Source organism: Symphalangus syndactylus, chromosome 6, assembly GCF_028878055.3.
Source record: "Symphalangus syndactylus isolate Jambi chromosome 6, NHGRI_mSymSyn1-v2.1_pri, whole genome shotgun sequence".
Taxonomy (NCBI): domain Eukaryota; kingdom Metazoa; phylum Chordata; class Mammalia; order Primates; family Hylobatidae; genus Symphalangus; species Symphalangus syndactylus.
Window position 1 is genome coordinate 154,169,233 of NC_072428.2, and position 72,089 is coordinate 154,241,321.

Genomic DNA, 72,089 nt, shown 5'->3' on the forward strand with positions numbered 1-72,089 from the left:
AGTTTTGATTGAGCCGTTCTGAAACAGTCTTTCTGTAGAAAATGCAAGTGGAGATTCGGAGCGCTAAGAGGGTAATAGTGGAAAAAGGAATGTCTCCAAATATAAACTACACAGAATCATTCTGTGAAACTTCTTTCTGATCTGTGCATTCAGCTAACAGAGTTAAAACATACTTTTGATTGAGCAGATCTGAACACTCTTTCTGTAGAAAATGCAACTGGACATTTGGAGCGCTAAGAGAGTAGTAGTGGAAAAAGGAATATATTCAAATATAAACTACAGAGAAGCATTCTGTGAAACTTCTTTCTGATCTGAGCATTCAGCTAAAAGAGTTAAACCATACTTTTGATTGAGCAGTTTTGAAACACTCTGTCTGCAGAAAATGCAACTGGACATTCGTAGCGCTAAGTGGGTAATAGTGGAAAAAAGAATATGTTCAAATATAAACTACACAGAAGCATTGTATGAAACTACTTTCTGTTCTGTGCATTCAACTAACAGAGTTGAACCTTACTTTTGATTGAGCCTTTCTGAAACACTCTTTCTGTAGAAACTGCAATTGGACATTCTGAGCGCTAAGAGGCCTCTATTGGGAAAAATAATATCTTCAAATAAAAACTACACAGAAGCATTGTGTGAAACTTATTTCTGATATGTTCATTAAGCTAACAGAGTTAAACCATACTTTTGATTGCGCAGTTCTGAACACTCTTTCTGTAGAAAATGCAAGTGGACATTCGGAGCGCTAAGAGGGTAATAGTGGAAAAAGGAATATATGCAAATATAAACTACACAGTAGCATTCTGTGAAAATTCTTTCTGTTCTGTGCATTCAACTAACAGAGTTGAACCTTACTTTTGATTGAGCCGTTCTGAAACACTCTTTCTGTAGAAACTGCAATTGGACATGCTAAGGGCTAAGAGGCCTACATTGGGAAAAAGAATATCTTCAAATAAAAACTACACAGATGCATTCTGTGAAACTTATTTCTGATCTGTAAATTCAGTTAACAGAGATAAAACATATTTTTGAGTGAGCAGTTATGAAACACTCTTTTTGTAGAAAATGCAAGTGGAGATTTGGAGCGCTAAGAGGGTAATAGTGGAAAAAGGAATGTCTTCAAATATAAACTACACAGAATCATTCGGTGAAACTTCTTTCTGATCTGTGCATTCAGCTAACAGAGTTAAACCATACTTTTGATTGAGCAGATCTGAACACTCTTTCTGTAGAAAATGCAACTGGACATTTGGAGCGCTAAGAGCTTAGTAGTGGAAAAAGGAATATATTCAAATTTAAACTACACAGAAGCATTCTGTGAAACTTCTTTCTGATCTGAGCATTCAGCTAACAGAGTTAAACCATACTTTTGATTGAGCAGTTTTGAAACACTCTGTCTGTAGAAAATGCAACTGGATATTCGTAGCGCTAAGTGGGTAATAGTGGAAAAAAGAATATGTTCAAATATAAACTACACAGAAGCATTGTATGAAACTTCTTTCTGTTCTGTGCATTCAACTAACAGAGTTGAACCTTACTTTTGATTGAGCCGTTCTGAAACACTCTTTCTGTAGAAACTGCAATTGGACATTCTGAGCGCTGAGAGGCCTATATTGGGAAAAGGAATGTCTACAAATAAAAACTACACAGAAGAATTGTGTGAAACTTCTTTCTGTTCTGTGTGTTCAACTAAAAGAGTTGAACATTAGTTTTGATTGAGCCGTTCTGAAACACTCTTTCTGTAGAAAATGCTAGTGGAGATTCGGAGCGCTAAGAGGGTAATAGTGGAAAAAGGAATGTCTCCAAATATAAACTACACAGAATCATTCTGAGAAACTTCTTTCTGATCTGTGCATTCAGCTAACAGAGTTAAACCATACTTTTGATTGAGCAGATCTGAACACTCTTTCTGTAGAAAATGCAACTGGACATTTGGAGCGCTAAGAGAGTAGTAGTGGAAAAAGGAATATATTCAAATATAAACTACACAGAAGCATTCTGTGAAACTTCTTTCTGATCTGAGCATTCAGCTAACAGAGTTAAACCATACTTTTGATTGAGCAGTTTTGAAACACTCTGTCTGTAGAAAATGCAACTGGACATTCGTAGCGCTAAGTGGGTAATAGTGGAAAAAAGAATATGTTCAAATATAAACTACACAGAAGCATTGTATGAAACTTCTTTCTGTTCTGTGCATTCAACTAACAGAGTTGAACCTTACTTTTGATTGAGCCTTTCTGAAACACTCTTTCTGTAGAAACTGCAATTGGACATTCTGAGCGCTAAGAGGCCTCTATAGGGAAAAATAATATCTTCAAATAAAAACTACACAGAAGCATTGTGTGAAACTTATTTCTGATATGTTCATTAAGCTAACAGGTTTAAACCATACTTTTGATTGCGCAGTTCTGAACACTCTTTCTGTAGGAAATGCAAGTGGACATTCGGAGCGCTAAGAGGGTAATAGTGGAAAAAGTAATATATTCAAATATAAACTACACAGTAGCATTCATTGAAAATTCTTTCTGTTCTGTGCATTCAACTAACAGAGTTGAACCTTACTTTTGATTGAGCCGTTCTGAAACACTCTTTCTGTAGAAACTGCAATTGGACATTCTGAGCGCTGAGAGGCCTATATTGGGAAAAGGAATGTCTACAAATAAAAACTACACAGAAGAATTGTGTGAAACTTCTTTCTGTTCTGTGTGTTCAACTAAAAGAGTTGAACCTTAGTTTTGATTGAGCCGTTCTGAAACACTCTTTCTGTAGAAAATGCTAGTGGAGATTCGGAGCGCTCAGAGGGTAATAGTGGAAAAAGGTATGTCTCCAAATATAAACTACACAGAATCATTCTGAGAAACTTCTTTCTGATCTGTGCATTCAGCTAACAGAGTTAAACCATACTTTTGATTGAGCAGATCTGAACACTCTTTCTGTAGAAAATGCAACTGGACATTTGGAGCGCTAAGAGAGTAGTAGTGGAAAAAGGAATATATTCAAATATAAACTACACAGAAGCATTCTGTGAAACTTCTTTCTGATCTGAGCATTCAGCTAACAGAGTTAAACCATACTTTTGATTGAGCAGTTTTGAAACACTCTGTCTGTAGAAAATGCAACTGGACATTCGTAGCGCTAAGTGGGTAATAGTGGAAAAAAGAATATGTTCAAATATAAACTACACAGAAGCATTGTATGAAACTTCTTTCTGTTCTGTGCATTCAACTAACAGAGTTGAACCTTACTTTTGATTGAGCCTTTCTGAAACACTCTTTCTGTAGAAAATGCAATTGGACATTCTGAGCGCTAAGAGGCCTCTATAGGGAAAAATAATATCTTCAAATAAAAACTACACAGAAGCATTTTGTGAAACTTATTTCTGATATGTTCATTAAGCTAACAGGGTTAAACCATAATTTTGATTGCGCAGTTCTGAACACTCTTTCTGTAGAAAATGCAAGTGGACATTCGGAGCGCTAAGAGGGTAATAGTGGAAAAAGTAATATATTCAAATATAAACTACACAGTAGCATTCAGTGAAAATTCTTTCTGTTCTGTGCATTCAACTAACAGAGTTGAACCTTACTTTTGATTGAGCCGTTCTGAAACACTCTTTCTGTAGAAACTGCAATTGGACATGCTAAGGGCTAAGAGGCCTACATTGGGAAAAAGAATATCTTCAAATAAAAACTACACAGATGCATTCTGTGAAACTTATTTCTGATCTGTAAATTCAGTTAACAGAGATAAAACATATTTTTGATTGAGCAGTTATGAAACACTCTTTCTGTAGGAAACTCAAGTGGAGATTCGGAACGCTAAGAGGGTAATAGTGGAAAAAGGAATGTCTCCAAATATAAACTACACAGAATCATTCTGAGAAACTTCTTTCTGATCTGTGCATTCAGCTAACAGAGTTAAACCATACTTTTGATTGAGCAGATCTGAACACTCTTTCTGTAGAAAATGCAACTGGACATTTGGAGCGCTAAGAGAGTAGTAGTGGAAAAAGGAATATATTCAAATATAAACTACACAGAAGCATTCTGTGAAACTTCTTTCTGATCTGAGCATTCAGCTAACAGAGTTAAACCATACTTTTGATTGAGCAGTTTTGAAACACTCTGTCTGTAGAAAATGCAACTGGACATTCGTAGCGCTAAGTGGGTAATAGTGGAAAAAAGAATATGTTCAAATATAAACTACACAGAAGCATTGTATGAAACTTCTTTCTGTTCTGTGCATTCAACTAACAGAGTTGAACCTTACTTTTGATTGAGCCTTTCTGAAACACTCTTTCTGTAGAAAATGCAATTGGACATTCTGAGCGCTAAGAGGCCTCTATAGGGAAAAATAATATCTTCAAATAAAAACTACACAGAAGCATTTTGTGAAACTTATTTCTGATATGTTCATTAAGCTAACAGGGTTAAACCATACTTTTGATTGCGCAGTTCTGAACACTCTTTCTGTAGAAAATGCAAGTGGACATTCGGAGCGCTAAGAGGGTAACAGTGGAAAAAGTAATATATTCAAATATAAACTACACAGTAGCATTCAGTGAAAATTCTTTCTGTTCTGTGCATTCAACTAACAGAGTTGAACCTTACTTTTGATTGAGCCGTTCTGAAACACTCTTTCTGTAGAAACTGCAATTGGACATGCTAAGGGCTAAGAGGCCTACATTGGGAAAAAGAATATCTTCAAATAAAAACTACACAGATGCATTCTGTGAAACTTATTTCTGATCTGTAAATTCAGTTAACAGAGATAAAACATATTTTTGATTGAGCAGTTATGAAACACTCTTTCTGTAGGAAACTCAAGTGGAGATTCGGAACGCTAAGAGGGTAATAGTGGAAAAAGGAATGTCTTCAAATATAAACTACACAGAATCATTCGGTGAAACTTTTTTCTGATCTGTGCATTCAGCTAACAGAGTTAAACCATACTTTTGATTGAGCAGATCTGAGCACCCTTTCTGTAGAAAATGCAACTGGACATTTGGAGCGCTAAGAGCGTAGTAGTGGAAAAAGGAATATATTCAAATATAAACTACACAGAAGCATTCTGTGAAACTTCTTTCTGATCTGAGCATTCAGATAACAGAGTTAAACCATACTTTTGATTGAGCAGTTTTGAAACACTCTGTCTGTAGAAAATGCAACTGGACATTCGTAGAGCTAAGTGGGTAATAGTGGAAAAAAGAATATGTTCAAATATAAACTACACAGAAGCATTGTATGAAACTTCTTTCTGTTCTGTGCATTCAACTAACAGAGTTGAACCTTACTTTTGATTGAGCCTTTCTGAAACACTCTTTCTGTAGAAACTGCAATTGGACATTCTGAGCGCTAAGAGGCCTATATTGGGAAAAGGAATGTCTACATATAAAAACTACACAGAAGAATTGTGTGAAACTTCTTTCTGTTCTGTTTGTTCAACTAAAAGAGTTGAACCTTAGTTTTGATTGAGCCGTTCTGAAACACTCTTTCTGTAGAAAATGCAAGTGGAGATTCGGAGCGCTAAGAGGGTAATAGTGGAAAAAGGAATGTCTCCAAATATAAACTACACAGAATCATTCTGAGAATCTTCTTTCTGATCTGTGCATTCAGCTAACAGAGTTAAACCATACTTTTGATTGAGCAGATCTGAACACTCTTTCTGTAGAAAATGCAACTGGACATTTGGAGCGCTAAGAGAGTAGTAGTGGAAAAAGGAATATATTCAAATATAAACTACACAGAAGCATTCTGTGAAACTTCTTTCTGATCTGAGCATTCAGCTAACAGAGTTAAACCATACTTTTGATTGAGCAGTTTTGAAACACTCTGTCTGTAGAAAATGCAACTGGACATTCGTAGCGCTAAGTGGGTAATAGTGGAAAAAAGAATATGTTCAAATATAAACTACAGAGAAGCATTGTATGAAACTTCTTTCTGTTCTGTGCATTCAACTAACAGAGTTGAACCTTACTTTGATTGAGCCTTACTGAAACACTCTTTCTGTAGAAACTGCAATTGGACATTCTGAGCGCTAAGAGGCCTCTATTGGGAAAAATAATATCTTCAAATAAAAACTACACAGAAGCATTGTGTGAAACTTATTTCTGATATGTTCATTAAGCTAACAGAGTTAAACCATACTTTTGATTGCGCAGTTCTGAACACTCTTTCTGTAGAAAATGCAAGTGGACATTCGGAGCGCTAAGAGGGTAATAGTGGAAAAAGGAATATATTCAAATATAAACTACACAGTAGCATTCAGTGAAAATTCTTTCTGTTCTGTGCATTCAACTAACAGAGTTGAACCTTACTTTTGATTGAGCCGTTCTGAAACACTCTTCCTGTAGAAACTGCAATTGGACATGCTAAGCGCTAAGAGGCCTACATTGGGAAAAAGAATATCTTCAAATAAAAACTACACAGATGCATTCTGTGAAACTTATTTCTGATCTGTAAATTCAGTTAACAGAGATAAAACATATTTTTGATTGAGCAGTTATGAAACACTCTTTCTGTAGAAAACGCAAGTGGAGATTCGGAACGCTAAGAGGGTAATAGTGGAAAAAGGAATGTCTTCAAATATAAACTACACAGAATCATTCGGTGAAACTTCTGTCTGATCTGTGCATTCAGCTAACAGAGTTAAACCATACTTTTGATTGAGCAGATCTGAACACTCTTTCTGTGGAAAATGCAACTGGACATTTGGAGCGCTAAGAGCGTAGTAGTGGAAAAAGGAATATATTCAAATATAAACTACACAGAAGCATTCTGTGAAACTTCTTTCTGATCTGAGCATTCAGCTAACAGAGTTAAACCATACTTTTGATTGAGCAGTTTTGAAACACTCTGTCTGTAGAAAATGCAACTGGACATTCGTAGCGCTAAGTGGGTAATAGTGGAAAAAAGAATATGTTCAAATATAAACTACACAGAAGCATTGTATGAAACTTCTTTCTGTTCTGTGCATTCAACTAACAGAGTTGAACCTTACTTTTGATTGAGCCTTTCTGAAACACTCTTTCTGTAGAAACTGCAATTGGACATTCTGAGCGCTAAGAGGCCTATATTAGGAAAAATAATATCTTCAAATAAAAACTACACAGAAGCATTGTGTGAAACTTATTTCTGATATGTTCATTAAGCTAACAGAGTTAAACCATACTTTTGATTGCGCAGTTCTGAACACTCTTTCTGTAGAAAATGCAAGTGGACATTCGGAGCGCTAAGAGGGTAATAGTGGAAAAAGGAATATATGCAAATATAAACTACACAGTAGCATTCTGTGAAAATTCTTTCTGTTCTGTGCATTCAACTAACAGAGTTGAACCTTACTTTTGATTGAGCCGTTCTGAAACACTCTTTCTGTAGAAACTGCAATTGGACATGCTAAGGGCTAAGAGGCCTACATTGGGAAAAAGAATATCTTCAAATAAAAACTACACAGATGCATTCTGTGAAACTTATTTCTGATCTGTAAATTCAGTTAACAGAGATAAAACATATTTTTGATTGAGCAGTTATGAAACACTCTTTTTGTAGAAAATGCAAGTGGAGATTCGGAGCGCTAAGAGGGTAATAGTGGAAAAAGGAATGTCTTCAAATATAAACTACACAGAATCATTCGGTGAAACTTCTTTCTGATCTGTGCATTCAGCTAACAGAGTTAAACCATACTTTTGATTGAGCAGATCTGAACACTCTTTCTGTAGAAAATGCAACTGGACATTTGGAGCGCTAAGAGCGTAGTAGTGGAAAAAGGAATATATTCAAATATAAACTACACAGAAGCATTCTGTGAAACTTCTTTCTGATCTGAGCATTCAGCTAACAGAGTTAAACCATACTTTTGATTGAGCAGTTTTGAAACACTCTGTCTGTAGAAAATGCAACTGGACATTCGTAGCGCTAAGTGGGTAATAGTGGAAAAAAGAATATGTTCAAATATAAACTACACAGAAGCATTGTATGAAACTTTTTTCTGTTCTGTGCATTCAACTAACAGAGTTGAACCTTACTTTTGATTGAGCCGTTCTGAAACACTCTTTCTGTAGAAACTGCAATTGGACATTCTGAGCGCTGAGAGGCCTATATTGGGAAAAGGAATGTCTACAAATAAAAACTACACAGAAGAATTGTGTGAAACTTCTTTCTGTTCTGTGTGTTCAACTAAAAGGGTTGAACCTTAGTTTTGATTGAGCCGTTCTGAAACACTCTTTCTGTTGAAAATGCAAGTGGAGATTCGGAGCGCTAAGAGGGTAATAGTGGAAAAAGGAATGTCTCCAAATATAAACTACACAGAATCATTCTGAGAAACTTCTTTCTGATCTGTGTATTCAGCTAACAGAGTTAAACCATACTTTTGATTGAGCAGATCTGAACACTCTTTCTGTAGAAAATGCAACTGGACATTTGGAGCGCTAAGAGAGTAGTAGTGGAAAAAGGAATATATTCAAATATAAACTACACAGAAGCATTCTGTGAAACTTCTTTCTGATCTGAGCATTCAGATAACAGAGTTAAACCATACTTTTGATTGAGCAGTTTTGAAACACTCTGTCTGTAGAAAATGCAACTGGACATTCGTAGCGCTAAGTGGGTAATAGTGGAAAAAAGAATATGTTCAAATATAAACTACACAGAAGCATTGTATGAAACTTCTTTCTGTTCTGTGCATTCAACTAACAGGGTTGAACCTTACTTTTGATTGAGCCTTTCTGAAACACTCTTTCTGTAGAAACTGCAATTGGACATTCTGAGCGCTAAGAGGCCTCTATTGGGAAAAATAATATCTTCAAATAAAAACTACACAGAAGCATTGTGTGAAACATATTTCTGATATGTTCATTAAGCTAACAGAGTTAAACCATACTTTTGATTGCGCAGTTCTGAACACTCTTTCTGTAGAAAATGCAAGTGGACATTCGGAGCGCTAAGAGGGTAATAGTGGAAAAAGGAATATATTCAAATATAAACTACACAGTAGCATTCAGTGAAAATTCTTTCTGTTCTGTGCATTCAACTAACAGAGTTGGACCTTACTTTTGATTGAGCCGTTCTGAAACACTCTTTCTGTAGAAACTGCAATTGGACATGCTAAGCGCTAAGAGGCCTACATTGGGAAAAAGAATATCTTCAAATAAAAACTACACAGATGCATTCTGTGAAACTTATTTCTGATCTGTAAATTCAGTTAACAGAGATAAAACATATTTTTGATTGAGCAGTTATGAAACACTCTTTCTGTAGAAAACGCAAGTGGAGATTCGGAACGCTAAGAGGGTAATAGTGGAAAAAGGAATGTCTTCAAATATAAACTACACAGAATCATTCGGTGAAACTTCTGTCTGATCTGTGCATTCAGCTAACAGAGTTAAACCATACTTTTGATTGAGCAGATCTGAACACTCTTTCTGTAGAAAATGCAACGGGACATTTGGAGCGCTAAGAGAGTAGTCGTGGAAAAAGGAATATATTCAAATATAAACTACACAGAAGCATTCTGTGAAACTTCTTTCTGATCTGAGCATTCAGCTAACAGATTTAAACCATACTTTTGATTGAGCAGTTTTGAAACACTCTGTCTGTAGAAAATGCAACTGGACATTCGTAGCGCTAAGTGGGTAATAGTGGAAAAAAGAATATGTTCAAATATAAACTACACAGAAGCATTGTATGAAACTTCTTTCTGTTCTGTGCATTCAACTAACAGAGTTGAACCTTACTTTTGATTGAGCCTTTCTGAAACACTCTTTCTGTAGAAACTGCAATTGGACATTCTGAGCGCTAAGAGGCCTATATTAGGAAAAATAATATCTTCAAATAAAAACTACACAGAAGCATTGTGTGAAACTTATTTCTGATATGTTCATTAAGCTAACAGAGTTAAACCATACTTTTGATTGCGCAGTTCTGAACACTCTTTCTGTAGAAAATGCAAGTGGACATTCGGAGCGCTAAGAGGGTAATAGTGGAAAAAGGAATATATGCAAATATAAACTACACAGTAGCATTCTGTGAAAATTCTTTCTGTTCTGTGCATTCAACTAACAGAGTTGAACCTTACTTTTGATTGAGCCGTTCTGAAACACTCTTCCTGTAGAAACTGCAATTGGACATGCTAAGCGCTAAGAGGCCTACATTGGGAAAAAGAATATCTTCAAATAAAAACTACACAGATGCATTCTGTGAAACTTATTTCTGATCTGTAAATTCAGTTAACAGAGATAAAACATATTTTTGATTGAGCAGTTATGAAACACTCTTTCTGTAGAAAACGCAAGTGGAGATTCGGAACGCTAAGAGGGTAATAGTGGAAAAAGGAATGTCTTCAAATATAAACTACACAGAATCATTCGGTGAAACTTCTGTCTGATCTGTGCATTCAGCTAACAGAGTTAAACCATACTTTTGATTGAGCAGATCTGAACACTCTTTCTGTGGAAAATGCAACTGGACATTTGGAGCGCTAAGAGCGTAGTAGTGGAAAAAGGAATATATTCAAATATAAACTACACAGAAGCATTCTGTGAAACTTCTTTCTGATCTGAGCATTCAGCTAACAGAGTTAAACCATACTTTTGATTGAGCAGTTTTGAAACACTCTGTCTGTAGAAAATGCAACTGGACATTCGTAGCGCTAAGTGGGTAATAGTGGAAAAAAGAATATGTTCAAATATAAACTACACAGAAGCATTGTATGAAACTTCTTTCTGTTCTGTGCATTCAACTAACAGAGTTGAACCTTACTTTTGATTGAGCCTTTCTGAAACACTCTTTCTGTAGAAACTGCAATTGGACATTCTGAGCGCTAAGAGGCCTATATTAGGAAAAATAATATCTTCAAATAAAAACTACACAGAAGCATTGTGTGAAACTTATTTCTGATATGTTCATTAAGCTAACAGAGTTAAACCATACTTTTGATTGCGCAGTTCTGAACACTCTTTCTGTAGAAAATGCAAGTGGACATTCGGAGCGCTAAGAGGGTAATAGTGGAAAAAGGAATATATGCAAATATAAACTACACAGTAGCATTCTGTGAAAATTCTTTCTGTTCTGTGCATTCAACTAACAGAGTTGAACCTTACTTTTGATTGAGCCGTTCTGAAACACTCTTTCTGTAGAAACTGCAATTGGACATGCTAAGGGCTAAGAGGCCTACATTGGGAAAAAGAATATCTTCAAATAAAAACTACACAGATGCATTCTGTGAAACTTATTTCTGATCTGTAAATTCAGTTAACAGAGATAAAACATATTTTTGATTGAGCAGTTATGAAACACTCTTTTTGTAGAAAATGCAAGTGGAGATTCGGAGCGCTAAGAGGGTAATAGTGGAAAAAGGAATGTCTTCAAATATAAACTACACAGAATCATTCGTTGAAACTTCTTTCTGATCTGTGCATTCAGCTAACAGAGTTAAACCATACTTTTGATTGAGCAGATCTGAACACTCTTTCTGTAGAAAATGCAACTGGACATTTGGAGCGCTAAGAGCGTAGTAGTGGAAAAAGGAATATATTCAAATATAAACTACACAGAAGCATTCTGTGAAACTTCTTTCTGATCTGAGCATTCAGCTAACAGAGTTAAACCATACTTTTGATTGAGCAGTTTTGAAACACTCTGTCTGTAGAAAATGCAACTGGACATTCGTAGCGCTAAGTGGGTAATAGTGGAAAAAAGAATATGTTCAAATATAAACTACACAGAAGCATTGTATGAAACTTTTTTCTGTTCTGTGCATTCAACTAACAGAGTTGAACCTTACTTTTGATTGAGCCGTTCTGAAACACTCTTTCTGTAGAAACTGCAATTGGACATTCTGAGCGCTGAGAGGCCTATATTGGGAAAAGGAATGTCTACAAATAAAAACTACACAGAAGAATTGTGTGAAACTTCTTTCTGTTCTGTGTGTTCAACTAAAAGGGTTGAACCTTAGTTTTGATTGAGCCGTTCTGAAACACTCTTTCTGTTGAAAATGCAAGTGGAGATTCGGAGCGCTAAGAGGGTAATAGTGGAAAAAGGAATGTCTCCAAATATAAACTACACAGAATCATTCTGAGAAACTTCTTTCTGATCTGTGTATTCAGCTAACAGAGTTAAACCATACTTTTGATTGAGCAGATCTGAACACTCTTTCTGTAGAAAATGCAACTGGACATTTGGAGCGCTAAGAGAGTAGTAGTGGAAAAAGGAATATATTCAAATATAAACTACACAGAAGCATTCTGTGAAACTTCTTTCTGATCTGAGCATTCAGATAACAGAGTTAAACCATACTTTTGATTGAGCAGTTTTGAAACACTCTGTCTGTAGAAAATGCAACTGGACATTCGTAGCGCTAAGTGGGTAATAGTGGAAAAAAGAATATGTTCAAATATAAACTACACAGAAGCATTGTATGAAACTTCTTTCTGTTCTGTGCATTCAACTAACAGAGTTGAACCTTACTTTTGATTGAGCCTTTCTGAAACACTCTTTCTGTAGAAACTGCAATTGGACATTCTGAGCGCTAAGAGGCCTCTATTGGGAAAAATAATATCTTCAAATAAAAACTACACAGAAGCATTGTGTGAAACATATTTCTGATATGTTCATTAAGCTAACAGAGTTAAACCATACTTTTGATTGCGCAGTTCTGAACACTCTTTCTGTAGAAAATGCAAGTGGACATTCGGAGCGCTAAGAGGGTAATAGTGGAAAAAGGAATATATTCAAATATAAACTACACAGTAGCATTCAGTGAAAATTCTTTCTGTTCTGTGCATTCAACTAACAGAGTTGGACCTTACTTTTGATTGAGCCGTTCTGAAACACTCTTTCTGTAGAAACTGCAATTGGACATGCTAAGCGCTAAGAGGCCTACATTGGGAAAAAGAATATCTTCAAATAAAAACTACACAGATGCATTCTGTGAAACTTATTTCTGATCTGTAAATTCAGTTAACAGAGATAAAACATATTTTTGATTGAGCAGTTATGAAACACTCTTTCTGTAGAAAACGCAAGTGGAGATTCGGAACGCTAAGAGGGTAATAGTGGAAAAAGGAATGTCTTCAAATATAAACTACACAGAATCATTCGGTGAAACTTCTGTCTGATCTGTGCATTCAGCTAACAGAGTTAAACCATACTTTTGATTGAGCAGATCTGAACACTCTTTCTGTAGAAAATGCAACTGGACATTTGGAGCGCTAAGAGAGTAGTCGTGGAAAAAGGAATATATTCAAATATAAACTACACAGAAGCATTCTGTGAAACTTCTTTCTGATCTGAGCATTCAGCTAACAGATTTAAACCATACTTTTGATTGAGCAGTTTTGAAACACTCTGTCTGTAGAAAATGCAACTGGACATTCGTAGCGCTAAGTGGGTAATAGTGGAAAAAAGAATATGTTCAAATATAAACTACACAGAAGCATTGTATGAAACTTCTTTCTGTTCTGTGCATTCAACTAACAGAGTTGAACCTTACTTTTGATTGAGCCTTTCTGAAACACTCTTTCTGTAGAAACTGCAATTGGACATTCTGAGCGCTAAGAGGCCTATATTAGGAAAAATAATATCTTCAAATAAAAACTACACAGAAGCATTGTGTGAAACTTATTTCTGATATGTTCATTAAGCTAACAGAGTTAAACCATACTTTTGATTGCGCAGTTCTGAACACTCTTTCTGTAGAAAATGCAAGTGGACATTCGGAGCGCTAAGAGGGTAATAGTGGAAAAAGGAATATATGCAAATATAAACTACACAGTAGCATTCTGTGAAAATTCTTTCTGTTCTGTGCATTCAACTAACAGAGTTGAACCTTACTTTTGATTGAGCCGTTCTGAAACACTCTTCCTGTAGAAACTGCAATTGGACATGCTAAGCGCTAAGAGGCCTACATTGGGAAAAAGAATATCTTCAAATAAAAACTACACAGATGCATTCTGTGAAACTTATTTCTGATCTGTAAATTCAGTTAACAGAGATAAAACATATTTTTGATTGAGCAGTTATGAAACACTCTTTCTGTAGAAAACGCAAGTGGAGATTCGGAACGCTAAGAGGGTAATAGTGGAAAAAGGAATGTCTTCAAATATAAACTACACAGAATCATTCGGTGAAACTTCTGTCTGATCTGTGCATTCAGCTAACAGAGTTAAACCATACTTTTGATTGAGCAGATCTGAACACTCTTTCTGTGGAAAATGCAACTGGACATTTGGAGCGCTAAGAGCGTAGTAGTGGAAAAAGGAATATATTCAAATATAAACTACACAGAAGCATTCTGTGAAACTTCTTTCTGATCTGAGCATTCAGCTAACAGAGTTAAACCATACTTTTGATTGAGCAGTTTTGAAACACTCTGTCTGTAGAAAATGCAACTGGACATTCGTAGCGCTAAGTGGGTAATAGTGGAAAAAAGAATATGTTCAAATATAAACTACACAGAAGCATTGTATGAAACTTCTTTCTGTTCTGTGCATTCAACTAACAGAGTTGAACCTTACTTTTGATTGAGCCTTTCTGAAACACTCTTTCTGTAGAAACTGCAATTGGACATTCTGAGCGCTAAGAGGCCTATATTAGGAAAAATAATATCTTCAAATAAAAACTACACAGAAGCATTGTGTGAAACTTATTTCTGATATGTTCATTAAGCTAACAGAGTTAAACCATACTTTTGATTGCGCAGTTCTGAACACTCTTTCTGTAGAAAATGCAAGTGGACATTCGGAGCGCTAAGAGGGTAATAGTGGAAAAAGGAATATATGCAAATATAAACTACACAGTAGCATTCTGTGAAAATTCTTTCTGTTCTGTGCATTCAACTAACAGAGTTGAACCTTACTTTTGATTGAGCCGTTCTGAAACACTCTTTCTGTAGAAACTGCAATTGGACATGCTAAGGGCTAAGAGGCCTACATTGGGAAAAAGAATATCTTCAAATAAAAACTACACAGATGCATTCTGTGAAACTTATTTCTGATCTGTAAATTCAGTTAACAGAGATAAAACATATTTTTGATTGAGCAGTTATGAAACACTCTTTTTGTAGAAAATGCAAGTGGAGATTCGGAGCGCTAAGAGGGTAATAGTGGAAAAAGGAATGTCTTCAAATATAAACTACACAGAATCATTCGTTGAAACTTCTTTCTGATCTGTGCATTCAGCTAACAGAGTTAAACCATACTTTTGATTGAGCAGATCTGAACACTCTTTCTGTAGAAAATGCAACTGGACATTTGGAGCGCTAAGAGCGTAGTAGTGGAAAAAGGAATATATTCAAATATAAACTACACAGAAGCATTCTGTGAAACTTCTTTCTGATCTGAGCATTCAGCTAACAGAGTTAAACCATACTTTTGATTGAGCAGTTTTGAAACACTCTGTCTGTAGAAAATGCAACTGGACATTCGTAGCGCTAAGTGGGTAATAGTGGAAAAAAGAATATGTTCAAATATAAACTACACAGAAGCATTGTATGAAACTTTTTTCTGTTCTGTGCATTCAACTAACAGAGTTGAACCTTACTTTTGATTGAGCCGTTCTGAAACACTCTTTCTGTAGAAACTGCAATTGGACATTCTGAGCGCTGAGAGGCCTATATTGGGAAAAGGAATGTCTACAAATAAAAACTACACAGAAGAATTGTGTGAAACTTCTTTCTGTTCTGTGTGTTCAACTAAAAGGGTTGAACCTTAGTTTTGATTGAGCCGTTCTGAAACACTCTTTCTGTTGAAAATGCAAGTGGAGATTCGGAGCGCTAAGAGGGTAATAGTGGAAAAAGGAATGTCTCCAAATATAAACTACACAGAATCATTCTGAGAAACTTCTTTCTGATCTGTGTATTCAGCTAACAGAGTTAAACCATACTTTTGATTGAGCAGATCTGAACACTCTTTCTGTAGAAAATGCAACTGGACATTTGGAGCGCTAAGAGAGTAGTAGTGGAAAAAGGAATATATTCAAATATAAACTACACAGAAGCATTCTGTGAAACTTCTTTCTGATCTGAGCATTCAGATAACAGAGTTAAACCATACTTTTGATTGAGCAGTTTTGAAACACTCTGTCTGTAGAAAATGCAACTGGACATTCGTAGCGCTAAGTGGGTAATAGTGGAAAAAAGAATATGTTCAAATATAAACTACACAGAAGCATTGTATGAAACTTCTTTCTGTTCTGTGCATTCAACTAACAGAGTTGAACCTTACTTTTGATTGAGCCTTTCTGAAACACTCTTTCTGTAGAAACTGCAATTGGACATTCTGAGCGCTAAGAGGCCTCTATTGGGAAAAATAATATCTTCAAATAAAAACTACACAGAAGCATTGTGTGAAACATATTTCTGATATGTTCATTAAGCTAACAGAGTTAAACCATACTTTTGATTGCGCAGTTCTGAACACTCTTTCTGTAGAAAATGCAAGTGGACATTCGGAGCGCTAAGAGGGTAATAGTGGAAAAAGGAATATATTCAAATATAAACTACACAGTAGCATTCAGTGAAAATTCTTTCTGTTCTGTGCATTCAACTAACAGAGTTGGACCTTACTTTTGATTGAGCCGTTCTGAAACACTCTTTCTGTAGAAACTGCAATTGGACATGCTAAGCGCTAAGAGGCCTACATTGGGAAAAAGAATATCTTCAAATAAAAACTACACAGATGCATTCTGTGAAACTTATTTCTGATCTGTAAATTCAGTTAACAGAGATAAAACATATTTTTGATTGAGCAGTTATGAAACACTCTTTCTGTAGAAAACGCAAGTGGAGATTCGGAACGCTAAGAGGGTAATAGTGGAAAAAGGAATGTCTTCAAATATAAACTACACAGAATCATTCGGTGAAACTTCTGTCTGATCTGTGCATTCAGCTAACAGAGTTAAACCATACTTTTGATTGAGCAGATCTGAACACTCTTTCTGTAGAAAATGCAACTGGACATTTGGAGCGCTAAGAGAGTAGTCGTGGAAAAAGGAATATATTCAAATATAAACTACACAGAAGCATTCTGTGAAACTTCTTTCTGATCTGAGCATTCAGCTAACAGATTTAAACCATACTTTTGATGGAGCAGTTTTGAAACACTCTGTCTGTAGAAAATGCAACTGGACATTCGTAGCGCTAAGTGGGTAATAGTGGAAAAAAGAATATGTTCAAATATAAACTACACAGAAGCATTGTATGAAACTTCTTTCTGTTCTGTGCATTCAACTAACAGAGTTGAACCTTACTTTTGATTGAGCCTTTCTGAAACACTCTTTCTGTAGAAACTGCAATTGGACATTCTGAGCGCTAAGAGGCCTATATTAGGAAAAATAATATCTTCAAATAAAAACTACACAGAAGCATTGTGTGAAACTTATTTCTGATATGTTCATTAAGCTAACAGAGTTAAACCATACTTTTGATTGCGCAGTTCTGAACACTCTTTCTGTAGAAAATGCAAGTGGACATTCGGAGCGCTAAGAGGGTAATAGTGGAAAAAGGAATATATGCAAATATAAACTACACAGTAGCATTCTGTGAAAATTCTTTCTGTTCTGTGCATTCAACTAACAGAGTTGAACCTTACTTTTGATTGAGCCATTCTGAAACACTCTTTCTGTAGAAACTGCAATTGGACATGCTAAGGGCTAAGAGGCCTACATTGGGAAAAAGAATATCTTCAAATAAAAACTACACAGATGCATTCTGTGAAACTTATTTCTGATCTGTAAATTCAGTTAACAGAGATAAAACATATTTTTGATTGAGCAGTTATGAAACACTCTTTTTGTAGAAAATGCAAGTGGAGATTCGGAGCGCTAAGAGGGTAATAGTGGAAAAAGGAATGTCTTCAAATATAAACTACACAGAATCATTCGGTGAAACTTCTTTCTGATCTGTGCATTCAGCTAACAGAGTTAAACCATACTTTTGATTGAGCAGATCTGAACACTCTTTCTGTAGAAAATGCAACTGGACATTTGGAGCGCTAAGAGCGTAGTAGTGGAAAAAGGAATATATTCAAATATAAACTACACAGAAGCATTCTGTGAAACTTCTTTCTGATCTGAGCATTCAGCTAACAGAGTTAAACCATACTTTTGATTGAGCAGTTTTGAAACACTCTGTCTGTAGAAAATGCAAGTGGACATTCGTAGCGCTAAGTGGGTAATAGTGGAAAAAAGAATATGTTCAAATATAAACTACACAGAAGCATTGTATGAAACTTTTTTCTGTTCTGTGCATTCAAATAACAGAGTTGAACCTTACTTTTGATTGAGCCGTTCTGAAACACTCTTTCTGTAGAAACTGCAATTGGACATTCTGAGCGCTGAGAGGCCTATATTGGGAAAAGGAATGTCTACAAATAAAAACTACACAGAAGAATTGTGTGAAACTTCTTTCTGTTCTGTGTGTTCAACTAAAAGGTTTGAACCTTAGTTTTGATTGAGCTGTTCTGAAACACTCTTTCTGTTGAAAATGCAAGTGGAGATTCGGAGCGCTAAGAGGGTAATAGTGGAAAAAGGAATGTCTCCAAATATAAACTACACAGAATCATTCTGAGAAACTTCTTTCTGATCTGTGTATTCAGCTAACAGAGTTAAACCATACATTTGATTGAGCAGATCTGAACACTCTTTCTGTAGAAAATGCAACTGGACATTTGGAGCGCTAAGAGAGTAGTAGTGGAAAAAGGAATATATTCAAATATAAACTACACAGAAGCATTCTGTGAAACTTCTTTCTGATCTGAGCATTCAGATAACAGAGTTAAACCATACTTTTGATTGAGCAGTTTTGAAACACTCTGTCTGTAGAAAATGCAACTGGACATTCGTAGCGCTAAGTGGGTAATAGTGGAAAAAAGAATATGTTCAAATATAAACTACACAGAAGCATTGTATGAAACTTCTTTCTGTTCTGTGCATTCAACTAACAGAGTTGAACCTTACTTTTGATTGAGCCTTTCTGAAACACTCTTTCTGTAGAAACTGCAATTGGACATTCTGAGCGCTAAGAGGCCTCTATTGGGAAAAATAATATCTTCAAATAAAAACTACACAGAAGCATTGTGTGAAACATATTTCTGATATGTTCATTAAGCTAACAGAGTTAAACCATACTTTTGATTGCGCAGTTCTGAACACTCTTTCTGTAGAAAATGCAAGTGGACATTCGGAGCGCTAAGAGGGTAATAGTGGAAAAAGGAATATATTCAAATATAAACTACACAGTAGCATTCAGTGAAAATTCTTTCTGTTCTGTGCATTCAACTAACAGAGTTGGACCTTACTTTTGATTGAGCCGTTCTGAAACACTCTTTCTGTAGAAACTGCAATTGGACATGCTAAGCGCTAAGAGGCCTACATTGGGAAAAAGAATATCTTCAAATAAAAACTACACAGATGCATTCTGTGAAACTTATTTCTGATCTGTAAATTCAGTTAACAGAGATAAAACATATTTTTGATTGAGCAGTTATGAAACACTCTTTCTGTAGAAAACGCAAGTGGAGATTCGGAACGCTAAGAGGGTAATAGTGGAAAAAGGAATGTCTTCAAATATAAACTACACAGAATCATTCGGTGAAACTTCTGTCTGATCTGTGCATTCAGCTAACAGAGTTAAACCATACTTTTGATTGAGCAGATCTGAACACTCTTTCTGTAGAAAATGCAACTGGACATTTGGAGCGCTAAGAGCGTAGTAGTGGAAAAAGGAATATATTCAAATATAAACTACACAGAAGCATTCTGTGAAACTTCTTTCTGATCTGAGCATTCAGCTAACAGATTTAAACCATACTTTTGATTGAGCAGTTTTGAAACACTCTGTCTGTAGAAAATGCAACTGGACATTCGTAGCGCTAAGTGGGTAATAGTGGAAAAAAGAATATGTTCAAATATAAACTACACAGAAGCATTGTATGAAACTTCTTTCTGTTCTGTGCATTCAACTAACAGAGTTGAACCTTACTTTTGATTGAGCCTTTCTGAAACACTCTTTCTGTAGAAACTGCAATTGGACATTCTGAGCGCTAAGAGGCCTATATTAGGAAAAATAATATCTTCAAATAAAAACTACACAGAAGCATTGTGTGAAACTTATTTCTGATATGTTCATTAAGCTAACAGAGTTAAACCATACTTTTGATTGCGCAGTTCTGAACACTCTTTCTGTAGAAAATGCAAGTGGACATTCGGAGCGCTAAGAGGGTAATAGTGGAAAAAGGAATATATTCAAATATAAACTACACAGTAGCATTCAGTGAAAATTCTTTCTGTTCTGTGCATTCAACTAACAGAGTTGGACCTTACTTTTGATTGAGCCGTTCTGAAACACTCTTTCTGTAGAAACTGCAATTGGACATGCTAAGCGCTAAGAGGCCTACATTGGGAAAAAGAATATCTTCAAATAAAAACTACACAGATGCATTCTGTGAAACTTATTTCTGATCTGTAAATTCAGTTAACAGAGATAAAACATATTTTTGATTGAGCAGTTATGAAACACTCTTTCTGTAGAAAACGCAAGTGGAGATTCGGAACGCTAAGAGGGTAATAGTGGAAAAAGGAATGTCTTCAAATATAAACTACACAGAATCATTCGGTGAAACTTCTGTCTGATCTGTGCATTCAGCTAACAGAGTTAAACCATACTTTTGATTGAGCAGATCTGAACACTCTTTCTGTAGAAAATGCAACTGGACATTTGGAGCGCTAAGAGAGTAGTCGTGGAAAAAGGAATATATTCAAATATAAACTACACAGAAGCATTCTGTGAAACTTCTTTCTGATCTGAGCATTCAGCTAACAGATTTAAACCATACTTTTGATTGAGCAGTTTTGAAACACTCTGTCTGTAGAAAATGCAACTGGACATTCGTAGCGCTAAGTGGGTAATAGTGGAAAAAAGAATATGTTCAAATATAAACTACACAGAAGCATTGTATGAAACTTCTTTCTGTTCTGTGCATTCAACTAACAGAGTTGAACCTTACTTTTGATTGAGCCTTTCTGAAACACTCTTTCTGTAGAAACTGCAATTGGACATTCTGAGCGCTAAGAGGCCTATATTAGGAAAAATAATATCTTCAAATAAAAACTACACAGAAGCATTGTGTGAAACTTATTTCTGATATGTTCATTAAGCTAACAGAGTTAAACCATACTTTTGATTGCGCAGTTCTGAACACTCTTTCTGTAGAAAATGCAAGTGGACATTCGGAGCGCTAAGAGGGTAATAGTGGAAAAAGGAATATATGCAAATATAAACTACACAGTAGCATTCTGTGAAAATTCTTTCTGTTCTGTGCATTCAACTAACAGAGTTGAACCTTACTTTTGATTGAGCCATTCTGAAACACTCTTTCTGTAGAAACTGCAATTGGACATGCTAAGGGCTAAGAGGCCTACATTGGGAAAAAGAATATCTTCAAATAAAAACTACACAGATGCATTCTGTGAAACTTATTTCTGATCTGTAAATTCAGTTAACAGAGATAAAACATATTTTTGATTGAGCAGTTATGAAACACTCTTTTTGTAGAAAATGCAAGTGGAGATTCGGAGCGCTAAGAGGGTAATAGTGGAAAAAGGAATGTCTTCAAATATAAACTACACAGAATCATTCGGTGAAACTTCTTTCTGATCTGTGCATTCAGCTAACAGAGTTAAACCATACTTTTGATTGAGCAGATCTGAACACTCTTTCTGTAGAAAATGCAACTGGACATTTGGAGCGCTAAGAGCGTAGTAGTGGAAAAAGGAATATATTCAAATATAAACTACACAGAAGCATTCTGTGAAACTTCTTTCTGATCTGAGCATTCAGCTAACAGAGTTAAACCATACTTTTGATTGAGCAGTTTTGAAACACTCTGTCTGTAGAAAATGCAAGTGGACATTCGTAGCGCTAAGTGGGTAATAGTGGAAAAAAGAATATGTTCAAATATAAACTACACAGAAGCATTGTATGAAACTTTTTTCTGTTCTGTGCATTCAAATAACAGAGTTGAACCTTACTTTTGATTGAGCCGTTCTGAAACACTCTTTCTGTAGAAACTGCAATTGGACATTCTGAGCGCTGAGAGGCCTATATTGGGAAAAGGAATGTCTACAAATAAAAACTACACAGAAGAATTGTGTGAAACTTCTTTCTGTTCTGTGTGTTCAACTAAAAGGGTTGAACCTTAGTTTTGATTGAGCTGTTCTGAAACACTCTTTCTGTTGAAAATGCAAGTGGAGATTCGGAGCGCTAAGAGGGTAATAGTGGAAAAAGGAATGTCTCCAAATATAAACTACACAGAATCATTCTGAGAAACTTCTTTCTGATCTGTGTATTCAGCTAACAGAGTTAAACCATACTTTTGATTGAGCAGATCTGAACACTCTTTCTGTAGAAAATGCAACTGGACATTTGGAGCGCTAAGAGAGTAGTAGTGGAAAAAGGAATATATTCAAATATAAACTACACAGAAGCATTCTGTGAAACTTCTTTCTGATCTGAGCATTCAGATAACAGAGTTAAACCATACTTTTGATTGAGCAGTTTTGAAACACTCTGTCTGTAGAAAATGCAACTGGACATTCGTAGCGCTAAGTGGGTAATAGTGGAAAAAAGAATATGTTCAAATATAAACTACACAGAAGCATTGTATGAAACTTCTTTCTGTTCTGTGCATTCAACTAACAGAGTTGAACCTTACTTTTGATTGAGCCTTTCTGAAACACTCTTTCTGTAGAAACTGCAATTGGACATTCTGAGCGCTAAGAGGCCTCTATTGGGAAAAATAATATCTTCAAATAAAAACTACACAGAAGCATTGTGTGAAACATATTTCTGATATGTTCATTAAGCTAACAGAGTTAAACCATACTTTTGATTGCGCAGTTCTGAACACTCTTTCTGTAGAAAATGCAAGTGGACATTCGGAGCGCTAAGAGGGTAATAGTGGAAAAAGGAATATATTCAAATATAAACTACACAGTAGCATTCAGTGAAAATTCTTTCTGTTCTGTGCATTCAACTAACAGAGTTGGACCTTACTTTTGATTGAGCCGTTCTGAAACACTCTTTCTGTAGAAACTGCAATTGGACATGCTAAGCGCTAAGAGGCCTACATTGGGAAAAAGAATATCTTCAAATAAAAACTACACAGATGCATTCTGTGAAACTTATTTCTGATCTGTAAATTCAGTTAACAGAGATAAAACATATTTTTGATTGAGCAGTTATGAAACACTCTTTCTGTAGAAAACGCAAGTGGAGATTCGGAACGCTAAGAGGGTAATAGTGGAAAAAGGAATGTCTTCAAATATAAACTACACAGAATCATTCGGTGAAACTTCTGTCTGATCTGTGCATTCAGCTAACAGAGTTAAACCATACTTTTGATTGAGCAGATCTGAACACTCTTTCTGTAGAAAATGCAACTGGACATTTGGAGCGCTAAGAGCGTAGTAGTGGAAAAAGGAATATATTCAAATATAAACTACACAGAAGCATTCTGTGAAACTTCTTTCTGATCTGAGCATTCAGCTAACAGATTTAAACCATACTTTTGATTGAGCAGTTTTGAAACACTCTGTCTGTAGAAAATGCAACTGGACATTCGTAGCGCTAAGTGGGTAATAGTGGAAAAAAGAATATGTTCAAATATAAACTACACAGAAGCATTGTATGAAACTTCTTTCTGTTCTGTGCATTCAACTAACAGAGTTGAACCTTACTTTTGATTGAGCCTTTCTGAAACACTCTTTCTGTAGAAACTGCAATTGGACATTCTGAGCGCTAAGAGGCCTATATTAGGAAAAATAATATCTTCAAATAAAAACTACACAGAAGCATTGTGTGAAACTTATTTCTGATATGTTCATTAAGCTAACAGAGTTAAACCATACTTTTGATTGCGCAGTTCTGAACACTCTTTCTGTAGAAAATGCAAGTGGACATTCGGAGCGCTAAGAGGGTAATAGTGGAAAAAGGAATATATGCAAATATAAACTACACAGTAGCATTCTGTGGAAATTCTTTCTGTTCTGTGCATTCAACTAACAGAGTTGAACCTTACTTTTGATTGAGCCATTCTGAAACACTCTTTCTGTAGAAACTGCAATTGGACATGCTAAGGGCTAAGAGGCCTACATTGGGAAAAAGAATATCTTCAAATAAAAACTACACAGATGCATTCTGTGAAACTTATTTCTGATCTGTAAATTCAGTTAACAGAGATAAAACATATTTTTGATTGAGCAGTTATGAAACACTCTTTTTGTAGAAAATGCAAGTGGAGATTCGGAGCGCTAAGAGGGTAATAGTGGAAAAAGGAATGTCTTCAAATATAAACTACACAGAATCATTCGGTGAAACTTCTTTCTGATCTGTGCATTCAGCTAACAGAGTTAAACCATACTTTTGATTGAGCAGATCTGAACACTCTTTCTGTAGAAAATGCAACTGGACATTTGGAGCGCTAAGAGCGTAGTAGTGGAAAAAGGAATATATTCAAATATAAACTACACAGAAGCATTCTGTGAAACTTCTTTCTGATCTGAGCATTCAGCTAACAGAGTTAAACCATACTTTTGATTGAGCAGTTTTGAAACACTCTGTCTGTAGAAAATGCAAGTGGACATTCGTAGCGCTAAGTGGGTAATAGTGGAAAAAAGAATATGTTCAAATATAAACTACACAGAAGCATTGTATGAAACTTTTTTCTGTTCTGTGCATTCAAATAACAGAGTTGAACCTTACTTTTGATTGAGCCGTTCTGAAACACTCTTTCTGTAGAAACTGCAATTGGACATTCTGAGCGCTGAGAGGCCTATATTGGGAAAAGGAATGTCTACAAATAAAAACTACACAGAAGAATTGTGTGAAACTTCTTTCTGTTCTGTGTGTTCAACTAAAAGGGTTGAACCTTAGTTTTGATTGAGCTGTTCTGAAACACTCTTTCTGTTGAAAATGCAAGTGGAGATTCGGAGCGCTAAGAGGGTAATAGTGGAAAAAGGAATGTCTCCAAATATAAACTACACAGAATCATTCTGAGAAACTTCTTTCTGATCTGTGTATTCAGCTAACAGAGTTAAACCATACTTTTGATTGAGCAGATCTGAACACTCTTTCTGTAGAAAATGCAACTGGACATTTGGAGCGCTAAGAGAGTAGTAGTGGAAAAAGGAATATATTCAAATATAAACTACACAGAAGCATTCTGTGAAACTTCTTTCTGATCTGAGCATTCAGATAACAGAGTTAAACCATACTTTTGATTGAGCAGTTTTGAAACACTCTGTCTGTAGAAAATGCAACTGGACATTCGTAGCGCTAAGTGGGTAATAGTGGAAAAAAGAATATGTTCAAATATAAACTACACAGAAGCATTGTATGAAACTTCTTTCTGTTCTGTGCATTCAACTAACAGAGTTGAACCTTACTTTTGATTGAGCCTTTCTGAAACACTCTTTCTGTAGAAACTGCAATTGGACATTCTGAGCGCTAAGAGGCCTCTATTGGGAAAAATAATATCTTCAAATAAAAACTACACAGAAGCATTGTGTGAAACATATTTCTGATATGTTCATTAAGCTAACAGAGTTAAACCATACTTTTGATTGCGCAGTTCTGAACACTCTTTCTGTAGAAAATGCAAGTGGACATTCGGAGCGCTAAGAGGGTAAAAGTGGAAAAAGGAATATATTCAAATATAAACTACACAGTAGCATTCAGTGAAAATTCTTTCTGTTCTGTGCATTCAACTAACAGAGTTGAACCTTACTTTTGATTGAGCCGTTCTGAAACACTCTTTCTGTAGAAACTGCAATTGGACATGATAAGCGCTAAGAGGCCTACATTGGGAAAAAGAATATCTTCAAATAAAAACTACACAGATGCATTCTGTGAAACTTATTTCTCATCTGTAAATTCAGTTAACAGAGATAAAACATATTTTTGATTGAGCAGTTATGAAACACTCTTTTTGTAGAAAACGCAAGTGGAGATTCGGAGCGCTACGAGTGTAATAGTGGAAAAAGGAATGTCTTCAAATACAAACTACACAGAATCATTCGGTGAAACTTCTTTCTGATCTGTGCATTCAGCTAACAGAGTTAAACCATACTTTTGATTGAGCAGATCTGAACACTCTTTCTGTAGAAAATGCAACTGGACATTTGGAGCGCTAAGAGCGTAGTAGTGGAAAAAGGAATATATTCAAATATAAACTACACAGAAGCATTCTGTGAAACTTCTTTCTGATCTGAGCATTCAGCTAACAGTGTTAAACCATACTTTTGATTGAGCAGTTTTGAAACACTCTGTCTGTAGAAAATGCAACTGGACATTCGTAGCGCTAAGTGGGTAATAGTGGAAAAAAGAATATGTTCAAATATAAACTACACAGAAGCATTGTATGAAACTTCTTTCTGTTCTGTGCATTCAACTAACAGAGTTGAACCTTACTTTTGAATGAGCCGTTCTGAAACACTCTTTCTGTAGAAACTGCAATTGGACATTCTGAGCGCTGAGAGGCCTATATTGGGAAAAGGAATGTCTACAAATAAAAACTACACAGAAGAATTGTGTGAAACTTCTTTCTGTTCTGTGTGTTCAACTAAAAGGGTTGAACCTTAGTTTTGATTGAGCCGTTCTGAAACACTCTTTCTGTAGAAAATGCAAGTGGAGATTCGGAGCGCTAAGAGGGTAATAGTGGAAAAAGGAATGTCTCCAAATATAAACTACACAGAATCATTCTGAGAAACTTCTTTCTGATCTGTGCATTCAGCTAACAGAGTTAAACCATACTTTTGATTGAGCAGATCTGAACACTCTTTCTGTAGAAAATGCAACTGGACATTTGGAGCGCTAAGAGAGTAGTAGTGGAAAAAGGAATATATTCAAATATAAACTACACAGAAGCATTCTGTGAAACTTCTTTCTGATCTGAGCATTCAGATAACAGAGTTAAACCATACTTTTGATTGAGCAGTTTTGAAACACTCTGTCTGTAGAAAATGCAACTGGACATTCGTAGCGCTAAGTAGGTAATAGTGGAAAAAAGAATATGTTCAAATATATACTACACAGAAGCATTGTATGAAACTTCTTTCTGTTCTGTGCATTCAACTAACAGAGTTGAACCTTACTTTTGATTGAGCCTTTCTGAAACACTCTTTCTGTAGAAACTGCAATTGGACATTCTGAGCGGTAAGAGGCCTCTATTGGGAAAAATAATATCTTCAAATAAAAACTACACAGAAGCATTGTGTGAAACTTATTTCTGATATGTTCATTAAGCTAACAGAGTTAAACCATACTTTTGATTGCGCAGTTCTGAACACTCTTTCTGTAGAAAATGCAAGTGGACATTCGGAGCGCTAAGAGGGTAATAGTGGAAAAAGGAATATATTCAAATATAAACTACACAGTAGCATTCAGTGAAAATTCTTTCTGTTCTGTGCATTCAACTAACAGAGTTGAAACTTACTTTTGATTGAGCCGTTCTGAAACACTCTTTCTGTAGAAACTGCAATTGGACATGCTAAGCGCTAAGAGGCCTACATTGGGAAAAAGAATATCTTCAAATAAAAACTACACAGATGCATTCTGTGAAACTTATTTCTGATCTGTAAATTCAGTTAACAGAGATAAAACATATTTTTGATTGAGCAGTTATGAAACACTCTTTTTGTAGAAAACGCAAGTGGAGATTCGGAGCGCTAAGAGGGTAATAGTGGAAAAAGGAATGTCTTCAAATATAAACTACACAGAATCATTCGGTGAAACTTCTTTCTGATCTGTGCATTCAGCTAACAGAATTAAACCATACTTTTGATTGAGCAGATCTGAACACTCTTTCTGTAGAAAATGCAACTGGACATTTGGAGCGCTAAGAGCGTAGTAGTGGAAAAAGGAATATATTCAAATATAAACTACACAGAAGCATTCTGTGAAACTTCTTTCTGATCTGAGCATTCAGCTAACAGAGTTAAACCATACTTTTGATTGAGCAGTTTTGAAACACTCTGTCTGTAGAAAATGCAACTGGACATTCGTAGCGCTAAGTGGGTAATAGTGGAAAAAAGAATATGTTCAAATATAAACTACACAGAAGCATTGTATGAAACTTCTTTCTGTTCTGTGCATTCAACTAACAGAGTTGAACCTTAGTTTTGATTGAGCCGTTCTGAAACACTCTTTCTGTAGAAACTGCAATTGGACATTCTGAGCGCTAAGAGGCCTATATTGGGAAAATGAATGTCTACAAATAAAAACTACACAGAAGAATTGTGTGAAACTTCTTTCTGTTCTGTGTGTTCAACTAAAAGAGTTGAACCTTAGTTTTGTTTGAGCCGTTCTGAAACACTCTTTCTGTAGAAAATGCAAGTGGAGATTCGGAGCGCTAAGAGGGTAATAGTGGAAAAAGGAATGTCTCCAAATATAAACTACACAGAATCATTCTGTGAAACTTCTTTCTGATCTGTGCATTCAGCTAACAGAGTTAAACCGTACTTTTGATTGAGCAGATCTGAACACTCTTTCTGTAGAAAATGCAACTGGACATTTGGAGCGCTAAGAGAGTAGTAGTGGAAAAAGGAATATATTCAAATATAAACTACACAGAAGCATTCTGTGAAACTTCATTCTGATCTGAGCATTCAGCTAACAGAGTTAAACCATACTTTTGATTGAGCAGTTTTGAAACACTCTGTCTGTAGAAAATGCAACTGGACATTCGTAGCGCTAAGTGCGTAATAGTGGAAAAAAGAATATGTTCAAATATAAACTACACAGAAGCATTGTATGAAACTACTTTCTGTTCTGTGCATTCAACTAACAGAGTTGAACCTTACATTTGATTGAGCCTTTCTGAAACACTCTTTCTGTAGAAACTGCAATTGGACATTCTGTGCGCTAAGAGGCCTATATTGGGAAAAATAATATCTTCAAATAAAAACTACACAGAAGCATTGTGTGAAACTTATTTCTGATATGTTCATTAAGCTAACAGAGTTAAACCATACTTTTGATTGCGCAGTTCTGAACACTCTTTCTGTAGAAAATGCAAGTGGACATTCGGTGAGCTAAGAGGGTAATAGTGGAAAAAGGAATATATTCAAATATAAACTACAGAGTAGCATTCAGTGAAAATTCTTTCTGTTCTGTGCATTCAACTAACAGAGTTGAACCTTACTTTTGATTGAGCCGTTCTGAAACACTCTTTCTGTAGAAACTGCAATTGGACATGATAAGCGCTAAGAGGCCTACATTGGGAAAAAGAATATCTTCAAATAAAAACTACACAGATGCATTCTGTGAAACTTATTTCTGATCTGTAAATTCAGTTAACAGAGATAAAACATATTTTTGATTGAGCAGTTATGAAACACTCTTTTTGTAGAAAACGCAAGTGGAGATTCGGAGCGCTAAGAGGGTAATAGTGGAAAAAGGAATGTCTTCAAATATAAACTACACAGAATCATTCGGTGAAACTTCTTTCTGATCTGTGCATTCAGCTAACAGAGTTAAACCATACTTTTGATTGAGCAGATCTGAACACTCTTTCTGTAGAAAATGCAACTGGACATTTGGAGCGCTAAGAGCGTAGTAGTGGAAAAAGGAATATATTCAAATATAAACTACACAGAAGCATTCTGTGAAACTTCTTTCTGATCTGAGCATTCAGCTAACAGAGTTAATCCATACTTTTGATTGAGCAGTTTTGAAACACTCTGTCTGTCGAAAATGCAAGTGGACATTCGTAGCGCTAAGTGGGTAATAGTGGAAAAAAGAATATGTTCAAATATAAACTACACAGAAGCATTCTATGAAACTTCTTTCTGTTCTGTGCATTCAACTAACAGAGTTGAACCTTACTTTTGATTGAGCCGTTCTGAAACACTCTTTCTGTAGAAACTGCAATTGGACATTCTGAGCGCTAAGAGGCCTATATTGGGAAAAGGAATGTCTACAAATAAAAACTACACAGAAGAATTGTGTGAAACTTCTTTCTGTTCTGTTTGTTCAACTAAAAGAGTTGAACCTTAGTTTTGATTGAGCCGTTGTGAAACACTCTTTATGTAGAAAATGCAAGTGGAGATTCGGAGCGCTAAGAGGGTAATAGTGGAAAAAGGAATGTCTCCAAATATAAACTACACAGAATCATTCTGTGAAACTTCTTTCTGATCTGTGCATTCAGCTAACAGAGTTAAACCATACTTTTGATTGAGCAGATCTGAACACTCTTTCTGTAGAAAATGCAACTGGACATTTGGAGCGCTAAGAGAGTAGTAGTGGAAAAAGGAATATATTCAAATATAAACTACACAGAAGCATTCTGTGAAACTTCTTTCTGATCTGAGCATTCAGCTAACAGAGTTAAACCATACTTTTGATTGAGCAGTTTTGAAACACTCTGTCTGTTGAAAATGCAACTGGACATTCGTAGCGCTAAGTGGGTAATAGTGGAAAAAAGAATATGTTCAAATATAAACTACACAGAAGCATTGTATGAAACTTCTTTCTGTTCTGTGCATTCAACTAACAGAGTTGAACCTTACTTTTGATTGAGCCTTTCTGAAACAATCTTTCTGTAGAAACTGCAATTGGACATTCTGAGCGCTAAGAGGCCTATATTGGGAAAAATAATATCTTCAAATAAAAACTACACAGAAGCATTGTGTGAAACTTATTTCTGAAATGTTCATTAAGCTAACAGAGTTAAACCATACTTTTGATTGCGCAGTTCTGAACACTCTTTCTGTAGAAAATGCAAGTGGACATTCGGAGCGCTAAAAGGGTAATAGTGGAAAAAGGAATATATTCAAATATAAACTACACAGTAGCATTCTGTGAAACTTCTTTCTGTTCTGTGCATTCAACTAACAGAGTTGAACCTTACTTTTGATTGAGCCGTTCTGAAATACTCTTTCTGTAGAAACTGCAATTGGACATGCTAAGCGCTAAGAGGCCTACATTGGGAAAAAGAATATCTTCAAATAAAAACTACACAGATGCATTCTGTGAAACTTATTTCTGATCTGTAAATTCAGTTAACAGAGATAAAACATATTTTTGATTGAGCAGTTATGAAACACTCTTTTTGTAGAAAACGCAAGTGGAGATTCGGAGCGCTAAGAGGGTAATAGTGGAAAAAGGAATGTCTTCAAATATAAACTACACAGAATCATTCGGTGAAACTTCTTTCTGATCTGTGCATTCAGCTAACAGAGTTAAACCATACTTTTGATTGAGCAGATCTGAACACTCTTTCTGTAGAAAATGCAACTGGACATTTGGAGCGCTAAGAGCGTAGTAGTGGAAAAAGGAATATATTCAAATATAAACTACACAGAAGCATTCTGTGAAACTTCTTTCTGATCTGAGCATTCAGCCAACAGAGTTAAACCATACTTTTGATTGAGCAGTTTTGAAACACTCTGTCTGTAGAAAATGCAACTGGACATTCGTAGCGCTAAGTGGGTAATAGTGGAAAAAAGAATATGTTCAAATATAAACTACACAGAAGCATTGTATGAAACTTCTTTCTGTTCTGTGCATTCAACTAACAGAGTTGAACCTTAGTTTTGATTGAGCCGTTCTGAAACACTCTTTCTGTAGAAACTGCAATTGGACATTCTGAGCGCTAAGAGGCCTATATTGGGAAAATGAATGTCTACAAATAAAAACTACACAGAAGAATTGTGTGAAACTTCTTTCTGTTCTGTGTGTTCAACTAAAAGAGTTGAACCTTAGTTTTGTTTGAGCCGTTCTGAAACACTCTTTCTGTAGAAAATGCAAGTGGAGATTCGGAGCGCTAAGAGGGTAATAGTGGAAAAAGGAATGTCTCCAAATATAAACTACACAGAATCATTCTGTGAAACTTCTTTCTGATCTGTGCATTCAGCTAACAGAGTTAAACCGTACTTTTGATTGAGCAGATCTGAACACTCTTTCTGTAGAAAATGCAACTGGACATTTGGAGCGCTTAGAGAGTAGTAGTGGAAAAAGGAATATATTCAAACATAAACTACACAGAAGCATTCTGTGAAACTTCATTCTGATCTGAGCATTCAGCTAACAGAGTTAAACGATACTTTTGATTGAGCAGTTTTGAAACACTCTGTCTGTAGAAAATGCAACTGGACATTCGTAGCGCTAAGTGGGTAATAGTGGAAAAAAGAATATGTTCAAATATAAACTACACAGAAGCATTGTATGAAACTACTTTCTGTTCTGTGCATTCAACTAACAGAGTTGAACCTTACTTTTGATTGAGCCTTTCTGAAACACTCTTTCTGTAGAAACTGCAATTGGACATTCTGTGCGCTAAGAGGCCTATATTGGGAAAAATAATATCTTCAAATAAAAATTACACAGAAGCATTGTGTGAAACATATTTCTGATATATTCATTAAGCTAACAGAGTTAAACCATACTTTTGATTGCGCAGTTCTGAACACTCTTTCTGTAGAAAATGCAAGTGGACATTCGGTGAGCTAAGAGGGTAATAGTGGAAAAAGGAATATATTCAAATATAAACTACACAGTAGCATTCAGTGAAAATTCTTTCTGTTCTGTGCATTCAACTAACAGAGTTGATCCTTACTTTTGATTGAGACGTTCTGAAACACTCTTTCTGTAGAAACTGCAATTGGACATGCTAAGCGCTAAGAGGCCTACATTGGGAAAAAGAATATCTTCAAATAAAAACTACACACATGCATTCTGTGAAACTTATTTCTGATCTGTAAATTCAGTTAACAGAGATAAAACATATTTTTGATTGAGCAGTTATGAAACACTCTTTTTGTAGAAAATGCAAGTGGAGATTCGGAGCGCTAAGAGTGTAATAGTGGAAAAAGGAATGTCTTCAAATACAAACTACACAGAATCATTCGGTGAAACTTCTTTCTGATCTGTGCATTCAGCTAACAGAGTTAAACCATACTTTTGATTGAGCAGATCTGAACACTCTTTCTGTAGAAAATGCAACTGGACATTTGGAGCGCTATGAGCGTAGTAGTGGAAAAAGGAATATATTCAAATATAAACTACACAGAAGCATTCTGTGAAATTTCTTTCTGATCTGAGCATTCAGCTAACAGTGTTAAACCATACTTTTGATTGAGCAGTTTTGAAACACTCTGTCTGTAGAAAATGCAACTGGACATTCGTAGCGCTAAGTGGGTAATAGTGGAAAAAAGAATATGTTCAAATATAAACTACACAGAAGCATTGTATGAAAATTCTTTCTGTTCTGTGCATTCAACTAACAGAGTTGAACCTTACTTTTGAATGAGCCGTTCTGAAACACTCTTTCTGTAGAAACTGCAATTGGACATTGTGAGCGCTGAGAGGCCTATATTGGGAAAAGGAATGTCTACAAATAGAAACTACACAGAAGAATTGTGTGAAACTTCTTTCTGTTCTGTGTGTTCAACTAAAAGGGTTGAACCTTAGTTTTGATTGAGCCGTTCTGAAACACTCTTTCTGTAGAAAATGCAAGTGGAGATTCGGAGCGCTAAGAGGGTAATAGTGGAAAAAGGAATGTCTCCAAATATAAACTACACAGAATCATTCTGAGAAACTTCTTTCTGATCTGTGCATTCAGCTAACAGAGTTAAACCATACTTTTGATTGAGCAGATCTGAACACTCTTTCTGTAGAAAATGCAACTGGACATTTGGAGCGCTAAGAGAGTAGTAGTGGAAAAAGGAATATATTCAAATATAAACTACACAGAAGCATTCTGTGAAACTTCTTTCTGATCTGAGCATTCAGATAACAGAGTTAAACCATACTTTTGATTGAGCAGTTTTGAAACACTCTGTCTGTAGAAAATGCAACTGGACATTCGTAGCGCTAAGTGGGTAATAGTGGAAAAAAGAATATGTTCAAATATAAACTACACAGAAGCATTGTATGAAACTTCTTTCTGTTCTGTGCATTCAACTAACAGAGTTGAACCTTACTTTTGATTGAGCCTTTCTGAAACACTCTTTCTGTAGAAACTGCAATTGGACATTCTGAGCGCTAAGAGGCCTCTATTGGGAAAAATAATATCTTCAAATAAAAACTACACAGAAGCATTGTGTGAAACTTATTTCTGATATGTTCATTAAGCTAACAGAGTTAAACCATACTTTTGATTGCGCAGTTCTGAACACTCTTTCTGTAGAAAATGCAAGTGGACATTCGGAGCGCTAAGAGGGTAATAGTGGAAAAAGGAATATATTCAAATATAAACTACACAGTAGCATTCAGTGAAAATTCTTTCTGTTCTGTGCATTCAACTAACAGAGTTGAACCTTACTTTTGATTGAGCCATTCTGAAACACTCTTTCTGTAGAAACTGCAATTGGACATGCTAAGCGCTAAGAGGCCTACATTGGGAAAAAGAATATCTTCAAATAAAAACTACACAGATGCATTCTGTGAAACTTATTTCTGATCTGTAAATTCAGTTAACAGAGATAAAACATATTTTTGATTGAGCAGTTATGAAACACTCTTTTTGTAGAAAACGCAAGTGGAGATTCGGAGCGCTAAGTGGGTAATAGTGGAAAAAGGAATGTCTTCAAATATAAACTACACAGAATCATTCGGTGAAACTTCTTTGTGATCTGTGCATTCAGCTAACAGAGTTAAACCATACTTTTGATTGAGCAGATCTGAACACTCTTTCTGTAGAAAATGCAACTGGACATTTGGAGCGCTAAGAGCGTAGTAGTGGAAAAAGGAATATATTCAAATATAAACTACACAGAAGCATTCTGTGAAACTTCTTTCTGATCTGAGCATTCAGCTAACAGAGTTAAACTATACTTTTGATTGAGCAGTTTTGAAAAACTCTGTCTGTAGAAAATGCAACTGGACATTCGTAGCGCTAAGTGGGTAATAGTGGAAAAAAGAATATGTTCAAATATAAACTACACATAAGCATTGTATGAAACTTCTTTCTGTTCTGTGCATTCAACTAACAGAGTTGAACCTTAGTTTTGATTGAGCCGTTCTGAAACACTCTTTCTGTAGAAACTGCAATTGGACATTCTGAGCGCTAAGAGGCCTATATTGGGAAAATGAATGTCTACAAATAAAAACTACACAGAAGAATTGTGTGAAACTTCTTTCTGTTCTGTGTGTTCAACTAAAAGAGTTGAACCTTAGTTTTGTTTGAGCCGTTCTGAAACACTCTTTCTGTAGAAAATGCAAGTGGAGATTCGGAGCGCTAAGAGGGTAATAGTGGAAAAAGGAATGTCTCCAAATATAAACTACACAGAATCATTCTGTGAAACTTCTTTCTGATCTGTGCATTCATCTAACAGAGTTAAACCGTACTTTTGATTGAGCAGATCTGAACACTCTTTCTGTAGAAAATGCAACTGGACATTTGGAGCGCTAAGAGAGTAGTAGTGGAAAAAGGAATATATTCAAATATAAACTACACAGAAGCATTCTGTGAAACTTCATTCTGATCTGAGCATTCAGCTAACAGAGTTAAACCATACTTTTGATTGAGCAGTTTTGAAACACTCTGTCTGTAGAAAATGCAACTTGACATTCGTAGCGCTAAGTGGGTAATAGTGGAAAAAAGAATATGTTCAAATATAAACTACACAGAAGCATTGTATGAAACTACTTTCTGTTCTGTGCATTCAACTAACAGAGTTGAACCTTACTTTTGATTGAGCCTTTCTGAAACACTCTTTCTGTAGAAACTGCAATTGGACATTCTGTGCGCTAAGAGGCCTATATTGGGAAAAATAATATCTTCAAATAAAAACTACACAGAAGCATTGTGTGAAACTTATTTCTGATATGTTCATTAAGCTAACAGAGTTAAACCATACTTTTGATTGCGCAGTTCTGAACACTCTTTCTGTAGAAAATGCAAGTGGACATTCGGTGAGCTAAGAGGGTAATAGTGGAAAAAGGAATATATTCAAATATAAACTACAGAGTAGCATTCAGTGAAAATTCTTTCTGTTCTGTGCATTCAACTAACAGAGTTGAACCTTACTTTTGATTGAGCCGTTCTGAAACACTCTTTCTGTAGAAACTGCAATTGGACATGCTAAGCGCTAAGAGGCCTACATTGGGAAAAAGAATATCTTCAAATAAAAACTACACACATGCATTCTGTGAAACTTATTTCTGATCTGTAAATTCAGTTAACAGAGATAAAACATATTTTTGATTGAGCAGTTATGAAACACTCTTTTTGTAGAAAATGCAAGTGGAGATTCGGAGCGCTAAGAGTGTAATAGTGGAAAAAGGAATGTCTTCAAATACAAACTACACAGAATCATTCGGTGAAACTTCTTTCTGATCTGTGCATTCAGCTAACAGAGTTAAACCATACTTTTGATTGAGCAGATCTGAACACTCTTTCTGTAGAAAATGCAACTGGACATTTGGAGCGCTAAGAGCGTAGTAGTGGAAAAAGGAATATATTCAAATATAAACTACACAGAAGCATTCTGTGAAACTTCTTTCTGATCTGAGCATTCAGCTAACAGTGTTAAACCATACTTTTGATTGAGCAGTTTTGAAACACTCTGTCTGTAGAAAATGCAACTGGACATTCGTAGCGCTAAGTGGGTAATAGTGGAAAAAAGAATATGTTCAAATATAAACTACACAGAAGCATTGTATGAAAATTCTTTCTGTTCTGTGCATTCAACTAACAGAGTTGAACCTTACTTTTGAATGAGCCGTTCTGAAACACTCTTTCTGTAGAAACTGCAATTGGACATTCTGAGCGCTGAGAGGCCTATATTGGGAAAAGGAATGTCTACAAATAAAAACTACACAGAAGAATTGTGTGAAACTTCTTTCTGTTCTGTGTGTTCAACTAAAAGGGTTGAACCTTAGTTTTGATTGAGCCGTTCTGAAACACTCTTTCTGTAGAAAATGCAAGTGGAGATTCGGAGCGCTAAGAGGGTAATAGTGGAAAAAGGAATGTCTCCAAATATAAACTACACAGAATCATTCTGAGAAACTTCTTTCTGATCTGTGCATTCAGCTAACAGAGTTAAACCATACTTTTGATTGAGCAGATCTGAACACTCTTTCTGTAGAAAATGCAACTGGACATTTGGAGCGCTAAGAGAGTAGTAGTGGAAAAAGGAATATATTCAAATATAAACTACACAGAAGCATTCTGTGAAACTTCTTTCTGATCTGAGCATTCAGATAACAGAGTTAAACCATACTTTTGATTGAGCAGTTTTGAAACACTCTGTCTGTAGAAAATGCAACTGGACATTCGTAGCGCTAAGTGGGTAATAGTGGAAAAAAGAATATGTTCAAATATAAACTACACAGAAGCATTGTATGAAACTTCTTTCTGTTCTGTGCATTCAACTAACAGAGTTGAACCTTACTTTTGATTGAGCCTTTCTGAAACACTCTTTCTGTAGAAACTGCAATTGGACATTCTGAGCGCTAAGAGGCCTCTATTGGGAAAAATAATATCTTCAAATAAAAACTACACAGAAGCATTGTGTGAAACTTATTTCTGATATGTTCATTAAGCTAACAGAGTTAAACCATACTTTTGATTGCGCAGTTCTGAACACTCTTTCTGTAGAAAATGCAAGTGGACATTCGGAGCGCTAAGAGGGTAATAGTGGAAAAAGGAATATATTCAAATATAAACTACACAGTAGCATTCAGTGAAAATTCTTTCTGTTCTGTGCATTCAACTAACAGAGTTGAACCTTACTTTTGATTGAGCCGTTCTGAAACACTCTTTCTGTAGAAACTGCAATTGGACATGATAAGCGCTAAGAGGCCTATATTGGGAAAAAGAATATCTTCAAATAAAAACTACACAGATGCATTCTGTGAAACTTATTTCTGATCTGTAAATTCAGTTAACAGAGATAAAACATATTTTTGATTGAGCAGTTATGAAACACTCTTTTTGTAGAAAACGCAAGTGGAGATTCGGAGTGCTAAGAGGGTAATAGTGGAAAAAGGAATGTCTTCAAATATAAACTACACAGAATCATTCGGTGAAACTTCTTTCTGATCTGTGCATTCAGCTAACAGAGTTAAACCATACTTTTGATTGAGCAGATCTGAACACTCTTTCTGTAGAAAATGCAACTGGACATTTGGAGCGCTAAGAGCGTAGTAGTGGAAAAAGGAATATATTCAAATATAAACTACACAGAAGCATTCTGTGAAACTTCTTTCTGATCTGAGCATTCAGCTAACAGAGTTAAACCATACTTTTGATTGAGCAGTTTTGAAACACTCTGTCTGTCGAAAATGCAACTGGACATTCGTAGCGCTAAGTGGGTAATAGTGGAAAAAAGAATATGTTCAAATATAAACTACACAGAAGCATTGTATGAAACTTCTTTCTGTTCTGTGCATTCAACTAACAGAGTTGAACCTTAGTTTTGATTGAGCCGTTCTGAAACACTCTTTCTGTAGAAACTGCAATTGGACATTCTGAGCGCTAAGAGGCCTATATTGGGAAAATGAATGTCTACAAATAAAAACTACACAGAAGAATTGTGTGAAACTTCTTTCTGTTCTGTGTGTTCAACTAAAAGAGTTGAACCTTAGTTTTGTTTGAGCCGTTCTGAAACACTCTTTCTGTAGAAAATGCAAGTGGATATTCGGAGCGCTAAGAGGGTAATAGTGGAAAAAGGAATGTCTCCAAATATAAACTACACAGAATCATTCTGTGAAACTTCTTTCTGATATGTGCATTCAGCTAACAGTGTTAAACCGTACTTTTGATTGAGCAGATCTGAACACTCTTTCTGTAGAAAATGCAACTGGACATTTGGAGCGCTAAGAGAGTAGTAGTGGAAAAAGGAATATATTCAAATATAAACTACACAGAAGCATTCTGTGAAACTTCATTCTGATCTGAGCATTCAGCTAACAGAGTTAAACCATACTTTTGATTGAGCAGTTTTGAAACACTCTGTCTGTAGAAAATGCAACTGGACATTCGTAGCGCTAAGTGGGTAATAGTGGAAAAAAGAATATGTTCAAATATAAACTACACAGAAGCATTGTATGAAACTACTTTCTGTTCTGTGCATTCAACTAACAGAGTTGAACCTTACTTTTGATTGAGCCTTTCTGAAACACTCTTTCTGTAGAAACTGCAATTGGACATTCTGTGCGCTAAGAGGCCTATATTGGGAAAAATAATATCTTCAAATAAAAACTACACAGAAGCATTGTGTGAAACATATTTCTGATATATTCATTAAGCTAACAGAGTTAAACCATACTTTTGATTGCGCAGTTCTGAACACTCTTTCTGTAGAAAATGCAAGTGGACATTCGGTGAGCTAAGAGGGTAATAGTGGAAAAAGGAATATATTCAAATATAAACTACACAGTAGCATTCAGTGAAAATTCTTTCTGTTCTGTGCATTCAACTAACAGAGTTGATCCTTACTTTTGATTGAGCCGTTCTGAAACACTCTTTCTGTAGAAACTGCAATTGGACATGCTAAGCGCTAAGAGGCCTACATTGGGAAAAAGAATATCTTCAAATAAAAACTACACACATGCATTCTGTGAAACTTATTTCTGATCTGTAAATTCAGTTAACAGAGATAAAACATATTTTTGATTGAGCAGTTATGAAACACTCTTTTTGTAGAAAATGCAAGTGCAGATTCGGAGCGCTAAGAGTGTAATAGTGGAAAAAGGAATGTCTTCAAATACAAACTACACAGAATCATTCGGTGAAACTTCTTTCTGATCTGTGCATTCAGCTAACAGAGTTAAACCATACTTTTGATTGAGCAGATCTGAACACTCTTTCTGTAGAAAATGCAACTGGACATTTGGAGCGCTAAGAGCGTAGTAGTGGAAAAAGGAATATATTCAAATATAAACTACACAGAAGCATTCTGTGAAATTTCTTTCTGATCTGAGCATTCAGCTAACAGTGTTAAACCATACTTTTGATTGAGCAGTTTTGAAACACTCTGTCTGTAGAAAATGCAACTGGACATTCGTAGCGCTAAGTGGGTAATAGTGGAAAAAAGAATATGTTCAAATATAAACTACACAGAAGCATTGTATGAAAATTCTTTCTGTTCTGTGCATTCAACTAACAGAGTTGAACCTTACTTTTGATTGAGCCTTTCTGAAACACTCTTTCTGTAGAAACTGCAATTGGACATTCTGAGCGCTGAGAGGCCTATATTGGGAAAAGGAATGTCTACAAATAGAAACTACACAGAAGAATTGTGTGAAACTTCTTTCTGTTCTGTGTGTTCAACTAAAAGGGTTGAACCTTAGTTTTGATTGAGCCGTTCTGAAACACTCTTTCTGTAGAAAATGCAAGTGGAGATTCGGAGCGCTAAGAGGGTAATAGTGGAAAAAGGAATGTCTCCAAATATAAACTACACAGAATCATTCTGAGAAACTTCTTTCTGATCTGTGCATTCAGCTAACAGAGTTAAACCATACTTTTGATTGAGCAGATCTGAACACTCTTTCTGTAGAAAATGCAACTGGACATTTGGAGCGCTAAGAGAGTAGTAGTGGAAAAAGGAATATATTCAAATATAAACTACACAGAAGCATTCTGTGAAACTTCTTTCTGATCTGAGCATTCAGATAACAGAGTTAAACCATACTTTTGATTGAGCAGTTTTGAAACACTCTGTCTGTAGAAAATGCAACTGGACATTCGTAGCGCTAAGTGGGTAATAGTGGAAAAAAGAATATGTTCAAATATAAACTACACAGAAGCATTGTATGAAACTTCTTTCTGTTCTGTGCATTCAACTAACAGAGTTGAACCTTACTTTTGATTGAGCCTTTCTGAAACACTCTTTCTGTAGAAACTGCAATTGGACATTCTGAGCGCTAAGAGGCCTCTATTGGGAAAAATAATATCTTCAAATAAAAACTACACAGAAGCATTGTGTGAAACTTATTTCTGATATGTTCATTAAGCTAACAGAGTTAAACCATACTTTTGATTGCGCAGTTCTGAACACTCTTTCTGTAGAAAATGCAAGTGGACATTCGGAGCGCTAAGAGGGTAATAGTGGAAAAAGGAATATATTCAAATATAAACTACACAGTAGCATTCAGTGAAAATTCTTTCTGTTCTGTGCATTCAACTAACAGAGTTGAACCTTACTTTTGATTGAGCCGTTCTGAAACACTCTTTCTGTAGAAACTGCAATTGGACATGCTAAGCGCTAAGAGGCCTACATTGGGAAAAAGAATATCTTCAAATAAAAACTACACAGATGCATTCTATGAAACTTATTTCTGATCTGTAAATTCAGTTAACAGAGATAAAACATATTTTTGATTGAGCAGTTATGAAACACTCTTTTTGTAGAAAACGCAAGTGGAGATTCGGAGCGCTAAGTGGGTAATAGTGGAAAAAGGAATGTCTTCAAATATAAACTACACAGAATCATTCGGTGAAACTTCTTTCTGATCTGTGCATTCAGCTAACAGAGTTAAACCATACTTTTGATTGAGCAGATCTGAACACTCTTTCTGTAGAAAATGCAACTGGACATTTGGAGCGCTAAGAGCGTAGTAGTGGAAAAAGGAATATATTCAAATATAAACTACACAGAAGCATTCTGTGAAACTTCTTTCTGATCTGAGCATTCAGCTAACAGAGTTAAACCATACTTTTGATTGAGCAGTTTTGAAACACTCTGTCTGTAGAAAATGCAACTGGACATTCGTAGCGCTAAGTGGGTAATAGTGGAAAAAAGAATATGTTCAAATATAAACTACACATAAGCATTGTATGAAACTTCTTTCTGTTCTGTGCATTCAACTAACAGAGTTGAACCTTAGTTTTGATTGAGCCGTTCTGAAACACTCTTTCTGTAGAAACTGCAATTGGACATTCTGAGCGCTAAGAGGCCTATATTGGGAAAATGAATGTCTACAAATAAAAACTACACAGAAGAATTGTGTGAAACTTCTTTCTGTTCTGTGTGTTCAACTAAAAGAGTTGAACCTTAGTTTTGTTTGAGCCGTTCTGAAACACTCTTTCTGTAGAAAATGCAAGTGGAGATTCGGAGCGCTAAGAGGGTAATAGTGGAAAAAGGAATGTCTCCAAATATAAACTACACAGAATCATTCTGTGAAACTTCTTTCTGATCTGTGCATTCAGCTAACAGAGTTAAACCCTACTTTTGATTGAGCAGATCTGAACACTCTTTCTGTAGAAAATGCAACTGGACATTTGGAGCGCTAAGAGAGTAGTAGTGGAAAAAGGAATATATTCAAATATAAACTACACAGAAGCATTCTGTGAAACTTCATTCTGATCTGAGCATTCAGCTAACAGAGTTAAACCATACTTTTGATTGAGCAGTTTTGAAACACTCTGTCTGTAGAAAATGCAACTTGACATTCGTAGCGCTAAGTGGGTAATAGTGGAAAAAAGAATATGTTCAAATATAAACTACACAGAAGCATTGTATGAAACTACTTTCTGTTCTGTGCATTCAACTAACAGAGTTGAACCTTACTTTTGATTGAGCCTTTCTGAAACACTCTTTCTGTAGAAACTGCAATTGGACATTCTGTGCGCTAAGAGGCCTATATTGGGAAAAATAATATCTTCAAATAAAAACTACACAGAAGCATTGTGTGAAACTTATTTCTGATATGTTCATTAAGCTAACAGAGTTAAACCATACTTTTGATTGCGCAGTTCTGAACACTCTTTCTGTAGAAAATGCAAGTGGACATTCGGTGAGCTAAGAGGGTAATAGTGGAAAAAGGAATATATTCAAATATAAACTACACAGTAGCATTCAGTGAAAATTCTTTCTGTTCTGTGCATTCAACTAACAGAGTTGAACCTTACTTTTGATTGAGCCGTTCTGAAACACTCTTTCTGTAGAAACTGCAATTGGACATGCTAAGCGCTAAGAGGCCTACATTGGGAAAAAGAATATCTTCAAATAAAAACTACACACATGCATTCTGTGAAACTTATTTCTGATCTGTAAATTCAGTTAACAGAGATAAAACATATTTTTGATTGAGCAGTTATGAAACACTCTTTTTGTAGAAAATGCAAGTGGAGATTCGGAGCGCTAAGAGTGTAATAGTGGAAAAAGGAATGTCTTCAAATACAAACTACACAGAATCATTCGGTGAAACTTCTTTCTGATCTGTGCATTCAGCTAACAGAGTTAAACCATACTTTTGATTGAGCAGATCTGAACACTCTTTCTGTAGAAAATGCAACTGGACATTTGGAGCGCTAAGAGCGTAGTAGTGGAAAAAGGAATATATTCAAATATAAACTACACAGAAGCATTCTGTGAAACTTCTTTCTGATCTGAGCATTCAGCTAACAGTGTTAAACCATACTTTTGATTGAGCAGTTTTGAAACACTCTGTCTGTAGAAAATGCAACTGGACATTCGTAGCGCTAAGTGGGTAATAGTGGAAAAAAGAATATGTTCAAATATAAACTACACAGAAGCATTGTATGAAAATTCTTTCTGTTCTGTGCATTCAACTAACAGAGTTGAACCTTACTTTTGAATGAGCCGTTCTGAAACACTCTTTCTGTAGAAACTGCAATTGGACATTCTGAGCGCTGAGAGGCCTATATTGGGAAAAGGAATGTCTACAAATAAAAACTACACAGAAGAATTGTGTGAAACTTCTTTCTGTTCTGTGTGTTCAACTAAAAGGGTTGAACCTTAGTTTTGATTGAGCCGTTCTGAAACACTCTTTCTGTAGAAAATGCAAGTGGAGATTCGGAGCGCTAAGAGGGTAATAGTGGAAAAAGGAATGTCTCCAAATATAAACTACACAGAATCATTCTGAGAAACTTCTTTCTGATCTGTGCATTCAGCTAACAGAGTTAAACCATACTTTTGATTGAGCAGATCTGAACACTCTTTCTGTAGAAAATGCAACTGGACATTTGGAGCGCTAAGAGAGTAGTAGTGGAAAAAGGAATATATTCAAATATAAACTACACAGAAGCATTCTGTGAAACTTCTTTCTGATCTGAGCATTCAGATAACAGAGTTAAACCATACTTTTGATTGAGCAGTTTTGAAACACTCTGTCTGTAGAAAATGCAACTGGACATTCGTAGCGCTAAGTGGGTAATAGTGGAAAAAAGAATATGTTCAAATATAAACTACACAGAAGCATTGTATGAAACTTCTTTCTGTTCTGTGCATTCAACTAACAGAGTTGAACCTTACTTTTGATTGAGCCTTTCTGAAACACTCTTTCTGTAGAAACTGCAATTGGACATTCTGAGCGCTAAGAGGCCTCTATTGGGAAAAATAATATCTTCAAATAAAAACTACACAGAAGCATTGTGTGAAACTTATTTCTGATATGTTCATTAAGCTAACAGAGTTAAACCATACTTTTGATTGCGCAGTTCTGAACACTCTTTCTGTAGAAAATGCAAGTGGACATTCGGAGCGCTAAGAGGGTAATAGTGGAAAAAGGAATATATTCAAATATAAACTACACAGTAGCATTCAGTGAAAATTCTTTCTGTTCTGTGCATTCAACTAACAGAGTTGAACCTTACTTTTGATTGAGCCGTTCTGAAACACTCTTTCTGTAGAAACTGCAATTGGACATGATAAGCGCTAAGAGGCCTATATTGGGAAAAAGAATATCTTCAAATAAAAACTACACAGATGCATTCTGTGAAACTTATTTCTGATCTGTAAATTCAGTTAACAGAGATAAAACATATTTTTGATTGAGCAGTTATGAAACACTCTTTTTGTAGAAAACGCAAGTGGAGATTCGGAGTGCTAAGAGGGTAATAGTGGAAAAAGGAATGTCTTCAAATATAAACTACACAGAATCATTCGGTGAAACTTCTTTCTGATCTGTGCATTCAGCTAACAGAGTTAAACCATACTTTTGATTGAGCAGATCTGAACACTCTTTCTGTAGAAAATGCAACTGGACATTTGGAGCGCTAAGAGCGTAGTAGTGGAAAAAGGAATATATTCAAATATAAACTACACAGAAGCATTCTGTGAAACTTCTTTCTGATCTGAGCATTCAGCTAACAGAGTTAAACCATACTTTTGATTGAGCAGTTTTGAAACACTCTGTCTGTCGAAAATGCAACTGGACATTCGTAGCGCTAAGTGGGTAATAGTGGAAAAAAGAATATGTTCAAATATAAACTACACAGAAGCATTGTATGAAACTTCTTTCTGTTCTGTGCATTCAACTAACAGAGTTGAACCTTAGTTTTGATTGAGCCGTTCTGAAACACTCTTTCTGTAGAAACTGCAATTGGACATTCTGAGCGCTAAGAGGCCTATATTGGGAAAATGAATGTCTACAAATAAAAACTACACAGAAGAATTGTGTGAAACTTCTTTCTGTTCTGTGTGTTCAACTAAAAGAGTTGAACCTTAGTTTTGTTTGAGCCGTTCTGAAACACTCTTTCTGTAGAAAATGCAAGTGGATATTCGGAGCGCTAAGAGGGTAATAGTGGAAAAAGGAATGTCTCCAAATATAAACTACACAGAATCATTCTGTGAAACTTCTTTCTGATATGTGCATTCAGCTAACAGTGTTAAACCGTACTTTTGATTGAGCAGATCTGAACACTCTTTCTGTAGAAAATGCAACTGGACATTTGGAGCGCTAAGAGAGTAGTAGTGGAAAAAGGAATATATTCAAATATAAACTACACAGAAGCATTCTGTGAAACTTCATTCTGATCTGAGCATTCAGCTAACAGAGTTAAACCATACTTTTGATTGAGCAGTTTTGAAACACTCTGTCTGTAGAAAATGCAACTGGACATTCGTAGCGCTAAGTGGGTAATAGTGGAAAAAAGAATATGTTCAAATATAAACTACACAGAAGCATTGTATGAAACTACTTTCTGTTCTGTGCATTCAACTAACAGAGTTGAACCTTACTTTTGATTGAGCCTTTCTGAAACACTCTTTCTGTAGAAACTGCAATTGGACATTCTGTGCGCTAAGAGGCCTATATTGGGAAAAATAATATCTTCAAATAAAAACTACACAGAAGCATTGTGTGAAACATATTTCTGATATATTCATTAAGCTAACAGAGTTAAACCATACTTTTGATTGCGCAGTTCTGAACACTCTTTCTGTAGAAAATGCAAGTGGACATTCGGTGAGCTAAGAGGGTAATAGTGGAAAAAGGAATATATTCAAATATAAACTACACAGTAGCATTCAGTGAAAATTCTTTCTGTTCTGTGCATTCAACTAACAGAGTTGATCCTTACTTTTGATTGAGCCGTTCTGAAACACTCTTTCTGTAGAAACTGCAATTGGACATGCTAAGCGCTAAGAGGCCTACATTGGGAAAAAGAATATCTTCAAATAAAAACTACACACATGCATTCTGTGAAACTTATTTCTGATCTGTAAATTCAGTTAACAGAGATAAAACATATTTTTGATTGAGCAGTTATGAAACACTCTTTTTGTAGAAAATGCAAGTGCAGATTCGGAGCGCTAAGAGTGTAATAGTGGAAAAAGGAATGTCTTCAAATACAAACTACACAGAATCATTCGGTGAAACTTCTTTCTGATCTGTGCATTCAGCTAACAGAGTTAAACCATACTTTTGATTGAGCAGATCTGAACACTCTTTCTGTAGAAAATGCAACTGGACATTTGGAGCGCTAAGAGCGTAGTAGTGGAAAAAGGAATATATTCAAATATAAACTACACAGAAGCATTCTGTGAAATTTCTTTCTGATCTGAGCATTCAGCTAACAGTGTTAAACCATACTTTTGATTGAGCAGTTTTGAAACACTCTGTCTGTAGAAAATGCAACTGGACATTCGTAGCGCTAAGTGGGTAATAGTGGAAAAAAGAATATGTTCAAATATAAACTACACAGAAGCATTGTATGAAAATTCTTTCTGTTCTGTGCATTCAACTAACAGAGTTGAACCTTACTTTTGATTGAGCCTTTCTGAAACACTCTTTCTGTAGAAACTGCAATTGGACATTCTGAGCGCTGAGAGGCCTATATTGGGAAAAGGAATGTCTACAAATAGAAACTACACAGAAGAATTGTGTGAAACTTCTTTCTGTTCTGTGTGTTCAACTAAAAGGGTTGAACCTTAGTTTTGATTGAGCCGTTCTGAAACACTCTTTCTGTAGAAAATGCAAGTGGAGATTCGGAGCGCTAAGAGGGTAATAGTGGAAAAAGGAATGTCTCCAAATATAAACTACACAGAATCATTCTGAGAAACTTCTTTCTGATCTGTGCATTCAGCTAACAGAGTTAAACCATACTTTTGATTGAGCAGATCTGAACACTCTTTCTGTAGAAAATGCAACTGGACATTTGGAGCGCTAAGAGAGTAGTAGTGGAAAAAGGAATATATTCAAATATAAACTACACAGAAGCATTCTGTGAAACTTCTTTCTGATCTGAGCATTCAGATAACAGAGTTAAACCATACTTTTGATTGAGCAGTTTTGAAACACTCTGTCTGTAGAAAATGCAACTGGACATTCGTAGCGCTAAGTGGGTAATAGTGGAAAAAAGAATATGTTCAAATATAAACTACACAGAAGCATTGTATGAAACTTCTTTCTGTTCTGTGCATTCAACTAACAGAGTTGAACCTTACTTTTGATTGAGCCTTTCTGAAACACTCTTTCTGTAGAAACTGCAATTGGACATTCTGAGCGCTAAGAGGCCTCTATTGGGAAAAATAATATCTTCAAATAAAAACTACACAGAAGCATTGTGTGAAACTTATTTCTGATATGTTCATTAAGCTAACAGAGTTAAACCATACTTTTGATTGCGCAGTTCTGAACACTCTTTCTGTAGAAAATGCAAGTGGACATTCGGAGCGCTAAGAGGGTAATAGTGGAAAAAGGAATATATTCAAATATAAACTACACAGTAGCATTCAGTGAAAATTCTTTCTGTTCTGTGCATTCAACTAACAGAGTTGAACCTTACTTTTGATTGAGCCGTTCTGAAACACTCTTTCTGTAGAAACTGCAATTGGACATGCTAAGCGCTAAGAGGCCTACATTGGGAAAAAGAATATCTTCAAATAAAAACTACACAGATGCATTCTATGAAACTTATTTCTGATCTGTAAATTCAGTTAACAGAGATAAAACATATTTTTGATTGAGCAGTTATGAAACACTCTTTTTGTAGAAAACGCAAGTGGAGATTCGGAGCGCTAAGTGGGTAATAGTGGAAAAAGGAATGTCTTCAAATATAAACTACACAGAATCATTCGGTGAAACTTCTTTCTGATCTGTGCATTCAGCTAACAGAGTTAAACCATACTTTTGATTGAGCAGATCTGAACACTCTTTCTGTAGAAAATGCAACTGGACATTTGGAGCGCTAAGAGCGTAGTAGTGGAAAAAGGAATATATTCAAATATAAACTACACAGAAGCATTCTGTGAAACTTCTTTCTGATCTGAGCATTCAGCTAACAGAGTTAAACCATACTTTTGATTGAGCAGTTTTGAAACACTCTGTCTGTAGAAAATGCAACTGGACATTCGTAGCGCTAAGTGGGTAATAGTGGAAAAAAGAATATGTTCAAATATAAACTACACATAAGCATTGTATGAAACTTCTTTCTGTTCTGTGCATTCAACTAACAGAGTTGAACCTTAGTTTTGATTGAGCCGTTCTGAAACACTCTTTCTGTAGAAACTGCAATTGGACATTCTGAGCGCTAAGAGGCCTATATTGGGAAAATGAATGTCTACAAATAAAAACTACACAGAAGAATTGTGTGAAACTTCTTTCTGTTCTGTGTGTTCAACTAAAAGAGTTGAACCTTAGTTTTGTTTGAGCCGTTCTGAAACACTCTTTCTGTAGAAAATGCAAGTGGAGATTCGGAGCGCTAAGAGGGTAATAGTGGAAAAAGGAATGTCTCCAAATATAAACTACACAGAATCATTCTGTGAAACTTCTTTCTGATCTGTGCATTCAGCTAACAGAGTTAAACCCTACTTTTGATTGAGCAGATCTGAACACTCTTTCTGTAGAAAATGCAACTGGACATTTGGAGCGCTAAGAGAGTAGTAGTGGAAAAAGGAATATATTCAAATATAAACTACACAGAAGCATTCTGTGAAACTTCATTCTGATCTGAGCATTCAGCTAACAGAGTTAAACCATACTTTTGATTGAGCAGTTTTGAAACACTCTGTCTGTAGAAAATGCAACTTGACATTCGTAGCGCTAAGTGGGTAATAGTGGAAAAAAGAATATGTTCAAATATAAACTACACAGAAGCATTGTATGAAACTACTTTCTGTTCTGTGCATTCAACTAACAGAGTTGAACCTTACTTTTGATTGAGCCTTTCTGAAACACTCTTTCTGTAGAAACTGCAATTGGACATTCTGTGCGCTAAGAGGCCTATATTGGGAAAAATAATATCTTCAAATAAAAACTACACAGAAGCATTGTGTGAAACTTATTTCTGATATGTTCATTAAGCTAACAGAGTTAAACCATACTTTTGATTGCGCAGTTCTGAACACTCTTTCTGTAGAAAATGCAAGTGGACATTCGGAGCCCTAAGAGGGTAATAGTGGAAAAAGGAATATATTCAAATATAAACTACACAGTAGAATTCTGTGAAACTTCTTTCTGTTCTGTGCATTCAACTAACAGAGTTGAACCTTACTTTTGATTGAGCCGTTCTGAAACACTCTTTCTGTAGAAACTGCAATTGGACATGCTAAGCGCTAAGAGGCCTACATTGGGAAAAAGAATATCTTCAAATAAAAACTACACAGATGCATTCTGTGAAACTTATTTCTGATCTGTAAATTCAGTTAACAGAGATAAAACATATTTTTGATTGAGCAGTTATGAAACACTCTTTTTGTAGAAAATGCAAGTGGAGATTCGGAGCGCTAAGAGGGTAATAGTGGAAAAAGGAATGTCTTCAAATATAAACTACACAGAATCATTCAGTGAAACTTCTTTCTGATCTGTGCATTCAGCTAACAGAATTAAACCATACTTTTGATTGAGCAGATCTGAACACTCTTTCTGTAGAAAATGCAACTGGAAATTTGGAGCGCTAAGAGCGTAGTAGTGGAAAAAGGAATATATTCAAATATAAACTACACAGAAGCATTCTGTGAAACTTCTTTCTGATCTGAGCATTCAGCTAACAGAGTTAAACCATACTTTTGATTGAGCAGTTTTGAAACACTCTGTCTGTAGAAAATGCAACTGGACATTCGTAGCGCTAATTGGGTAATAGTGGAAAAAAGAATATGTTCAAATATAAACTACACAGAAGCATTGTATGAAACTTCTTTCTGTTCTGTGCATTCAACTAACAGAGTTGAACCTTACTTTTGATTGAGCCGTTCTGAAACACTCTTTCTGTAGAAACTGCAATTGGACATTCTGAGCGCTAAGAGGCCTATATTGGGAAAAGGAATGTCTACAAATAAAAACTACACAGAAGAATAGTGTGAAACTTCTTTCTGTTCTGTTTGTTCAACTAAAAGAGTTGAACCTTAGTTTTGATTGAGCCGTTCTGAAACACTCTTTCTGTAGAAAATGCAAGTGGAGATTCGGAGCGCTAAGAGGGTAATAGTGGAAAAAGGAATGTCTCCAAATATAAACTACACAGAATCATTCTGTGAAACTTCTTTCTGATCTGTGCATTCAGCTAACAGAGTTAAACCATACTTTTGATTGAGCAGATCTGAACACTCTTTCTGTAGAAAATGCAACTGGACATTTGGAGCGCTAAGAGAGTAGTCGTGGAAAAAGGAATATATTCAAATATAAACTACACAGAAGCATTCTGTGAAACTTCTTTCTGATCTGAGCATTCAGCTAACAGAGTTAAACCATACTTTTGGTTGAGCAGTTTTGAAACACTCTGTCTCTAGAAAATGCAACTGGACATTCGTAGCGCTAAGTGGGTAATAGTGGAAAAAAGAATATGTTCAAATATAAACTACACAGAAGCATTGTATGAAACTTCTTTCTGTTCTGTGCATTCAACTAACAGAGTTGAACCTTACTTTTGATTGAGCCTTTCTGAAACACTCTTTCTGTAGAAACTGCAATTGGACATTCTGAGCGCTAAGAGGCCTCTATTGGGAAAAATAATATCTTCAAATAAAAACTACACAGAAGCATTGTGTGAAACTTATTTCTGATATGTTCATTAAGCTAACAGAGTTAAACCATACTTTTGATTGCGCAGTTCTGAACACTCTTTCTGTAGAAAATGCAAGTGGACATTCGGAGCGCTAAGAGGGTAATAGTGGAAAAAGGAATATATGCAAATATAAACTACACAGTAGCATTCTATGAAACTTCTTTCTTTTCTGTGCATTCAACTAACAGAGTTGAACCTTACTTTTGATTGAGCCTTTCTGAAACAATCTTTCTGTAGAAACTGCAATTGGACATTCTGAGCGCTAAAAGGCCTATATTGGGAAAAATAATATCTTCAAATAAAAACTACACAGAAGCATTGTGTGAAACTTATTTCTGATATGTTCATTAAGCTAACAGAGTTAAACCATACTTTTGATTGCGCAGTTCTGAACACTCTTTCTGTAGAAAATGCAAGTGGACATTCGGAGCCCTAAGAGGGTAATAGTGGAAAAAGGAATATATTCAAATATAAACTACACAGTAGAATTCTGTGAAACTTCTTTCTGTTCTGTGCATTCAACTAACAGAGTTGAACCTTACTTTTGATTGAGCCGTTCTGAAACACTCTTTCTGTAGAAACTGCAATTGGACATGCTAAGCGCTAAGAGGCCTACATTGGGAAAAAGAATATCTTCAAATAAAAACTACACAGATGCATTCTGTGAAACTTATTTCTGATCTGTAAATTCAGTTAACAGAGATAAAACATATTTTTGATTGAGCAGTTATGAAACACTCTTTTTGTAGAAAATGCAAGTGGAGATTCGGAGCGCTAAGAGGGTAATAGTGGAAAAAGGAATGTCTTCAAATATAAACTACACAGAATCATTCAGTGTAACTTATTTCTGATCTGTGCATTCAGCTAACAGAGTTAAACCATACTTTTGATTGAGCAGATCTGAACACTCTTTCTGTAGAAAATGCAACTGGAAATTTGGAGCGCTAAGAGCGTAGTAGTGGAAAAAGGAATATATTCAAATATAAACTACACAGAAGCATTCTGTGAAACTTCTTTCTGATCTGAGCATTCAGCTAACAGAGTTAAACCATACTTTTGATTGAGCAGTTTTGAAACACTCTGTCTGTAGAAAATGCAACTGGACATTCGTAGCGCTAATTGGGTAATAGTGGAAAAAAGAATATGTTCAAATATAAACTACACAGAAGCATTGTATGAAACTTCTTTCTGTTCTGTGCATTCAACTAACAGAGTTGAACCTTACTTTTGATTGAGCCGTTCTGAAACACTCTTTCTGTAGAAACTGCAATTGGACATTCTGAGCGCTAAGAGGCCTATATTGGGAAAAGGAATGTCTACAAATAAAAACTACACAGAAGAATAGTGTGAAACTTCTTTCTGTTCTGTTTGTTCAACAAAAAGAGTTGAACCTTTGTTTTGATTGAGCCGTTCTGAAACACTCTTTCTGTAGAAAATGCAAGTGGAGATTCGGAGCGCTAAGAGGGTAATAGTGGAAAAAGGAATGTCTCCAAATATAAACTACACAGAATCATTCTGTGAAACTTCTTTCTGATCTGTGCATTCAGCTAACAGAGTTAAACCATACTTTTGATTGAGCAGATCTGAACACTCTTTCTGTAGAAAATGCAACTGGACATTTGGAGCGCTAAGAGAGTAGTCGTGGAAAAAGGAATATATTCAAATATAAACTACACAGAAGCATTCTGTGAAACTTCTTTCTGATCTGAGCATTCAGCTAACAGAGTTAAACCATACTTTTGGTTGAGCAGTTTTGAAACACTCTGTCTGTAGAAAATGCAACTGGACATTCGTAGCGCTAAGTGGGTAATAGTGGAAAAAAGAATATGTTCAAATATAAACTACACAGAAGCATTGTATGAAACTTCTTTCTGTTCTGTGCATTCAACTAACAGAGTTGAACCTTACTTTTGATTGAGCCTTTCTGAAACACTCTTTCTGTAGAAACTGCAATTGGACATTCTGAGCGCTAAGAGGCCTCTATTGGGAAAAATAATATCTTCAAATAAAAAATACACAGAAGCATTGTGTGAAACTTATTTCTGATATGTTCATTAAGCTAACAGAGTTAAACCATACTTTTGATTGCGCAGTTCTGAACACTCTTTCTGTAGAAAATGCAAGTGGACATTCGGAGCGCTAAGAGGGTAATAGTGGAAAAAGGAATATATGCAAATATAAACTACACAGTAGCATTCTATGAAACTTCTTTCTTTTCTGTGCATTCAACTAACAGAGTTGAACCTTACTTTTGATTGAGCCGTTCTGAAACACTCTTTCTGTAGAAACTGCAATTGGACATGCTAAGCGCTAAGAGGCCTACATTGGGAAAAAGAATATCTTCAAATAAAAACTACACAGATGCATTCTGTGAAACTTATTTCTGATCTGTAAATTCAGTTAACAGAGATAAAATATATTTTTGATTGAGCAGTTATGAAACACTCTTTTTGTAGAAAATGCAAGTGGAGATTCGGAGCGCTAAGAGGGTAATAGTGGAAAAAGGAATGTCTTCAATTATAAACTACACAGAATCATTCGGTGAAACTTCTTTCTGATCTGTGCATTCAGCTAACAGAGTTAAACCATACTTTTGATTGAGCAGATCTGAACACTCTTTCTGTAGAAAATGCAACTGGACATTTGGAGCGCTAAGAGCGTAGTAGTGGAAAAAGGAATATATTCAAATATAAACTACACAGAAGCATTCTGTGAAACTTCTTTCTGATCTGAGCATTCAGCTAACAGAGTTAAACCATACTTTTGATTGAGCAGTTTTGAAACACTCTGTCTGTAGAAAATGCAACTGGACATTCGTAGCGCTAATTGGGTAATAGTGGAAAAAAGAATATGTTCAAATATAAACTACACAGAAGCATTGTATGAAACTTCTTTCTGTTCTGTGCATTCAACTAACAGAGTTGAACCTTACTTTTGATTGAGCCGTTCTGAAACACTCTTTCTGTAGAAACTGCAATTGGACATTCTGAGCGCTAAGAGGCCTATATTGGGAAAAGGAATGTCTACAAATAAAAACTACACAGAAGAATAGTGTGAAACTTCTTTCTGTTCTGTTTGTTCAACTAAAAGAGTTGAACCTTAGTTTTGATTGAGCCGTTCTGAAACACTCTTTCTGTAGAAAATGCAAGTGGAGATTCGGAGCGCTAAGAGGGTAATAGTGGAAAAAGGAATGTCTCCAAATATAAACTACACAGAATCATTCTGTGAAACTTCTTTCTGATCTGTGCATTCAGCTAACAGAGTTAAACCATACTTTTGATTGAGCAGATCTGAACACTCTTTCTGTAGAAAATGCAACTGGACATTTGGAGCGCTAAGAGAGTAGTCGTGGAATAAGGAATATATTCAAATATAAACTACACAGAAGCATTCTGTGAAACTTCTTTCTGATCTGAGCATTCAGCTAACAGAGTTAAACCATACTTTTGGTTGAGCAGTTTTGAAACACTCTGTCTGTAGAAAATGCAACTGGACATTCGTAGCGCTAAGTGGGTAATAGTGGAAAAAAGAATATGTTCAAATATAAACTACACAGAAGCATTGTATGAAACTTCTTTCTGTTCTGTGCATTCAACTAACAGAGTTGAACCTTACTTTTGATTGAGCCTTTCTGAAACACTCTTTCTGTAGAAACTGCAATTGGACATTCTGAGCGCTAAGAGGCCTCTATTGGGAAAAATAATATCTTCAAATAAAAACTACACAGAAGCATTGTGTGAAACTTATTTCTGATATGTTCATTAAGCTAACAGAGTTAAACCATACTTTTGATTGCGCAGTTCTGAACACTCTTTCTGTAGAAAATGCAAGTGGACATTCGGAGCGCTAAGAGGGTAATAGTGGAAAAAGGAATATATGCAAATATAAACTACACAGTAGCATTCTATGAAACTTCTTTCTTTTCTGTGCATTCAACTAACAGAGTTGAACCTTACTTTTGATTGAGCCGTTCTGAAACACTCTTTCTGTAGAAACTGCAATTGGACATGCTAAGCGCTAAGAGGCCTACATTGGGAAAAAGAATATCTTCAAATAAAACTACACAGATGCATTCTGTGAAACTTATTTCTGATCTGTAAATTCAGTTAACAGAGATAAAACATATTTTTGATTGAGCAGTTATGAAACACTCTTTTTGTAGAAAATGCAAGTGGAGATTCGGAGCGCTAAGAGGGTAATAGTGGAAAAAGGAATGTCTTCAAATATAAACTACACAGAATCATTCGGTGAAACTTCTTTCTGATCTGTGCATTCAGCTAACAGAGTTAAACCATACTTTTGATTGAGCAGATCTGAACACTCTTTCTGTAGAAAATGCAACTGGACATTTGGAGCGCTAAGAGCGTAGTAGTGGAAAAAGGAATATATTCAAATATAAACTACACAGAAGCATTCTGTGAAACTTCTTTCTGATCTGAGCATTCAGCTAACAGAGTTAAACCATACTTTTGATTGAGCAGTTTTGAAACACTCTGTCTGTAGAAAATGCAACTGGACATTCGTAGCGCTAAGTGGGTAATAGTGGAAAAAAGAATATGTTCAAATATAAACTACACAGAAGCATTGTATGAAACTTCTTTCTGTTCTGTGCATTCAACTAACAGAGTTGAACCTTACTTTTGATTGAGTCGTTCTGAAACACTCTTTCTGTAGAAACTGCAATTGGACATTCTGAGCGCTAAGAGGCCTATATTGGGAAAAGGAATGTCTACAAATAAAAACTACACAGAAGAATTGTGTGAAACTTCTTTCTGTTCTGTTTGTTCAACTAAAAGAGTTGAACCTTAGTTTTGATTGAGCCGTTCTGAAACACTCTTTCTGTAGAAAATGCAAGTGGAGATTCGGAGCGCTAAGAGGGTAATAGTGGAAAAAGGAATGTCTCCAAATATAAACTACACAGAATCATTCTGTGAAACTTCTTTCTGATCTGTGCATTCAGCTAACAGAGTTAAACCATACTTTTGATTGAGCCGTTCTGAACACTCTTTCTGTAGAAAATGCAACTGGACATTTGGAGCGCTAAGAGAGTAGTAGTGGAAAAAGGAATATATTCAAATATAACCTACGCAGAAGCATTCTGTGAAACTTCTTTCTGATCTGAGCATTCAGCTAACAGAGTTAAACCATACTTTTGATTGAGCAGTTTTGAAACACTCTGTCTGTAGAAAATGCAACTGGACATTCGTAGCGCTAAGTGGGTAATAGTGGAAAAAATAATATGTTCAAATATAAACTACACAGAAGCATTGTATTAAACTTCTTTCTGTTCTGTTTGTTCAACTAAAAGAGTTGAACCTTAGTTTTGATTGAGCCGTTCTGAAACACTCTTTCTGTAGAAAATGCAAGTGGAGATTCGGAGCGCTAAGAGGGTAATAGTGGAAAAAGGAATGTCTCCAAATATAAACTACACAGAATCATTCTGTGAAACTTCTTTCTGATCTGTGCATTCAGCTAACAGAGTTAAACCATACTTTTGATTGAGCAGATCTGAACACTCTTTCTGTAGAAAATGCAACTGGACATTTGGAGCGCTAAGAGAGTAGTAGTGGAAAAAGGAATATATTCAAATATAAACTACGCAGAAGCATTCTGTGAAACTTATTTCTGATCTGAGCATTCAGCTAACAGAGTTAAACCATACTTTTGATTGAGCAGTTTTGAAACACTCTGTCTGTAGAAAATGCAACTGGACATTCGTAGCGCTAAGTGGGTAATACTGGAAAAAAGAATAAGTTCAAATATAAACTACACAGAAGCATTGTTTGAAACTTCTTTCTGTTCTGTGCATTCAACTAACAGAGTTGAACCTTACTTATGATTGAGCCTTTCTGAAACACTCTTTCTGTAGAAACTGCAATTGGACATTCTGAGCGCTAAAAGGCCTATATTGGGAAAAATAATATCTTCAAATAAAAACTACACAGAAGCATTGTGTGAAACTTATTTCTGATATGTTCATTAAGCTAACAGAGTTAAACCATACTTTTGATTGCGCAGTTCTGAACACTCTTTCTGTAGAAAATGCAAGTGGACATTCGGAGCCCTAAGAGGGTAATAGTGGAAAAAGGAATATATTCAAATATAAACTACACAGTAGCATTCTGTGAAACTTCTTTCTGTTCTGTGCATTCAACTAACAGAGTTGAAACTTACTTTTGATTGAGCCGTTCTGAAACACTCTTTCTGTAGAAACTGCAATTGGACATGCTAAGCGCTAAGAGGCCTACATTGGGAAAAAGAATACCTTCAAATAAAAACTACACAGATGCATTCTGTGAAACTTATTTCTGATCTGTAAATTCAGTTAACAGAGATAAAACATATTTTTGATTGAGCAGTTATGAACCACTCTTTTTGTAGAAAATGCAAGTGGAGATTCGGAGCGCTAAGAGGGTAATAGTGGAAAAAGGAATGTCTTCAAATATAAACTACACAGAATCATTCGGTGAAACTTCTTTCTGATCTGTGCATTCAGCTAACAGAGTTAAACCATACTTTTGATTGAGCAGATCTGAACACACTTTCTGTAGAAAATGCAACTGGACATTTGGAGCGCTAAGAGCGTAGTAGTGGAAAAAGGAATATATTCAAATATAAACTACACAGAAGCATTCTGTGAAACTTCTTTCTGATCTGAGCATTCAGCTAACAGAGTTAAACCATACTTTTGATTGAGCAGTTTTGAAACACTCTGTCTGTAGAAAATGCAACTTTACATTCGTAGCGCTAAGTGGGTAATAGTGGAAAAAATAATATGTTCAAATATAAACTACACAGAAGCATTGTATGAAACTTCTTTCTGTTCTGTGCATTCAACTAACAGAGTTGAACCTTACTTTTGATTGAGCCGTTCTGAAACACTCTTTCTGTAGAAACTGCAATTGGACATTCTGAGCGCTAAGAGGCCTATATTGGGAAAAGGAATGTCTACAAATAAAAACTACACAGAAGAATAGTGTGAAACTTCTTTCTGTTCTGTTTGTTCAACTAAAAGAGTTGAACCTTAGTTTTGATTGAGCCGTTCTGAAACACTCTTTCTGTAGAAAATGCAAGTGGAGATTCGGAGCGCTAAGAGGGTAATAGTGGAAAAAGGAATGTCTCCAAATATAAACTACACAGAATCATTCTGTGAAACTTCTTTCTGATCTGTGCATTCAGCTAACAGAGTTAAACCATACTTTTGATTGAGCAGATCTGAACACTCTTTCTGTAGAAAATGCAACTGGACATTTGGAGCGCTAAGAGAGTAGTCGTGGAAAAAGGAATATATTCAAATATAAACTACACAGAAGCATTCTGTGAAACTTCTTTCTGATCTGAGCATTCAGCTAACAGAGTTAAACCATACTTTTGGTTGAGCAGTTTTGAAACACTCTGTCTCTAGAAAATGCAACTGGACATTCGTAGCGCTAAGTGGGTAATAGTGGAAAAAAGAATATGTTCAAATATAAACTACACAGAAGCATTGTATGAAACTTCTTTCTGTTCTGTGCATTCAACTAAGAGAGTTGAACCTTACTTTTGATTGAGCCTTTCTGAAACACTCTTTCTGTAGAAACTGCAATTGGACATTCTGAGCGCTAAGAGGCCTCTATTGGGAAAAATAATATCTTCAAATAAAAACTACACAGAAGCATTGTGTGAAACTTATTTCTGATATGTTCATTAAGCTAACAGAGTTAAACCATACTTTTGATTGCGCAGTTCTGAACACTCTTTCTGTAGAAAATGCAAGTGGACATTCGGAGCGCTAAGAGGGTAATAGTGGAAAAAGGAATATATGCAAATATAAACTACACAGTAGCATTCTATGAAACTTCTTTCTTTTCTGTGCATTCAACTAACAGAGTTGAACCTTACTTTTGATTGAGCCGTTCTGAAACACTCTTTCTGTAGAAACTGCAATTGGACATGCTAAGCGCTAAGAGGCCTACATTGGGAAAAAGAATATCTTCAAATAAAACTACACAGATGCATTCTGTGAAACTTATTTCTGATCTGTAAATTCAGTTAACAGAGATAAAACATATTTTTGATTGAGCAGTTATGAAACACTCTTTTTGTAGAAAATGCAAGTGGAGATTCGGAGCGCTAAGAGGGTAATAGTGGAAAAAGGAATGTCTTCAAATATAAACTACACAGAATCATTCGGTGAAACTTCTTTCTGATCTGTGCATTCAGCTAACAGAGTTAAACCATACTTTTGATTGAGCAGATCTGAACACTCTTTCTGTAGAAAATGCAACTGGACATTTGGAGCGCTAAGAGCGTAGTAGTGGAAAAAGGAATATATTCAAATATAAACTACACAGAAGCATTCTGTGAAACTTCTTTCTGATCTGAGCATTCAGCTAACAGAGTTAAACCATACTTTTGATTGAGCAGTTTTGAAACACTCTGTCTGTAGAAAATGCAACTGGACATTCGTAGCGCTAAGTGGGTAATAGTGGAAAAAAGAATATGTTCAAATATAAACTACACAGAAGCATTGTATGAAACTTCTTTCTGTTCTGTGCATTCAACTAACAGAGTTGAACCTTACTTTTGATTGAGTCGTTCTGAAACACTCTTTCTGTAGAAACTGCAATTGGACATTCTGAGCGCTAAGAGGCCTATATTGGGAAAAGGAATGTCTACAAATAAAAACTACACAGAAGAATTGTGTGAAACTTCTTTCTGTTCTGTTTGTTCAACTAAAAGAGTTGAACCTTAGTTTTGATTGAGCCGTTCTGAAACACTCTTTCTGTAGAAAATGCAAGTGGAGATTCGGAGCGCTAAGAGGGTAATAGTGGAAAAAGGAATGTCTCCAAATATAAACTACACAGAATCATTCTGTGAAACTTCTTTCTGATCTGTGCATTCAGCTAACAGAGTTAAACCATACTTTTGATTGAGCAGTTCTGAACACTCTTTCTGTAGAAAATGCAACTGGACATTTGGAGCGCTAAGAGAGTAGTAGTGGAAAAAGGAATATATTCAAATATAACCTACGCAGAAGCATTCTGTGAAACTTCTTTCTGATCTGAGCATTCAGCTAACAGAGTTAAACCATACTTTTGATTGAGCAGTTTTGAAACACTCTGTCTGTAGAAAATGCAACTGGACATTCGTAGCGCTAAGTGGGTAATAGTGGAAAAAAGAATATGTTCAAATATAAACTACACAGAAGCATTGTATTAAACTTCTTTCTGTTCTGTTTGTTCAACTAAAAGAGTTGAACCTTAGTTTTGATTGAGCCGTTCTGAAACACTCTTTCTGTAGAAAATGCAAGTGGAGATTCGGAGCGCTAAGAGGGTAATAGTGGAAAAAGGAATGTCTCCAAATATAAACTACACAGAATCATTCTGTGAAACTTCTTTCTGATCTGTGCATTCAGCTAACAGAGTTAAACCACACTTATGATTGAGCAGATCTGAACACTCTTTCTGTAGAAAATGCAACTGGACATTTGGAGCGCTAAGAGAGTAGTAGTGGAAAAAGGAATATATTCAAATATAAACTACGCAGAAGCATTCTGTGAAACTTCTTTCTGATCTGAGCATTCAGCTAACAGAGTTAAACCATACTTTTGATTGAGCAGTTTTGAAACACTCTGTCTGTAGAAAATGCAACTGGACATTCGTAGCGCTAAGTGGGTAATAGTGGAAAAAAGAATAAGTTCAAATATAAACTACACAGAAGCATTGTATGAAACTTCTTTCTGTTCTGTGCATTCAACTAACAGAGTTGAACCTTACTTATGATTGAGACTTTCTGAAACACTCTTTCTGTAGAAACTGCAATTGGACATTCTGAGCGCTAAAAGGCCTATATTGGGAAAAATAATATCTTCAAATAAAAACTACACAGAAGCATTGTGTGAAACTTATTTCTGATATGTTCATTAAGCTAACAGAGTTAAACCATACTTTTGATTGCGCAGTTCTGAACACTCTTTCTGTAGAAAATGCAAGTGGACATTCGGAGCCCTAAGAGGGTAATAGTGGAAAAAGGAATATATTCAAATATAAACTACACAGTAGCATTCTGTGAAACTTCTTTCTGTTCTGTGCATTCAACTAACAGAGTTGAAACTTACTTTTGATTGAGCCGTTCTGAAACACTCTTTCTGTAGAAACTGCAATTGGACATGCTAAGCGCTAAGAGGCCTACATTGGGAAAAAGAATACCTTCAAATAAAAACTACACAGATGCATTCTGTGAAACTTATTTCTGATCTGTAAATTCAGTTAACAGAGATAAAACATATTTTTGATTGAGCAGTTATGAAACACTCTTTTTGTAGAAAATGCAAGTGGAGATTCGGAGCGCTAAGAGGGTAATAGTGGAAAAAGGAATGTCTTCAAATATAAACTACACAGAATCATTCGGTGAAACTTCTTTCTGATCTGTGCATTCAGCTAACAGATTTAAACCATACTTTTGATTGAGCAGATCTGAACACTCTTTCTGTAGAAAATGCAACTGGACATTTGGAGCGCTAAGAGCGTAGTAGTGGAAAAACGAATATATTCAAATATAAACTACACAGAAGCATTCTGTGAAACTTCTTTCTGATCTGAGCATTCAGCTAACAGAGTTAAACCATACTTTTGATTGAGCAGTTTTGAAACACTCTGTCTGTAGAAAATGCAACTGGACATTCGTAGCGCTAAGTGGGTAATAGTGGAAAAAATAATATGTTCAAATATAAACTACACAGAAGCATTGTATGAAACTTCTTTCTGTTCTGTGCATTCAACTAACAGAGTTGAACCTTACTTTTGATTGAGCCGTTCTGAAACACTCTTTCTGTAGAAACTGCAATTGGACATTCTGAGCGCTAAGAGGCCTATATTTGGAAAAGGAATGTCTACAAATAAAAACTACACAGAAGAATAGTGTGAAACTTCTTTCTGTTCTGTTTGTTCAACTAAAAGAGTTGAACCTTAGTTTTGATTGAGCCGTTCTGAAACACTCTTTCTGTAGAAAATGCAAGTGGAGATTCGGAGCGCTAAGAGGGTAATAGTGGAAAAAGGAATGTCTCCAAATATAAACTACACAGAATCATTCTGTGAAACTTCTTTCTGATCTGTGCATTCAGCTAACAGAGTTAAACCATACTTTTGATTGAGCAGATCTGAACACTCTTTCTGTAGAAAATGCAACTGGACATTTGGAGCGCTAAGAGAGTAGTCGTGGAAAAAGGAATATATTCAAATATAAACTACACAGAAGCATTCTGTGAAACTTCTTTCTGATCTGAGCATTCAGCTAACAGAGTTAAACCATACTTTTGGTTGAGCAGTTTTGAAACACTCTGTCTCTAGAAAATGCAACTGGACATTCGTAGCGCTAAGTGGGTAATAGTGGAAAAAAGAATATGTTCAAATATAAACTACACAGAAGCATTGTATGAAACTTCTTTCTGTTCTGTGCATTCAACTAACAGAGTTGAACCTTACTTTTGATTGAGCCTTTCTGAAACACTCTTTCTGTAGAAACTGCAATTGGACATTCTGAGCGCTAAGAGGCCTCTATTGGGAAAAATAATATCTTCAAATAAAAACTACACAGAAGCATTGTGTGAAACTTATTTCTGATATGTTCATTAAGCTAACAGAGTTAAACCATACTTTTGATTGCGCAGTTCTGAACACTCTTTCTGTAGAAAATGCAAGTGGACATTCGGAGCGCTAAGAGGGTAATAGTGGAAAAAGTAATATATGCAAATATAAACTACACAGTAGCATTCTATGAAACTTCTTTCTTTTCTGTGCATTCAACTAACAGAGTTGAACCTTACTTTTGATTGAGCCGTTCTGAAACACTCTTTCTGTAGAAACTGCAATTGGACATGCTAAGCGCTAAGAGGCCTACATTGGGAAAAAGAATATCTTCAAATAAAAACTACACAGATGCATTCTGTGAAACTTATTTCTGATCTGTAAATTCAGTTAACAGAGATAAAATATATTTTTGATTGAGCAGTTATGAAACACTCTTTTTGTAGAAAATGCAAGTGGAGATTCGGAGCGCTAAGAGGGTAATAGTGGAAAAAGGAATGTCTTCAAATATAAACTACACAGAATCATTCGGTGAAACTTCTTTCTGATCTGTGCATTCAGCTAACAGAGTTAAACCATACTTTTGATTGAGCAGATCTGAACACTCTTTCTGTAGAAAATGCAACTGGACATTTGGAGCGCTAAGAGCGTAGTAGTGGAAAAAGGAATATATTCAAATATAAACTACACAGAAGCATTCTGTGAAACTTCTTTCTGATCTGAGCATTCAGCTAACAGAGTTAAACCATACTTTTGATTGAGCAGTTTTGAAACACTCTGTCTGTAGAAAATGCAACTGGACATTCGTAGCGCTAATTGGGTAATAGTGGAAAAAAGAATATGTTCAAATATAAACTACACAGAAGCATTGTATGAAACTTCTTTCTGTTCTGTGCATTCAACTAACAGAGTTGAACCTTACTTTTGATTGAGCCGTTCTGAAACACTCTTTCTGTAGAAACTGCAATTGGACATTCTGAGCGCTAAGAGGCCTATATTGGGAAAAGGAATGTCTACAAATAAAAACTACACAGAAGAATAGTGTGAAACTTCTTTCTGTTCTGTTTGTTCAACTAAAAGAGTTGAACCTTAGTTTTGATTGAGCCGTTCTGAAACACTCTTTCTGTAGAAAATGCAAGTGGAGATTCGGAGCGCTAAGAGGGTAATAGTGGAAAAAGGAATGTCTCCAAATATAAACTACACAGAATCATTCTGTGAAACTTCTTTCTGATCTGTGCATTCAGCTAACAGAGTTAAACCATACTTTTGATTGAGCAGATCTGAACACTCTTTCTGTAGAAAATGCAACTGGACATTTGGAGCGCTAAGAGAGTAGTCGTGGAAAAAGGAATATATTCAAATATAAACTACACAGAAGCATTCTGTGAAACTTCTTTCTGATCTGAGCATTCAGCTAACAGAGTTAAACCATACTTTTGGTTGAGCAGTTTTGAAACACTCTGTCTCTAGAAAATGCAACTGGACATTCGTAGCGCTAAGTGGGTAATAGTGGAAAAAAGAATATGTTCAAATATAAACTACACAGAAGCATTGTATGAAACTTCTTTCTGTTCTGTGCATTCAACTAACAGAGTTGAACCTTACTTTTGATTGAGCCTTTCTGAAACACTCTTTCTGTAGAAACTGCAATTGGACATTCTGAGCGCTAAGAGGCCTCTATTGGGAAAAATAATATCTTCAAATAAAAACTACACAGAAGCATTGTGTGAAACTTATTTCTGATATGTTCATTAAGCTAACAGAGTTAAACCATACTTTTGATTGCGCAGTTCTGAACACTCTTTCTGTAGAAAATGCAAGTGGACATTCGGAGCGCTAAGAGGGTAATAGTGGAAAAAGGAATATATGCAAATATAAACTACACAGTAGCATTCTATGAAACTTCTTTCTTTTCTGTGCATTCAACTAACAGAGTTGAACCTTACTTTTGATTGAGCCGTTCTGAAACACTCTTTCTGTAGAAACTGCAATTGGACATGCTAAGCGCTAAGAGGCCTACATTGGGAAAAAGAATATCTTCAAATAAAAACTACACAGATTCATTCTGTGAAACTTATTTCTGATCTGTAAATTCTGTTAACAGAGATAAAACATATTTTTGATTGAGCAGTTATGAAACACTCTTTTTGTAGAAAATGCAAGTGGAGATTCGGAGCGCTAAGAGGGTAATAGTGGAAAAAGGAATGTCTTCAAATATAAACTACACAGAATCATTCGGTGAAACTTCTTTCTGATCTGTGCATTCAGCTAACAGAGTTAAACCATACTTTTGATTGAGCAGATCTGAACACTCTTTCTGTAGAAAATGCAACTGGACATTTGGAGCGCTAAGAGCGTAGTAGTGGAAAAAGGAATATATTCAAATATAAACTACACAGAAGCATTCTGTGAAACTTCTTTCTGATCTGAGCATTCAGCTAACAGAGTTAAACCATACTTTTGATTGAGCAGTTTTGAAACACTCTGTCTGTAGAAAATGCAACTGGACATTCGTAGCACTAAGTGGGTAATAGTGGAAAAAAGAATATGTTCAAATATAAACTACACAGAAGCATTGTATGAAACTTCTTTCTGTTCTGTGCATTCAACTAACAGAGTTGAACCTTACTTTTGATTGAGTCGTTCTGAAACACTCTTTCTGTAGAAACTGCAATTGGACATTCTGAGCGCTAAGAGGCCTATATTGGGAAAAGGAATGTCTACAAATAAAAACTACACAGAAGAATTGTGTGAAACTTCTTTCTGTTCTGTTTGTTCAACTAAAAGAGTTGAACCTTAGTTTTGATTGAGCCGTTCTGAAACACTCTTTCTGTAGAAAATGCAAGTGGAGATTCGGAGCGCTAAGAGGGTAATAGTGGAAAAAGTAATGTCTCCAAATATAAACTACACAGAATCATTCTGTGAAACTTCTTTCTGATCTGTGCATTCAGCTAACAGAGTTAAACCATACTTTTGATTGAGCAGATCTGAACACTCTTTCTGTAGAAAATGCAACTGGACATTTGGAGCGCTAAGAGAGTAGTCGTGGAAAAAGGAATATATTCAAATATAAACTACACAGAAGCATTCTGTGAAACTTCTTTCTGATCTGAGCATTCAGCTAACAGAGTTAAACCATACTTTTGGTTGAGCAGTTTTGAAACACTCTGTCTGTAGAAAATGCAACTGGACATTCGTAGCGCTAAGTGGGTAATAGTGGAAAAAAGAATATGTTCAAATATAAACTACACAGAAGCATTGTATGAAACTTCTTTCTGTTCTGTGCATTCAACTAACAGAGTTGAACCTTACTTTTGATTGAGCCTTTCTGAAACACTCTTTCTGTAGAAACTGCAATTGGACATTCTGAGCGCTAAGAGGCCTCTATTGGGAAAAATAATATCTTCAAATAAAAACTACACAGAAGCATTGTGTGAAACTTATTTCTGATATGTTCATTAAGCTAACAGAGTTAAACCATACTTTTGATTGCGCAGTTCTGAACACTCTTTCTGTAGAAAATGCAAGTGGACATTCGGAGCGCTAAGAGGGTAATAGTGGAAAAAGGAATATATGCAAATATAAACTACACAGTAGCATTCTATGAAACTTCTTTCTTTTCTGTGCATTCAACTAACAGAGTTGAACCTTACTTTTGATTGAGCCGTTCTGAAACACTCTTTCTGTAGAAACTGCAATTGGACATGCTAAGCGCTAAGAGGCCTACATTGGGAAAAAGAATATCTTCAAATAAAACTACACAGATGCATTCTGTGAAACTTATTTCTGATCTGTAAATTCAGTTAACAGAGATAAAACATATTTTTGATTGAGCAGTTATGAAACACTCTTTTTGTAGAAAATGCAAGTGGAGATTCGGAGCGCTAAGAGGGTAATAGTGGAAAAAGGAATGTCTTCAAATATAAACTACACAGAATCATTCGGTGAAACTTCTTTCTGATCTGTGCATTCAGCTAACAGAGTTAAACCATACTTTTGATTGAGCAGATCTGAACACTCTTTCTGTAGAAAATGCAACTGGACATTTGGAGCGCTAAGAGCGTAGTAGTGGAAAAAGGAATATATTCAAATATAAACTACACAGAAGCATTCTGTGAAACTTCTTTCTGATCTGAGCATTCAGCTAACAGAGTTAAACCATACTTTTGATTGAGCAGTTTTGAAACACTCTGTCTGTAGAAAATGCAACTGGACATTCGTAGCGCTAAGTGGGTAATAGTGGAAAAAAGAATATGTTCAAATATAAACTACACAGAAGCATTGTATGAAACTTCTTTCTGTTCTGTGCATTCAACTAACAGAGTTGAACCTTACTTTTGATTGAGTCGTTCTGAAACACTCTTTCTGTAGAAACTGCAATTGGACATTCTGAGCGCTAAGAGGCCTATATTGGGAAAAGGAATGTCTACAAATAAAAACTACACAGAAGAATTGTGTGAAACTTCTTTCTGTTCTGTTTGTTCAACTAAAAGAGTTGAACCTTAGTTTTGATTGAGCCGTTCTGAAACACTCTTTCTGTAGAAAATGCAAGTGGAGATTCGGAGCGCTAAGAGGGTAATAGTGGAAAAAGGAATGTCTCCAAATATAAACTACACAGAATCATTCTGTGAAACTTCTTTCTGATCTGTGCATTCAGCTAACAGAGTTAAACCATACTTTTGATTGAGCCGTTCTGAACACTCTTTCTGTAGAAAATGCAACTGGACATTTGGAGCGCTAAGAGAGTAGTAGTGGAAAAAGGAATATATTCAAATATAACCTACGCAGAAGCATTCTGTGAAACTTCTTTCTGATCTGAGCATTCAGCTAACAGAGTTAAACCATACTTTTGATTGAGCAGTTTTGAAACACTCTGTCTGTAGAAAATGCAACTGGACATTCGTAGCGCTAAGTGGGTAATAGTGGAAAAAAGAATATGTTCAAATATAAACTACACAGAAGCATTGTATGAAACTTCTTTCTGTTCTGTTTGTTCAACTAAAAGAGTTGAACCTTAGTTTTGATTGAGCCGTTCTGAAACACTCTTTCTGTAGAAAATGCAAGTGGAGATTCGGAGCGCTAAGAGGGTAATAGTGGAAAAAGGAATGTCTCCAAATATAAACTACACAGAATAATTCTGTGAAACTTCTTTCTGATCTGTGCATTCAGCTAACAGAGTTAAACCATACTTTTGATTGAGCAGATCTGAACACTCTTTCTGTAGAAAATGCAACTGGACATTTGGAGCGCTAAGAGAGTAGTAGTGGAAAAAGGAATATATTCAAATATAAACTACGCAGAAGCATTCTGTGAAACTTCTTTCTGATCTGAGCATTCAGCTAACAGAGTTAAACCATACTTTTGATTGAGCAGTTTTGAAACACTCTGTCTGTAGAAAATGCAACTGGACATTCGTAGCGCTAAGTGGGTAATACTGGAAAAAAGAATAAGTTCAAATATAAACTACACAGAAGCATTGTTTGAAACTTCTTTCTGTTCTGTGCATTCAACTAACAGAGTTGAACCTTACTTATGATTGAGCCTTTCTGAAACACTCTTTCTGTAGAAACTGCAATTGGACATTCTGAGCGCTAAAAGGCCTATATTGGGAAAAATAATATCTTCAAATAAAAACTACACAGAAGCATTGTGTGAAACTTATTTCTGATATGTTCATTAAGCTAACAGAGTTAAACCATACTTTTGATTGCGCAGTTCTGAACACTCTTTCTGTAGAAAATGCAAGTGGACATTCGGAGCCCTAAGAGGGTAATAGTGGAAAAAGGAATATATTCAAATATAAACTACACAGTAGCATTCTGTGAAACTTCTTTCTGTTCTGTGCATTCAACTAACAGAGTTGAAACTTACTTTTGATTGAGCCGTTCTGAAACACTCTTTCTGTAGAAACTGCAATTGGACATGCTAAGCGCTAAGAGGCCTACATTGGGAAAAAGAATACCTTCAAATAAAAACTACACAGATGCATTCTGTGAAACTTATTTCTGATCTGTAAATTCAGTTAACAGAGATAAAACATATTTTTGATTGAGCAGTTATGAAACACTCTTTTTGTAGAAAATGCAAGTGGAGATTCGGAGCGCTAAGAGGGTAATAGTGGAAAAAGGAATGTCTTCAAATATAAACTACACAGAATCATTCGGTGAAACTTCTTTCTGATCTGTGCATTCAGCTAACAGAGTTAAACCATACTTTTGATTGAGCAGATCTGAACACTCTTTCTGTAGAAAATGCAACTGGACATTTGGAGCGCTAAGAGCGTAGTAGTGGAAAAAGGAATATATTCAAATATAAACTACACAGAAGCATTCTGTGAAACTTCTTTCTGATCTGAGCATTCAGCTAACAGAGTTAAACCATACTTTTGATTGAGCAGTTTTGAAACACTCTGTCTGTAGAAAATGCAACTTTACATTCGTAGCGCTAAGTGGGTAATAGTGGAAAAAATAATATGTTCAAATATAAACTACACAGAAGCATTGTATGAAACATCTTTCTGTTCTGGGCATTCAACTAACAGAGTTGAACCTTACTTTTGATTGAGCCGTTCTGAAACACTCTTTCTGTAGAAACTGCAATTGGACATTCTGAGCGCTAAGAGGCCTATATTGGGAAAAGGAATGTCTACAAATAAAAACTACACAGAAGAATAGTGTGAAACTTCTTTCTGTTCTGTTTGTTCAACTAAAAGAGTTGAACCTTAGTTTTGATTGAGCCGTTCTGAAACACTCTTTCTGTAGAAAATGCAAGTGGAGATTCGGAGCGCTAAGAGGGTAATAGTGGAAAAAGGAATGTCTCCAAATATAAACTACACAGAATCATTCTGTGAAACTTCTTTCTGATCTGTGCATTCAGCTAACAGAGTTAAACCATACTTTTGATTGAGCAGATCTGAACACTCTTTCTGTAGAAAATGCAACTGGACATTTGGAGCGCTAAGAGAGTAGTCGTGGAAAAAGGAATATATTCAAATATAAACTACACAGAAGCATTCTGTGAAACTTCTTTCTGATCTGAGCATTCAGCTAACAGAGTTAAACCATACTTTTGGTTGAGCAGTTTTGAAACACTCTGTCTCTAGAAAATGCAACTGGACATTCGTAGCGCTAAGTGGGTAATAGTGGAAAAAAGAATATGTTCAAATATAAACTACACAGAAGCATTGTATGAAACTTCTTTCTGTTCTGTGCATTCAACTAACAGAGTTGAACCTTACTTTTGATTGAGCCTTTCTGAAACACTCTTTCTGTAGAAACTGCAATTGGACATTCTGAGCGCTAAGAGGCCTCTATTGGGAAAAATAATATCTTCAAATAAAAACTACACAGAAGCATTGTGTGAAACTTATTTCTGATATGTTCATTAAGCTAACAGAGTTAAACCATACTTTTGATTGCGCAGTTCTGAACACTCTTTCTGTAGAAAATGCAAGTGGACATTCGGAGCGCTAAGAGGGTAATTGTGGAAAAAGGAATATATGCAAATATAAACTACACAGTAGCATTCTATGAAACTTCTTTCTTTTCTGTGCATTCAACTAACAGAGTTGAACCTTACTTTTGATTGAGCCGTTCTGAAACACTCTTTCTGTAGAAACTGCAATTGGACATGCTAAGCGCTAAGAGGCCTACATTGGGAAAAAGAATATCTTCAAATAAAAACTACACAGATGCATTCTGTGAAACTTATTTCTGATCTGTAAATTCAGTTAACAGAGATAAAACATATTTTTGATTGAGCAGTTATGAAACACTCTTTTTGTAGAAAATGCAAGTGGAGATTCGGAGCGCTAAGAGGGTAATAGTGGAAAAAGGAATGTCTTCAAATATAAACTACACAGAATCATTCGGTGAAACTTCTTTCTGATCTGTGCATTCAGCTAACAGAGTTAAACCATACTTTTGATTGAGCAGATCTGAACACTCTTTCTGTAGAAAATGCAACTGGACATTTGGAGCGCTAAGAGCGTAGTAGTGGAAAAAGGAATATATTCAAATATAAACTACACAGAAGCATTCTGTGAAACTTCTTTCTGATCTGAGCATTCAGCTAACAGAGTTAAACCATACTTTTGATTGAGCAGTTTTGAAACACTCTGTCTGTAGAAAATGCAACTGGACATTCGTAGCGCTAATTGGGTAATAGTGGAAAAAAGAATATGTTCAAATATAAACTACACAGAAGCATTGTATGAAACTTCTTTCTGTTCTGTGCATTCAACTAACAGAGTTGAACCTTACTTTTGATTGAGCCGTTCTGAAACACTCTTTCTGTAGAAACTGCAATTGGACATTCTGAGCGCTAAGAGGCCTATATTGGGAAAAGGAATGTCTACAAATAAAAACTACACAGAAGAATAATGTGAAACTTCTTTCTGTTCTGTTTGTTCAACTAAAAGAGTTGAACCTTAGTTTTGATTGAGCCGTTCTGAAACACTCTTTCTGTAGGAAATGCAAGTGGAGATTCGGAGCGCTAAGAGGGTAATAGTGGAAAAAGGAATGTCTCCAAATATAAACTACACAGAATCATTCTGTGAAACTTCTTTCTGATCTGTGCATTCAGCTAACAGAGTTAAACCATACTTTTGATTGAGCAGATCTGAACACTCTTTCTGTAGAAAATGCAACTGGACATTTGGAGCGCTAAGAGAGTAGTCGTGGAAAAAGGAATATATTCAAATATAAACTACACAGAAGCATTCTGTGAAACTTCTTTCTGATCTGAGCATTCAGCTAACAGAGTTAAACCATACTTTTGGTTGAGCAGTTTTGAAACACTCTGTCTGTAGAAAATGCAACTGGACATTCGTAGCGCTAAGTGGGTAATAGTGGAAAAAAGAATATGTTCAAATATAAACTACACAGAAGCATTGTATGAAACTTCTTTCTGTTCTGTGCATTCAACTAACAGAGTTGAACCTTACTTTTGATTGAGCCTTTCTGAAACACTCTTTCTGTAGAAACTGCAATTGGACATTCTGAGCGCTAAGAGGCCTCTATTGGGAAAAATAATATCTTCAAATAAAAACTACACAGAAGCATTGTGTGAAACTTATTTCTGATATGTTCATTAAGCTAACAGAGTTAAACCATACTTTTGATTGCGCAGTTCTGAACACTCTTTCTGTAGAAAATGCAAGTGGACATTCGGAGCGCTAAGAGGGTAATAGTGGAAAAAGGAATATATGCAAATATAAACTACACAGTAGCATTCAATGAAACTTCTTTCTTTTCTGTGCATTCAACTAACAGAGTTGAACCTTACTTTTGATTGAGCCGTTCTGAAACACTCTTTCTGTAGAAACTGCAATTGGACATGCTAAG